This window comes from Emydura macquarii, unplaced genomic scaffold (genome assembly GCF_026122565.2).
Source record: "Emydura macquarii macquarii isolate MOO-44397 ecotype Brisbane River unplaced genomic scaffold, CSIRO-AGI_Emac_v2 contig_2448, whole genome shotgun sequence".
Classification (NCBI taxonomy): Eukaryota; Metazoa; Chordata; order Testudines; family Chelidae; genus Emydura; species Emydura macquarii.
In genome coordinates, this window is record NW_027132585.1 from 936,682 (window position 1) to 1,008,770 (window position 72,089).

Sequence of the window (72,089 nt, forward strand, 5' to 3'; positions counted from 1 at the left end):
TGTCCTCATTTCTGACTCCGACAGTCCCAATCCCTTCTCTATCCTAGAAGTAAGACAGGACCTGATTAGTACCTAACTCCCACTGATTTCTAAATTTAAATAGGATATGGGCCCTAGTGTCTCTTTAAGGTGCTGAGCCTAACCAGGGTAAATTGCCATAAGTATTTCCTAATTACCCAGTTATGTTGTCACCCTCTGCCAAGCAGTAGCAGATGTCAGGGCCTTGTTTCCTACTGAGGAGAGATCAGAGACACAGTGTCTTAGTCTACACTACAAAGTTTTGACAGTGTAACTACATCAGCTAGGAATGTTTTTAAAAAAGTCATCTCTGGCCAACATATGCTGGCAACCCATATGCAATTTAAGATGCATTTGTACCAATAGAAGAGTGCTTTCTTAGCATAGATAATGTCATTTGAGGAAATGTTGTAGCTATGCCTGCAAAACTCCTTTTCCTGACATATGCAGTATCTCCACTAGGGGGCTTTGCCAGAATAGTTATGCCGGCATAGCCTCTAGTGTAGACAAGCCCTGGAGTCTGGTACATTTTTATTTGTTTTATTTACACTTTTTTACACTTTTTTACATTACTCATAGACTCATTGACTTGAAGGTCAGAAGGGACCAATATGATCATCTAGTCTGACCTTTTGCATAACGCAGGCCACAGAACCTCACCCACCCACTTCTGTAATAGACCCCTAACCTATGACTGAGTTATTGAAGTCCTCAAGTCATGGTTTAAAGACTCAAGGTACAGAGAATCCACCAGCAAGTGACCCATGCCCCATGCTACAGTGGAAGGTGAAAACCCCCCATTGCCTCTCCCAATCTGCCCTGGGGGAAAATTCCTTCTCAACCCCAAATATGGCAATCAGCTAAACCCTGAGCATGCGGGCAAGACTCACCAGCCAGACACCCAGAAAATAATTCTCTGTAGTAACTCAGAATCCACCTCATCAAATGTCCGATCACAGGCCATTGGAATATTTTCATTAGTAGTCAAAGATCAGTTAATTGCCAAATTAGGCTGTCCCATCATACCATCCCCTTCATAAACTTATCAATCTCAGTTTTGAAGCCAGCTAGGTTGTTTGCCCCCACTGTTTCCCTTGGAAGGCTATTGCAGAACTTCACTCCTCTGATGGTTAGAAACCTGCATTTAATTTCAAGTCTAAACTTCCTGATGGCCAGTTTATGTCCACTAGTTTTTGTGTCCACATTGGTGCTGAACTCTCTCCCTCCCTGGTATTTTTCCCTCTGATGTATTTATAGAGAGCAATCATATCTCCCTCAACCTTCTTTTGGTTAGGCTAAACAAGCCAAGCTCTTTGAATCTCCTCTCATAAGGCAGGTTTTCCATTCTGCAGCTCATCCTAGTAGCCCTTCTCTGCAGCTCTTCCAGTTTGAATTTATCTTTCTTAAACATGGGGGACCAGAACTTCACACAATATTCCAGATGAGGTCTCACCAGCACCTTCTATAATGGTACAAACACCTCCTTATCTCTACTGGAAATACCTTGCCTGATGCATCCTAGGACTACATTAGCTTTTTTCACAGCCATATCACATTGGCGGCTCATAGTCATCCTGTGATCAGCCAACACGCCAAGCTCCTTCTCCTCCTCTGTCACGTCCAATTGATGCACTCCCAGTTTATAGCAAAAATTCTTGTTATTAATCCCTAAATGCATGACCTTGCACTTTCCACTATTAAATTCCATCCTCTATCTATTATTCCAGTTTACAAGGTCATCCAGATCTTCTTGCATGATATCCTAATCCTTCTTTGTATTGGCAGAACATCCCAAATTTGTGTCATCCACAAACTTTATTAGCACATTCTCACTTTTTGTGCCACGGTCAATAATAAAAAGGTTAAATAAGATTGGTCCTAAAACTGATCCCTGAGGAACTCCACTAGTAACCTCCCTCCAGCCTGACAGTTCACCTTTCAGTATGACCTGTTGTAATCTCCTCTTTAACCAGTTCCTTATCCACATTTCAATTTTCATATTAATCCTCATCTTTTCCAATTTAGCTAATTCCCTATGTGCAACCATATCAAATGCCTTACTGAAATCTAGGTAAATTAGATCCAGTGCATTCCTTTTATCTAAAAAATCTGTTATTTTCTCAAAAGAGGAGATCAGATCGGTCTGGCACGATCTACCTTTTGTAAAGCCATGTTGTAGTTTGTCCCAATTACCGTTATCGATGTTCTTAACTTCTTTCTCTTTCAAATTTTTTTCCAACACCTTGCATGCTGTTGAGGTCAAACTAATAGGCCTGTAGTTACCCAGATCACCTTTTTTCCCTTTCTTAAAAATAGGAACTATGTTAGCAATTCTCCTGTCGTACAGTACAACCCCTGAGTTTACAGATTCGTCAAAATCTTTGCTAATGACCTTTCAATTTCATGTGCTAGTTCCTTTAATATTCTTGGATGGAGATTATCCAGGCCCCCTGATTTAGTCCCATGAAACTGTTCGAGTTTGGCTTCTACCTCTGATGTGGTAATTTCTACCGCCATATCCTCATTCCCATTAGTCACCCTACCACTATCCCCAATCTAGGCCATGCCTAGATTATCCTTAACTTCCACCCCATCCTCAGTGTTTAGCAGTCCCACTTTTTCTTTGTTTTGTTCCTATCTATATGGTTTACTATTGGTTTTAATTCCCTTTGCAAGGTCCAACTCTATTTGACTTTCGGCATTTCTCACTTTATCCCTACATGTTCTGACTTCCAAGAGGTAGCTTTCCTTGCTGATCCCTCCCATCTTCCACTCCATGTAGGCTTTCTGCTTTCTCTTAATCAACTGTCTGAGATGCTTGCTCATTCAGCTTGGTCTACAACTCTTACCTACGAATGTTTTCCCCTTCTTTGGGATGCAGGCTTCAGATAATTCCTGCAACTTTGACTTGAAGTAATTCCAAGCCTCCTCCACCTTTAGATCCATGAGTTCTTCAGTCCAGTCCACTTCACTAACTAATTCCCTTAATTTTTTTAAGTTAGTTCTTTTGAAGTCAAAGACCCTAGTCACAGATTTATTTTTGTTTATCCTTCCATTTAGTTTGAACTGAATTAGTGCATGGTTCCTCGAACCAGCTTTGTACCCTACAACCGTTCTTCTATGAGGTCCTCACTACTCACCAATACCACATCTAAAATGGCATCCCCTCTTGTTGGTTCAGTAACTATTTAGAGAAGGAATCTGTCAGCTATCACATCCAGGAAAATCCTTTAACAGAGATGGTCACAAACAGCATACAGTCAATCTTTTCTTTCGGGAATAAAAAAAAAAGCAAAAGTATCCAAGGAGTAACTTTGCTTCAATAATTATTGCAGAAAGCAAGCAGCCTTGCTGTTTGCAATATCTTCCCCCAAAAGAAATGTCACCACAAAACTAAGAACAATACAGCATGTATTTGTTTAAAGACTGAACCATGTTCGTATGCCAAGAAGGAGAACTTGTAAGAATATGGGTAATTGTCATAGTGAATGCTGCCATAACATTATTTAAATGGAGAACATGTTTGTGCTGGCCTGAGATCACTGGGAATTAAACAATTTCACCCCAGACCCCTCTCTGTTTGGACAAGGCATTGTCACAGGACCATTACTTAGGATAAACGTGCAGCAGGAATATGGGGTATCTTCCTGCCCAATCCATCAGAGGCATCCTGCAGCAGCTCACCAAAGATGCAGAGTCAATTATTCTAAATCAAATATTCATTGACCATCATTTATACACATTATCAATCACCTTCTGTGTATCCAAAAGGACTTAATACATGCGTCCAAGGTCATTGAAGGTGGACTATTAAAAAGTACAATAGTTGCTTATAGAATCAGATCAAAGCTCTGTGAAGGCTGCCTGAGAATACTGTCCAGTTTTTTATGACTAGTTGGAAAGATCTGTAGATAACACTGTGTTTGTCAATGTGACCAATTAATGTAGGCTTGGAGAGGGGACAAGAGAGAGTTTAGTCCTTTGTCAGAATTCTAAAAAGTAAGTTTGATTCTCTTGAAGAATTGTGTGAGTGATCGCTAGATCTTAACAAAAGAAACATAATCTTTCCAGATAACATTTCCTTACAGATTGTCATTTGATTAAGTCTTTGGATGTATTATTGATTGACTCAGCCCTCCAAATAAGCTTTCTTTTTAGAAGCTGGAAAAAAAATGAAAAGCTCCTATACACTACAGTCATAATGTGATGAATTAATTTATGGAAAAATCTGATATATTTTAATGATTTTACTAAGGCAGTTTTTGTAGTGTTCTATTTAACAGGGCTCCATATGCTTCTTATAAGAAAGTGCACCTAAATCTGTATGTCTGTCAACTTTTGCTTTTAAGAGCACAAGAGTTAAGCTCGAGACTAATTGAAGAGTGCAAGTGAAAAAGAACTTTGTATTTGGGCCTGATTATAGTTGTAATTGGAGAGAGGTTTTAAGCTCTGTTTTTTGGGGAAAACTAATAGGTGGGTTGATTCATGTCTGACTAGAAATGAATCCAAATATAAATCCAAACACAAAACTAGATACAAAATGGATGGGCAGCCTTTCAGCCTGGAAGAAACTACCTTTCTGCCCAATTGAGAAAATATAATTGTACACACAGCCCATTGAGAAAAACATCCTGAGGGTTACTAGGGAAGCCTCAGAGTCCTATTCCCCATTCAGGTGTATCCCTTCTCCCCAGCCCCATTCCCTAATGGCTTGGAAACCAGATACAATTTTTTGTAAGTCTTCTGGGTGCCTTTGTATCTCCCGTACTATCATTCTTTCATCATCTGGATCTGTGACATCCATAGTTAAGCCCAATATGCTGCCTGCCCAACAGAGATTTTATTACAACTCCCGTCAGTGAGCAGGAGAATGTCAGCAACAATCCATTGAACACAACAATACACTAGCACCACAATCAATTTCACACCACAATCTAGCAAATAAAATAATAATTAAAATGGAATACTTTGCTTTTTTATAGTATCTTTTATGTTTGCAGCTCATCCTGCTTTATAAGTATCAATAAATTAAGATTTACAGGACCTTTGTGAGGAGGGAAAAAAATCACAGTATTCTAAATGAGGAAACTGACCTAAATGAGGACCTCATTTTGCAATGTGCTGTCTTCATGTGGAAACTCTTCCAAAATCAAACTCATAGAGGCCCAGTTCACGGCTATGTGTGTGTACAATTTTTGACATGTCCATTTTAGACTCACAAGTCCATGATGTAGGCACAGAAGTCAGGGTTACATAGTGTCATACAGGATTTGAGGCCCAGATCCTCAAAGGTATGTAGATCTTCAAAGGCTATTGATTTTGGGGGGAATTAGGCACCTTAAGATCTATGAGGTTCTTGGACTGAATGCCTAAACTGGGTACAAGCAAAAACATATGCACTTAAGCATGCAAAGGAGTGAAACTTTGGATTTAAGTGAGTTGTCCAGAGTCTCAGAGCAAAGTTGTGGCTCAGTCAGGAACAGAACCCAGATTTCCTAGACCTGTTCTTTAAGTAGAAGACATTGCTGTAATAGCACTGGACACTGTGGCATAATGGTCTTTCAAGGTAACTCTACACCTTATTAGACCATTAACTATGAAACTTTCCTTTTATGCTTAGTCCTTAATTTCCACAGACAGACTGCCCCTTGTAGTTGCACTAGTTTTGTGTATTTGCCATGTTGAGTTACACAGGAACATAATGCTGAGAGGAAAACAAGATATTGCAATGTATGAATCACAGACCACACGGGAGGGCTATAGAAATAAATTAATCAGCTGAATGTATTTGGAATCTCATAAGGACACAAGATATAAATCAGTATAATTATGAAACCATAGAAAAAGGAAAAAGTAGGATTTTCTCTGAGAGTTATTAGAACATATAGGAAATAATGTATTATAATACAAATAATACTTAGATAATGCTAGTCATCTTTACCTTAAAGTTGGGCAAACTTTTTGTGATTTTTCAGCCATTTGACATCCACATTAATGGCTCAGTCAATCAAATTTCAGTGGTAAGGAGTTTCTTGTTGTACCAAGCCCATATTTTTCCTTTTAAAAATCAATTGATTCAGTCTTCTATTAGATAAAATTTGGCATAAGCCAGGTTCTTAACCCAGGGAAATTTAAAAATAAATGCTTGGTCAAGATCAGTTCAGTCATTTTTGGTAAGCTATTAGTACTATATTTATTGTATTTTATCTGGGTAGAGAAAAAGTTGGTGTCCTGATGGACAGTGGAATAGCTTTTATGACAGTAGTGTAGTACAAGAACTGAAAAAGCATAGTGTCCAACCTGGAGTGTCCTAAGGGCAGGACAAGTAGAAAGCTAATATGGAAGGCAATGGCAAATATGGTAGGAGACACAAGAGATAATGAAGTTTTCTAAAGGCATTCCTTTACCTTCATCCTCTTCTCTGCCCTCTCAAAAAATAAGATGTAGACTTTGAGGAAAAGATCCTACAATCTTTATCTAGATAAAACAGCCATTTAACTCACTGGATGTTTTATCTGCAGAGGGATTATAGGACTGGACTTTATATGTGATTAGCAGCATCAGCTTTCTATCCTGCAACATCGGAGCATTGTTCATGGTACCTCAATGCTATTGGCATACTCTTAATCCACGATACTGAATGTTCAGCTTTAAACTGTGCCCTATAGCACTTACACATCACCATTAAAAAGGAGAATTATTGGTATCATTGGAACAGTATGAATAGCACACCTAACAGGACAAGAATGATATGCATCCTTAAAGGAAACCTGCACAACACTTTTACAAGATGAGCCTGGGACCATAAATTCATATTTTTGCTAGACACTAAAAATCATGGACTGAATAGAGACACTTGATTTATGGCTTATTACAACAATCTATAACCCGCTAACAACTGCCACCCCCGAGCTGCTTCCCCCCGCACATTTCTACCCTATGACTAGAGGGGTGCTAATGGGCCACTTCATATGAGTTAACTACTTATGCTAAGCAATCTGATCCATCTTATATTTAGCTGTAACATGCTTAGTAAGTTGATCTGAAGAAGAGCTCTGTGTTAGCTTGAAAGCTTGTCTCTTTCATCAACAGAAATTGGGTGAATAAAAGATTATCTCATCTACCTTTTCTCAGGACAAGAATGACACAGATTGGAGGTACAAAACCACTCCACCAAATTGGAGTTCAGTTTACCTTAATTGAATTTTAAATGGGTAAATTTCAAAACATGCTAAAATAAAATATTGGGAGGGAACTGTAGGGTTTGCAGGTTTTTACTGCTCCTCTCAGACCACAAGGTTGGTGGGGAGAAATGAGACTGAAAAAAATATTTCTTGGTTCAGGGATATCTGTAGTGACTCTTTGGTGAATATTGCTATAGCTACACAATAGCATTGAAGCAGATGACACAGAAGCTACATTGATACTAGTCCTTTCAATCCATTATACAAATTGCTTGCATCTCAGATTTTAAGGCAGATGAAACAATAAATAGTGAGCAAATACAGTTAATGTGTTTCCTTCGCACTTTAATAGATTAAACTAAGAATTAAAAAAATCAGTGAAAGCTAGCTGGTTCTTGTTACCTCTGTTGGATACTATAGGTGAACCCTCAAAATTATTTGTACGCATAATGCCCCTTCTTTCAAACTTCTCATTAAAACCCACTTCTCCAAAAATCATTTTTCCCTTCTTCTCATTATTACTTCCTATGTCTCATTTTCCTGAGCAGTTGCACTGATTCTTGCTTTTAATTTGTCTGGTCTAACATAGATTTTTGAACTCTTTAGGGTAAGGTGTGTATCTTTTTCTATGGACCAGATTGTGGTTTTAAATCATGACTGTATACTGAGGGTTTTGGTGGGGAACATGATGGGGATGAGAACAGAAAGACTACACAGCAGTAAGAACCCTAGAAAGAATCACAACTAACACAGCCAAAATTCTCCCTGGGACCTGGGGGACCACATTCTGCAGTGTCATCTTCCCAGCATATACCAAACCAGTTTCACTGGCCAATCTTAGGAGGTGATAGGGTCATGATCCTATTCTTTCTGTGCCACTTCCTGCCTCCTGATGTAATGATTTGTCTCTCCATAGAGATTACATGTGTCCCCTGTGTAAGGGAAGAGGAGAAGGGGGAGAAACAAGGAAGGCTGCTTATGCTTTCTGTTTTCTCCTTGCACTTCTGTTTAGGGCTAGCCACAGTCTGGCTTTCTATGTATTACATGCTATGTAAACCTACAAAAAGGCCTGGTCCAAAACGTAATGAAATCAATGAGAATTTTTCCACTGAGCGGGCTTTGGATCACTGCGTAGGGTTCAACTGTAGGACCAAGCAAAGCCAGAGAAAGTTAGCTGATCTAAGAGATCTAAGAGAGGCTCTGTGTTTCTGAAGGCAGGCCATGAGATCCAGCAGAAGGATCCCAGACACAAGAGGACTCTACCCAAGCCCTGAAACTTTCCCAAGTGGTGAGGAACCTGAGAAAAGGAAATGTGTATAGGTGTATAGGTGTATTAAGCAAAGAGCAATGGTGTTTTAGAATCCTGTGTAAAGTCTACATGTGTCTGTTGGCTCTCACTATTGCATGCCTCAGAAGAAATGGACAGTAAACCAAGAGCGCTCACATGGTTGGAGTTGTGGGACAGCATATGTTTAAGTGACATGGGTGTCTGAGGGGTCAGCACTTCTTCCAGGGGCTGGGCAGTTGGATTATGCAGTCTTTGGTCACACAAGGGAGTGCTACACAGAGGATCTTCACCCTGAAGTGTGCTTAGAGATTCCAGTCCAGGGACAATGCCTGGACTACCTGAACTCAGTTCAGACTCAAGGCTTAAAGTATACAAGAATTCAGCATTTGGATCCCCTCACAGCTGCATGGCAAGTGACCAATGGGGGAGCTCAACTAGATCTGTGACACTCTATAAAGGAGAATGAGACAAATGCAAAAATAGAAATATGGAGCATTTAATTCTGTTAAAGATGAGAAACAAATTCCAATGTTAGACACTGATTAGTGTATTGTTAGGCAAAAGATGCATATGAGATCCTTGTAAGTCATCCAAATACTTGCTGTCTTCAATGACTCTAGTGTTTATCCCTAAATGCCATGAGTATGAAATTCATTATTTTTAAAAATTCTCTGTTATAACACAAAATGAATAAGTATAAGTCTGGTTGGAATTTATTAATTAAAACAGCATGCTTAATATTACCAAAACTGGTTGAATGTTGAAAAGCCATGTGTACAAACATTCATTTGAATGGGTGTTTGTCATTTTTCATGCCTTTCTTGTTGTTTGCTTTTCATGAAGATCCATACACTTATTTTTTGTTCACACAAATGTTTGGGGAATAGTTGTTTTTTCTACAAGTATTCATATTCACATGTGACAAGAGTGTTCTCACACACAACTTTGTTGTTTGCATCTTACTATTAATCTATTTAAAGACTTCAGCCAGCCAGTCAGGGAGCAGAAACAAGATCATGAGACTTGCTAATCACAAGACCATGAATAATGAATAGCAAATAGCGGAGTGAGCAGCTTGCAAACAACTCACAGTTGGAAATTTATTTGCATAAACATTTATATATTTGATGATTAATTATGTTCAGCACATGGATTTTGTAAAAAATAATTTCTTGTTCATGAATGGAAAAGAGCCATTTCACAGTGAATGTGACTCACCGTATAGAATTTGAGAAGCTCTAAATATTATCTTTAATAACTCACATAGTGTTTCACAGGGTACTTTAAAAATTTATTTTGGTTGCCACAATAAATACCACTTTTCACCTACAGAAAAAGAAAAGACTAAGCATAAATATTGTTCCTTGCCAGCCCTTTGTCCTGTATTGCGTCTTAACACTTCTGGAACCTGAGATCAAAGATATGGTAACATGGGAAGGTTGATAATCTTATGCCGCTAAGGCCTGATACAAAACCCACTGAATTTAATGGAAAAACTGCCTTTGATTTCACTGAGGATAGCATTGGATCACTCCCCCAAAATACATGTCTGCTGGAAGAAATATAAACATAGCTAAAAGGAGTGCAAAGGAGAAAGTACTTTCAGTGACTGGAGAATGTGAAAATTGAGTCTGCTGGAATATGTCTCTCTGAATAAGTAAAATACAAGACTTACCCTTTAAACATGTTGTGGCAGGATGAATAGGATTTTACAGTATGTAAAGTTATAATATCATGTGAAGTAACATTATTTTTTAAGAGTCTACTGAAATTATGAACAAAAATGAATCCTAAATTGCTCTAGAATCCCTATGCTACTGCATGCACATCAAATAAAAATCAAAGCATTCATCATGAATAATGTTAGAACTGCACAAGGAGCCACAAAATATTTTTAAATAATAATTAGTTTGCTTCTGCAAAAGGCTGCATTAGTGTTTTGTTAAACTGAATAGTAAGTTTATTCTCCATTTGGCAAAAGGCTGCTAAAAAGCAAGACTACTGCTCCTTTTCACAATTCCTATATTAATGTAGCTTGATTCAGTCTGTACATAACAAGTGTCAGTACAGTATGAATCTTCTATTATTACTTTACTTACGCTACTTTTACATAGTGGAAATAGTAAGGCACTTTCCCTACTAACATTGTCTGTGCAGTTAATGAGAAATCATTACATCAGAACTATATAGCTTGAAAATTGAGAAAGGGCATTTTGATGAGCAGTGCCCATAGGGTCCTTGAAAATCTCAACCTGAATCTCTTTGTTCTTTCACTGACAAGCAGAACCTCTTTTGAACTGATCCCATGGGTCTACTTACACTAAGAAAAGCCTATAGTGTGGTAGGAGGCATCTGCTGTCGGTTCAGCTAACCGTACTGGAAGCGCAAAAGACAAGCAGAGGTATCTTTTAAACTAGCCTCTTCTTTCTTCCTCCCTCCTGGAGGTTCATCACTTTCCTTCTTGTGATGCTCTTCTCTGTCTCTAAGCTGTTCTTTTTAGATTCCAAACCTACGGTAAATGGGTAGGCTTTTATTCTTTATGAAATGCCTATTTTCTCGGCTGCACATCTCTGAGGGACATCATGGTTATTGTAAAATTTACACATAATAGCTTTAAGGTTTGGAGGGAATAAGAGAGCTACAGAGCTTCAGGTCATAGCTCAGAGTAAATTCATTAATTCCTTTTTTAACAGAAAACACATAAAAAAAATTAATGAATAGGGCCCGCTGAGCTTTGCTTTGCTGTATATTGCCAAAAACAATATTTTTTGGTTAAGGATTACTTGCAGCTTTACATTTTTAATCTGCAGACAAAGAGAGAGAGAGAGGTGTCTTAGGGGAGTAACTGACCCTCACATATAAAATATTCCACATACTGTGTTATGAGCGGCAATTACTACTCTTCTAGAAAGAAGTGATCTTAACATCCCAGTCCTGCAGTGTTCAATCATTGTAGTCAACAATGCCCCTATTGTAACCAATGGGAACTCAGTAAAGACTGCATACTCTTTCAAGAGTTAATGTATAATAATTAGACACCAACTAATTTAAATATTCAAGCTGAGCTTTTCAAATCCATCTGGGGATTTAGATGTACAATTCCCATTCATTTCAGTTGGAGCTGTATATCTGAATCCCTTAAGGAGCTTTGAGTATCTCTGCCCAAAGTTGTAACTAGTAGATAGCACAATATCAGCTATTTATTTATCATTATAATATATCATCCAACCTGCTAAAACTAAATGGTGAGTTTACGTCAATTGATTTATAGTATAAGTCAACAAAACCCCAGCCAAAAACCTTTTAATGGCTTATTTTTCCTTGAGAATTATGACTTTATTTTTTCTAAAAGCCACTTGAAAAAGATGAGAATTAATGTTTACACATTATATAGAAGCACCAGAGAAGGAGCTATAAAATATGATATGGATGATATATAATACATATAATAAATTAAAATGTTATGTTATTGACTTGTTTTGACATAGCCTTTGACAGAGGGGAATAGTTTTTTATTTTCCTATTGTTCACCTTCATGAGAAAGCTACTGCCTCAGATTCTGCAGTGACAGGCAAATACACTGCAATCTGGTGCTTTGTATTTGTGAAGTTCCTTATATGTCTCATGAACATTTATTTATGCCACTAAAGATTATTTGAGAATATGGCCATTAGGTTATAATAGTTTTAGCTATAGATTTTGCTTTACAATAATATAATCAAACAGAAAAGTTTGAGATACTACATATTTTTCTTTTAATAGGTATCACACCACTCGCTAAAAAACTAAAAGAAAAAATAACCCGTAGAATAGATTCTACCACATCTGAAGATGAATAAGTGACTCCTACTTATACTAATAGGTACTATAGATAGACACATGGCGGTGTAAACTGACAGAATTTTCTGTTGATATTCTTCCATACACAGGATTTCCTCTCCCATGGAAGGAGCACAAGATTCAGCACACAAAATGGTGATGTCTCAAGAGACCCGTGAACTCTTTCAAGGTAGCATGGATCTTTCAGAAGCTATGCCAGGAGGATAAAGGCCCAACAGGGCAGCTGTGCAAAGGCTACTGTCCTCCTAGGGGCACGGCTTTCTCTCCCTGGCAACATGGCTTCTGGAAGAGCTGTGCTATCTTGAAAGACTCCAAATATGGGTGTACAACACTGGCAGCCACAACAAGAATCAGCTAGTGCTGATACATTTTCAAGTAACACTAACAAACATTTGGCTTTAAAACTGGAAATCTGCAGGGCCTGAAATGGGGTGTATCAGAATGAGCTGCTGCCCCCCCAGTTTCCTGACCCATAGTGCTCCAATAGAAGGGTCCACATTGGGTTGTAGGGATGTGGGGCGCATGCAATGGAGCCAGTAGTCTCCCTAGTCTTGGTGATGAATGCCTGTATTTACTCCGCTCTTCCTAAAGGAGCAGAGGAAAGAATATTGCCGAAGGTCTTTAGCTTCTTGTGCTGTTTTTGCAGCAGCAGTTAATAAGCACAACCCCAGTACTGTGCTGATAGCAACTGATGATGCCACTGAATAAAAAAAGATGCTCTTGGCACGATACGCTGCTAAATAACTTGAAGCGGTTCTAAAAAAAAAAACCCAACAGAGTCAGTCATATTAATTTCAGCTTTCATTTCAGTCAGAAAAAATATCAATGCTTGCCAAAAAGAAAAATAAGGGAGCCACTGGAAAAGGAGCCAATGATTTTCAGGCATTTAAGAAGGTACAGAAAACAGTGAGGGAAAGTGACCACCATACCTAATTATTTTGACAGTTCCTTTTAACCAATGGTAATGTTATGGGAACTAACACTGTATCTGTAATGGGCACTAACACTCATGCCGGTGGTAATCTTACTGGATATGTCTGAGCAAATGGGTACGTAATATCCCCTCCTTTTTTGGAAGAGAGAGGGCAGAAAGCATAGAAATGTTAACTGAGTTTAACTAATGGTGACCAAAACAGTGATGTGGGAAATGTACCTGATGGGAGACATAATAAGCTGTTGTTCCAGGAGACAATTAATAGCCATCCCTGAGTACTGAAAGATAGAGGATCAGGGCACAAGGAACAATACACACACATAAACCCCTATGCTCTCCCTGGGTAAGAGACAGTCCCCGTCCTTGTTCACAGTGAGTTCAAAAATTTCTCAAGTACTGGCCTTTCAGAAAGAAGGGAACATAATCCTACCTTCTTCTGCACCACCTAGCAAGACGGGTCTCATGCACAGAAATATACACTGTGCCCTGTAAACTGTGTAGCAGAGACTTCTCTAGTCCATGTTCCTGCTGAATGCTGGCAGGAAATGTATCTGCCTCAGGCACAATGGCCAACATTTTCAAAGGAAAGTGACTATAAATTGTGATTTAGGTTTCTGAATAGAGTCATGATTTTTTGAGGATATGAACATTGACATGTCCCATTGGTATCAATGTGAGCCTCAGGTGCTCAGAGCTTTTGGCAATCAGCCCCAATCTTTAGATGTCTAACTGTGGGATTGTTGCCTAATTTTAGGTATCCCTATTTGAAAAATTAGTCAGTGCTTCTGGGAGCTCCCACTGGAGCACTGTGATTTTCGCTCGCTGTTGTGTGGTTCTGCGCTTCAAAACACATAGCCTAGATTTTATTGCTCCTGAAAAGACCCTCATGAGATAATGTACACTGGCTAAAACACACTCTAAGCAGGCCCAGATTGAAGGAATAGAACAGTTAAGGACAGACACATGAAAACTGAAGGATGAAGGAGGATTTTCTGAATAAAGATTTGTTTATTAGCATGTTACAGCTGTTGCAATCTTTGTCATTCAATAATCACGATCAGCTGTGACTAGTCAACGTAATTTTAAAGCTCATTCAATTTCTAGATGTTATAGACTGCCTTCCAGGGGCCCACCACACTCCTGTGACCCAGCTTTCCTGACTGGAGTCAAGCTCAAGTGCTCTGCTCCACAACTATCTCCAAAATGCTGGGCTTCCTCCCTTTCTAAATTCTGCCTACAGCATACATATGGCTGGAAAGAGCTAATTAAATAGGGTTGACTAGCCCACAGCTTCTTAGTCTTTAAATGGGCAGGCTAGCCTGTTACACCAGAGGAAAGAGAAAACATGCATTTTCAGTGTGAGTGGCTTTTGAGATTAAAGATAAGGAAAAAACAAAGAACAAATACAAGCCTCACTGAAGAAGCACAATCTGTTGCTCTCTGTTTTAACAGCCATGTTGAATTGACTCTCAGCATTATCCTCCCAGCAGACAGATGGGGAAATTGGATTGCTGAAAGTGTCCATGTATGTCTATGCCACATCTTGCACCATCACGTACATTACTTCAATAAATTCTTCTAATCAATACTGTTATGTATTATATGTATTTCAGTAGCGTTCAGAGGCTCAAAGTTGTGATTAGTGCCTAATTGTGCTGAGAGTTCTACAGACAAAGTAAGAGAGTCTCTTTCCCACATAGATTATTTATTAACCAGTTAAAATAGGGGAAAATATGCAAGAATACTAAGCTTTCACGTGTTTTATTCACCAGTTACGTTGGTAATTATTTTGTTACACTAAAAAACATGTTTTCAGTTGTTCTTACAACCCAATCGGAATTAGTTAGGATGGAACAAGTTTGTTCTTAAGCTCAGGAAATGAATTACACACACAAACACACACACAAAAATCAATGCTTTGCAATTCTTACTTTTGTTACAATAGACTCTTGAACATGTCTGGCTTCTTTTTTCAAAATTCAGCCTTTACATCCTCAGATTGTTTCCTGTTCTCATTGTAGTTTACTAATAACACAATCCTGCTACCATTGGAAACAACTGGAAAACTCCCTTTGACGTCTAAGAAAATAGAATTGGATCCTGTATGCCACATAAGGTACAATAGATGATACAGAATTTTCATCTTTTTAATTCATTTTTTCCCCTGGTAGTAGTTTAGCAAACATTTTGCCTTATGCAAGACAGGTACTAAAATGAAAAGGAGGAAGAAGGTTCTTATATATACAATGACACAATTATGGCAAACATATCAGCTGATACAGAAAATAAAATGTAAAAATAATCTCCTCACTCCTTCAAAAGGTCTTCCTAGCACTCAGTGTTGTTGGAGATATATGTGTGGCTTTCAATTTCTTAGAGGAAGCTGGGGAAAAAGAACATAATGTATATTAATTTACACCTAATAGGCTGGCACAAGGAAAGCAAGAGTTTTTTAAAAATTGCATTTTAAAATTCTTCAGGAAGTTGTTTGGGCTTTGATGCTCACAGTAATAAAAGATTAGCTAATGGAACAGGCCAAAATTGTTTCTTTTTTATTAAATCAGTGACAAAAAGGAAGATTGCAACTTTTTGTGGCGAGATGATCTGTTATATACACACACATTTGAGAGTAATCTGTACTCCAGACTTGTATTAAAGGAGAAACAGAACAGCAGAACAGGCTTGTATATATTAACTGGTTGACAGTTTTATTTAGATTAGAATTTTTTTTTTTACCCCTGTGTATGTTCTGATTGTGACCTCCAACCTATGGAAAGGGGGATATTGAACCAATTCAACAGGTTTCCAATGCTTCCTAGGGAGCTTATTGAAAATACTCCAGTTCACAAGTGGCCAAACCTCAGTGGATCTGCTGAGCACTTGCTGGAATTGGGTGGGCAGATGAGCCATGCTATGTGGCATAGTCTTCTCTGAAACAGTAGGTACAGTAAATTCCTTCCTTACAATCTTAGCAGAAGGAGTAGCTGCTTTGGGCCATCCACTCCTCACAGAAGGGGAATTCTCAAGCTGTGGCATAGCACCTTCAGATGAGGAGGAAAGTGTGGCAATGCATATACAAGTCTGAGACTTCCTTTCTTCATGGATCCATGTGGTTTGGAGGTCATATCTTCTGCTTTCTCCTCTGACATTGAAGGTCATCATCCTGAATGAAGGATTTGGAGGAAATTTTGCAAGGTAAGCCGTGTACAGTTTCCTGAATCTTCTCTCCTTTAACAAAAGTGATATTTCATAAATCCTGAAGTCTTAAATATGGTGGTATCATAGTGGATTTCCCTGCAATCAGAGGACAAGAAAAAAGTTAAGAAGGGCAATGGACTGATCTCAACTTTTCTCCTTCTTCCAAAGATGGTTTCCCAGACTGCAGGGCTGTTTTGGTCTACTGCCACCCCTCATCTGGACCTCTCATTTCATCTAAACTCCAAGAAGGGACTCCTGAAAATAGTTAATTTCATACGAAAACTCCTAACTGCGTCTCCTTAAATTATGATAACTAATCCCTCTCTCTTTTTATTCTCTCAGTGTTGCAAACATTTAAAATATTTTGAGCTAGAAGGACACTAATGCAATAACTGTGATTAATATCGCTGGAAGATCATAGACCTTGAGGTGGGATTTTCAAAAACACTCAAGCATTGGCCTCTGTTCCCATTAAGTCAAGTAAGCGTCACTATTGTTTTTAGTGGAAACAGAGCTATGACAACACTCAAAACTTTTGAGAACGTGCACGGTATATATTTAATGATTATAAAGACAAGATGGGGCTATATATTAAGTCCTATTAGTTTAGTTTAACTTCTGTTTTGGCCTCCAATTTACCCTCCTTTTAAGAGCAATTGCAAGGCTTTCTAAAACAGGAGTTAGAAACACTTTTCTTCTGACTAAACTTGTGAAAAATAAAATAATCAACAAAAACCCTGTGAGTTGATTCTGTGAGTTATTGAATACCCTTTGCTGGCATAAACATCAATGAGAGTTATCAACACTCAATACCTGCTAGACTGAGCCCCAACCAATGGAGGTATGAAAGACTGCCTGAGAAAAGTTAGGAATTTCAATCTGATATGCAGTATTTATTAAAACAAACAACCCACACTCCCTTCATGTTGCATAATCTTGCAAGCATGCTCCTGCTCCACTTCATTACACAATAGTGAACAGTGACAATTCGTTCGTTGGTCAGACACCTTATAAAATACTTTTATCTCTGATATCTTGCTTAAACATTGAATAATTTGTTGTTTTTTATTCACTTAGTCTCCTAAAAGTGAATCACTTCATATTTAAATATGTACAGCAACATTTTTTATTAGTAGTTCAATTCAATTATTTGGAAGGCATGTCCAAAAAAAAAAAAAAAAAATCAAGTGTTCCTATAAAGCAGAAGTTTAGTGACTGTTCTTGAAACGGGTATGGAACAGTAGGTGGCTGTTATTGGCAGATCTCTACTAATAAGGCACAAATGATTTTTAGCTAAACAGCATTCCAAATCACAAGTTTATTTCTTGAAGAGATCATAGAGACAGGTTTTAGAGATGGAAAACATCCATAGGTCAACTTAGTACTCTACCAGTGAAGAATTGTTCCCAACACTTGTTCTAGCTGAAAATGTCTCCAGGGATGGGACTGCCTTACCTCAAGAAGAGGGTTCTTTTCACAGTATTTTGTTGCATTTTAGCCATCCAAACTTAATAACTTAAATCAGCATTTATTATTATTTCTTGTGCAGTACTGACTATAGGCACCAACTGAGAGTGAAGCCCCATTGGCTTGGGTTCCGTACACACACACAAATTAGAAGACAACCTTACCCGACAGCTCACACAATCTAAATGAATAAAATAAAGGGTGGAAAAACAGAAGTACTTTCATATCAATTTGTATATATGGGAAATCAAAACAAGAGAAATTAAGAGACTTGTCTAAGGTGTCACAAACCAGGACGTTGGTAGTCAGGCGGAGTAGTCAAAACAGCGACAATCAGGCCAGGAACGGCACTGAAGGTCAAAGCTGGAGTCAGGAACCAAGCAGTGTTGGAGCAAACTGGTGCAAGGCTGGCACAAAAGAGATTACAGCTGCAAACATAGGCACTGGGCAGCCAGAAATCATTTGTTGCTTTTGGGTTTAAGAACAGATTTTCTGACTTTCTTGGCCAATCAGATGGAGTGGTCAATCAGGTGGCCCTGCTGTGGGCTCAACAGTGCTCAAAGGCTGCCCAGAGACTGAGCAGGCACAGCTGCAAATTCTTTCTGACACAAGATCACAGGGTAAGTCTCTGGGGGAAGTAGCAATTCATCTGCTATCTCCTGAGTCCATCTAATACCCTAATCTAATCCCCACTGTCCTCCATTCTAGTTGTTGGAATGGAGATTCAGCTCAATATCATGGTCTTTTAAAAAATGGTGTTTCATAATATACATAATTTATACATACTATAGAGCCTGTTCCATCTAATGTTAGGTTGCTAACTCCACTGCAGTCCTTTGGCTTGCTTGTTCAAACTATTAATTAGTCTGTATTCTAAGGAGAAAATATACTCATGCCCATATTTAGGAACCACCTTGTGTCAGAAAGTACTAGGGGAAGTGTTGAATGTCATATTTGATATTATAAAAAATACCACTACCATTAATATCTTAGTTCTTCATAAAACAAAAGACTTTATAACTGATAATTATCAGGTCTGATTTGTTAATGCTGCATGCATGTGATAATGTGGAGATATTCTACACTGGACCAGAGTAGGAAGACGTATATGGACTCTTCTGGAGATAGGTACTCACTTGTTAAAACCTACTGCTAATATCAAGCCAGGTGGGACGGCCACCCAGATGGACTATATAAAAGGGAGGAAGCATGCTGTGCAGGGAACTGTCCTGACAGAGAAATTGAGGCCTGAGGCAAAGGGAACCTAGTGCTTGAGCTGAGCAGTCAAGCTTGGGATGAAATCTTGACTGGATTTTATGTTGTTTTATTGTTCATTAGTTTACTGGTAAAGTAGGACCACAGAAGGGAGATCAATTTTGACCCTACCATAGGACATGTGGATTTTTGTCTTGGATCAAATAGGAGAATCACTTGCTCATAGTACTGTACTGGCAGCCAAAGTTAGATCACTCCAAACCGAAATTGTCTCCAATCCCTAACAAGTGTGTGGTTCAATTTAAGTATTTAATTCCAATAGAAAAAATCTTAATCAAAAGTTATGTAGAGGTTGTATAGTGAGTTTTACTCACTTTCTATTTTCCATTTCTGTTTTGTTGTGGGTTTTTTTTGTATGGATGCTTGTTTTTTGTTATGTATACCTTAGAATACCTAGGGAAGAAGTGGATTCTCCAGGTATTGAAATCTTCAACTCAAAACTGGTTGGATTTCTGGATGAAGTTTTAGTCAAACACAAGTTAGTGGGCTCAATACAGGAGTAACTATGTGGAATTCTATGGCCTGTGTTATACAGGATTCCAAACGAGATGATCTGAGTTCCCTTCTGGTCTTAAGAATCTATGTGAATGTGTCTCCATTTTTGGTTTGGAAAGAGGTAGTGAGAGTATACCACTCCCTCGTTTGGCCTCTCCTGTTTTAGATCAGATTAAAGGAATAATTATTTCTACTTACTAAGTGTTTTATGATGGTCTTAATTTGATCTTTCATTGCTCTTTGTCAGTGTGCACATAAAATTTCTCCTCTTTAGGAGGCTCTAACAAGGTTTCACATCTCATCAATCCAGTGTTGAGCAGAAAACACTACAAGGCTAATGTGGGGTTTTTCCATTAGTTTCTCCAGAAGTTAAGATTTTATTTAATAAAAAGTAAATTTTTAGCTCTTCTGGTTGTGCAGAACATCTTCCAAATGTGACTCAAATATAATGCAAGGCAGATTCCATGGACCAGATCCTCAACCTATGTTAATGGGCTTTGCTGCGCAAAAGGATTCAAATGGATAAATTAAAAGAAGTCTATTCCTGACATTGCAGAATGATCCTTGCAACTGTACAGGGGTGAACAATCTCAAGCCCGAGTGCTAGCCTCAAAATGTAACAGGACTGTACACAGGTGAGTTCTTCTTAGGTTGGGGAAGCAACTTCCCCCTCTTTGACATTCAGTTGATTCACAGCAGCGGAGGTGTCCCATGACTGCTACTTTAATGTCTGGGCAGGAATACCTTCACCTCTGTTGTGCCAGTCATTACACAAAGAAAAAAACTGGTAGCTGACTATGCTCTTACATTACTGCTGCACAGCATCATGAAGGGACCCACTATGGAGACAGGATCTCTGTTCAGTGCATAGAATTTCTAAATCGTATGCAATGGAACCACACTTGTTCTTCTGTGAGGGGGCCATCCATGACGGAAGAAATAGCAAAATTTGCTATCAGTTGTGAGGGCTGGAAATAAAAGCTTAGATTCTGGTCAAGGAGTGGATACTGAGGGAAACTGCACCTAGTACAAGAGGTCCCTCAGCAGGATTGGGGCTTTTGAGTATTACTGTGATATGTAGACTTGGTACTACCACTACCAATAGATTTTCAGAATACAAAAGAGCCTATCAAAAATCATGTTTTATCTCTTGCTGAGTATCAGGCAGTGATTTTGGTGATGCTGGACCACTTGGCAACTGTGTATAGGAAATTGTGTATCAATGATTAAGGAGTAAAGCTGGAAAAATATTTTTTGGCAAACAACAAGTTTGTCCCCAAAATGTCATTTTTAGGAAACTGAAACTATTTATGAATTTTGGTTGAGCTTGGGGAATAGTTTTGGCCCCCCAAAAAATTCAGAAATGTCAAATGTTTTATTTTGACATTTTCAGAATGAACCATTTCATTTCAAACTGATATTTTTTAAATTAGGTGTCAATTCAAAATGACATTAAAATATTTTGTTTGACCTAAATGATTTTTTTTTTTCTGGTTTTTCATTTTGAAGAGAAAAACTGAGGCTGGGAAATCAGTTTCCATTAGAAACTTAATTTTTTTAGTTTCTCTATTCAGTCACTGAATCAAAATATCAATTCCTCACTCAGCTTTGTGAAGGATATAATATGTATCATTTCTAAATGTTCATTCACCCTCCCATGTGTATGAAGAATCTTAGGAAAAAACATTTATAAATAGAGGCAGAATTAGGTAAAATTTTCACAACAAAATGCTATTTAATCAAAATCTGCTTGGTTTTGAGCTTATGAAATATTCATGAAGTGTGAATTCTCTTTGAGGTAGCAGCTTGAAGGGCTTCACACTCAAGGGTGGTGTGCCCTAGAGCTTCAGGACACTACTGAGGCAAGAATAGCACAGCTATCATCAGATATAATTTCTCGACACCTCTGGTGTGTCTGTCAGCAGAGAACCCTTCTGCATTAGCAGCTCAACAGGGATTGGCGGTCAGCATTAACCATCACAAATAGCTGTGCTTTATCCAAGCTGCCCTCTGTCTAGTGCTTAATCGGAATGGGAGTTTAATTCCACAGGTGCAGTTATGACTGACAGGCAGCTTTGCCTGTTCACAGGGAACACGAAGAGCCTCACAGGCTCTCTCTGGAGTGCTTCATGAGTGACAGTAATAGTGGGAAATAATCAAGAAGCAAAAGTAAGACAAAGGCCACTTTAGAGAGTTGATCTTCCTCGCCTCACCTCTTTGAGGTTTCTGATGAATTCTAAACTAAAGAACTCAATATCTCTCTGGAACGTTAGTGGAGAGAGAACTATGACAGCAATATGTACAACTGTCCTAAACCCTGTTAACAGTCCCCTACAGAACTAATTTCTCCAATATGTCTAAAACATACAAAAAAACCCACGCTCCATAGTCCAATCTGCATTAAGGATTAGACATATGGGAATTTTTCTTCTCTCAAAAGTTCCTCAATATTTCTGGTGTTTGGGAAAAATGTTAAAACTAAAGATTTCTTGTAACCAATTGAAGAGTTTTAATAAACAACAATAGCAAAATGTCATTTAAACAATACAGGGTATGTCTACACAGCAGCTGGGATGTAGACACACATCCCAACATGGACAGACATACAAACAATATCTCTGCTCAAGCTAGGATACTAACAATAGCAATATGCTAGAGTGTCAGCTCAGCCTAGCCACCTGACTACACTCCCACCCAACCCCGTAGGTATGTACTTTGACGGCTAGGTAGACATACCCACAGTGATGGAAGAATATCCATAGTAACCAAAGCCTTGTGCTTCAGTTCACTTCCCCTTCCTCTGGGTGACTTATGTATCCTGCCACTGGCTTGGGTGTTTTTTCTTCTTCCTTCTGGATAGGCTGATGGTGAAAGTTCTGTTTTCATGTCCTTGCCTGTGGAGGAAAGGTTTATCCACTTGCTTGATATGTAACTATGGAAGCTAGCCCTACATCTCTCTCCCTCTCATTATCACTTTCCCTGGCCTTGCTTCTCTCCTAACATTTCATTGAGAGGGAGTTTGGTGCCCCAGTTACTTGTTCATAATAGCAACACTGCCATCCCTGGTACCCAGCCAATCCATAGCCAGGGACAAGGTCCCATCTCTCCCACATCTGGCAGCAGCCCTTTTGTATACCAATGTGTATATAATGTTATTCCTGGGGGTATAAGAACATGTATCCAGTTACTTAAGCGGGAGGTTGGGCTTATGGTCAGGACATTAACTGTAGACATAGGTTCAATTCCCCGCTGTATCAGACTTCGTATGTGAACTCAGGCAAATGATTTAGTCTTTTTGTGCCTCAGCTTCCTATGTATTAAATGAGGATAATAGAACTTCCCTACTTCGCAGAGGTGATATGAAGAAAAATACATTAAAGGTTGTGAGGTGCTCAGATAACACAATAATTAGAGCCATATAAGCACCTCAGATAAACAGCCTAGCATAGGAATGGCTTGCAAATAAGATTATAAAATGCTATAGCAATGACTAGGACTGTATTAAGACTGAATGGACCACATGTAAACTAGACATTTCTAAAAATCTTAACAGACTGGAGTGAACAGAAAGTTTGTGCAGTAAATAAAAGAGCTGAACTTTTTCTCCTGACGCCTGTCATGAGCGCTTACTAAATATTACAGCTGAGTTTATGTATTTCTTCACAGTATTCCTGTCTTCTAAGTTAATTTTTAAACTTATGTTAATCATGAAAATCACCTGAACAGTGTTCTACTATTAAAAGCTATCTATCCTTCCACTGGAATCTATCTAATCTCATATGTGTATATATATATATATATATATATATATATATATATATATATATGGCAAATTTGGTGCGAGTTTTAACTATATTAATAGAATATTATCAGTAAAAATGGTGCTCTCTTTTCACTTTTATAGCTCCTCCCCTACTGTTAGCGGTTCCACAAGAAGCCTCTGAAATAATATCCCTAAGAAATAATTGGCACTACTATATATATATATATATATATATATATATATATATATATATATATATATATATAAAATAGAGTAAGGATATTAAAAAAGGAACAATCCTAAAATAAAGATATTCCTGAGTGCACAAAGGCAGCTGCTGTATTGATGCTTGCAATCAATTACTGTACTATAAGGCATTCATTCCTCTAGAAGAACCTATTATTTTGAAACATAATGCAAAGTCACAGCAGGTATCATACTGGTGGGCTGTGCATATTATATCTCAGCCAGACTGCAGACAGTATTAGACAAACCAGACTCGGTGTGTATTCTATAACAAAGTCAACAATCCCTATATATCACTTCAAACCGTTTTACTGGATTTCATTGTCAGGAACATGACATTCATTACTAGGGACTAAACCCTTCATTAAACAGTTTGACAAAGTCTTTAAAGTAATACACCAGTATAAACATAAGAAGTGGAATTAACTTCTGATGGTGAGCTTTAAAAAGGAATTTATATATTATATATACATACAGAGAGAGAAAGAGAGAGAGAGAATACGCACATACGTTTGCTACATCATAGAAACTCACTAATCTGAATTTTATTAATCTGGACACTTTATAATCCACAAAAAATGCCAATCTCTCCCCATCTTTCAGCAGAGATATGCAGATGGTGTTGTGAGGTCCCATATTAGTAAAATTCCCTTATTTTTACAAAATATACTATGGCACACATACTAGTGTACTATGAAGTATTAGCACAGGTAATTGAAACTAAAATATCATTGACAAATTAAATGATGAACAAAGTGCATTTTGTAACACCTGCCTGATTTTGTATGTGTACATGTACTCAGTAATTTTCAGATTAGACCCTGATCCTGCAATGGTGTAAAGTTAAGCAGATACATAACTTTCGATATTGGGGATTTAAATAATTCAGTGAGTTTCACAGTCATTGGTCCAAATTAATAAGCTTCTATGCTACATGGGTATGTATATGAATAGAAAATGACACAAAGTTGCGCACATGTAAGACGATGAAGTCATTAATTACATGATCAGACAGTATTATTTCTCAATTAATACATCATATCATACAAGATGGATATATAAATTGATTAACCACGTGATAAATTATATTTTTCAGGGTCCAGTATTTGCTTCGCCTACATTCTGCTCACAAATCTATCTCCAACAAAAAAAACCTACAGAAAACTGCTTCATCATCATATAAGAAATTTCCTTCCAAAATTATGCTAATGTAGAGTAATATAGGCATCACTAGCCCCTCATCAAGATTAGTGGAATGATATCATATAAAATCCCTTAGGGCTATAAATTTCCAGTGAGACTTAAAACAGTTGCTGGAAGGTTCCAAGTATCGGTCTTAAAATTCCCACAATATTACAAACAGAAACGCTGTTTTAGATAATTGTAAAAGTTTCTAAAATGTAGTAGTTATAATTTTCCTTTCCCTCTGTTTGTTGTTTGGCTGTGTAAGCATAGAATAGTGTTGTTAGTAAAAATTTTGAATTGGTAAATGTAGTAGTCATCTGTGAAATGAGCTGTGCATACTCTGCTTGACATAAGCAGACCCATGTTTTGTTGCCTGAAATAAATGAACTCCATTTGTAGCAAATGTTATTTTTAGTGTTCTTTGGAACTCTTTTTAAGTTTGTATTTTCTTTTGAACTCTTTTAAAGTTTGTATTAATTAGCTTGTTCCTGAGGATTGAATGAGGTATGTGTGTGTGATAAAAGAGTAAAGAAGAACTGGCCCTAAATCTTCATGGCCATAAAAAGGGAAAGAAGATATACCATCCGGATGACCTTAACAACCCAGCTGGCCAAAGAATGGGACAGAGATAACACCAAAGTACAGGAGGATTCACCCCAAGGTCAGGAACAAGACAAAGCTTGAGAGCTAATGTGGAAGTAGTCATACTTGCAACACAAAGAGTGATTAACAACCCCACCACCTATGAAAGCAGCATGATACAGCAAGATCCATAGACCCAAATGGGAACTGAGCACTATAAAGATGGGGTGAAAGATGAGGATTTTGGGTTCATTCTGCAAACATCCAGGAGCATCGGTTCATGACCGACAGAGGCCGTCTCCTTCTTGTGCTCAGTCTAGCTGGCCAGTAAATTGACATGAGCAACACATAGGTTGGTAATTATACTCCACCTGCAGAACTTTTTGGGTGTGCCTGTGTGAGTGTGTGTGTGAGTATGAGAATGTGCTAGCCTTTTGAAATTTCTGTATTCACAATAAATGCGGCATATTGCCTTATCCCCCGAATAATATCCTGCTAGTCTTTTCTTTTATAAGTATAACAGCTGGACAGTGGTAGTCAGATCTCAGAAGTAGAAGGATTAGAAAAATAGTATCAATAAAATTGTTAAAGCTCTTTAAATTGTTACTATCGTTTATCTCTGAAAAATGTGGTGTGTACAGAATACATAATGATGTGGCCTGGTTTAAAGGATTTATTGGCATGCATTTGGGATGACCTACATCATTTTGTCATGATTTCATTACTTGTGAGTAATTTGGTCTTCCCAAACTCATGGCCATAACAATTTTATAGCATACTACTCCATTACGTCTCAATTAGTAAGATATATGGGCTTCATTCCGGGCTGCCCGTGTAAACTGAGCACTGCAGGTGCAGTTCCACAGGTAATTCTGATGCAACTGGCTATATTGTTCCATTCTGACTGTCTAGAAGGTTGTATACCAGGAATGCAGGCAGGAGCTCCTTTGGCTAACAGGAGCCACAGATGTGGCTTTTGTGGGCACATCTTCATTCCCTTGTTTATTTTTTGATCTCAGTAGTAGCTGCTGCCCACAGAAATAAACCCAGACATGACCTTGTCCCTGCTACTGGGGAAATCTGGAGAGCACCACAAGAACAATACAGCTGGGCTGTAAAGGAAAATAGGTATAAGCAGTTCCTAAAGCTATTACTGAATACGTCACACCACACACACATTAAAGTTCTGCATGAATGCAATGCTTTCATAACAGCCTACCAAAACCCTTTGTAATTCCTAACAAACAGCTGCTGGATCTTAAGAGGCTCTACCTTACTAGCCAACCATGTTTTTACTGCTTTTTTCTTTTCTACCATGATTTCTCTCTATGAGAACTCATTTTCTTGTCAACTTAAAATAGCCAATATTTTAGGGAGTAATGGAGGGATAAGCGGGGAATTTAGTTCATTTTTTGTGTTACCTAGTTATTTTGTAAGTTATGGGGTTGATGTCCCTCTTTTTTTGTAATGTATTATATTTGTAAATATTTGGCATTTGGCAGAGACACCCAGGATATTCAGATATGCACCTCCTGTGATTTTAATATATCTAATCACATTAAGTAATATTAATAGAATAACTCTGGGATGTGGGAAATGTCAGTCTCCATTATATAGCAGAGTTGAATCTGTGTTTTTTTTCTCTGATGTGAGCAGTTTTTGGGTGAGCAGAAAAATAACCTAGGCCTGCCTAAGTGGAGGTGGCCAGAACTCTGTGAGGAAGGAAGGAATAGATGGAGGAAATTAAGAAAGAAGAAGGAACCTGTGTAGGTTGCAGATGCAGGTAACTGAACTGAACTGACTATACATCTACTCATGCATCACTCTAATGGTTTATGTTACTAGAACCCCTTGATGGAATTATAGTCTTGTATTTCACAGCTGATTATTACTTATTGTATACAGTATGTAAAACAGTCATTGTACAAACTTGAAGTATAAACATGTTTAAGTGAAATAGCCTGACATACCTGCTTATATGAATGATACAGTGTAAAATCTCTTTCAAATGAATATCTGAAAACCGAATAAGCCAACTTAAAAATGAGAATGTGTGTGTGTGTGTGTGTGTGTGTGTGTGTGTGTGTGTGTGTGTCTAGCTAAATAATATCAAACAGTCATTCATTTAGCACATTTCCACTCTCTTCCTAATAGCATATAACTATTTGGCACGTCTGCATAAAATCCCTTTCTCCCTCATGCCCAACCATGTCATGCATGCTTAAACAAATTAACTCTAAGTATAAAAAGAGATCATTTTATTATAGATTAAAGAAAAATGTTAAACTATAAATTAAATCTGTCTTCCCGGACCAGTAATGTCTATCCAGAGCCAAATGCCCATGGATTGCTTTGGTTTTCATTCTACTGCAAGCCATTCACATTCTTCCAAATTCATTTTCAGAATCTAAGTAGGTCAACTATATCCAAGACACACTGAAGACTGTCACCTAAATGCTTTGGAAATTAAATGGTACAGCCCTGTGAGTCTGACACAAAAGACACATTTTTTTTAAAAGTGGGAGTTGCTTCCTTATGAGAATTTCTTTGCGGTGTTTAAAGTGAGTGTTTAAGGTGAAAGTATTTGTGATTCCTAAGCTTTTCAGCATCCCTTTTGCTCAGAAGATGTTCCCAGGTGTTCTGAAAGGTCTTTTTTATGCCTCATCTCTTCTTACACTATTGAATTTGGTGAATTTATCTAGTTTAAAGTTCATGTTTTATATATCTACCTCTCATAGCAGTAGCAACATTGGGAAATTTTAAGAAAAGAGGAAATAGAATAATGTATTGTTTTTAGTATGACATCTCTGGGATGCACACGTTTAAGTTATGTCATACTCTTCAATGTTCTATGCATTGTATAATTATTGCAATTCTTAAAATATTTTTAAATAAAAAGGTAATGTGAGGGGGAAAAAATCTGTTTTCAAAGATTTAGAGCTGTTACATAAAAGTTCCCACTTCGACAAATCTGGTCAAGATTCCACAGTTCAGGGTCAGAGCTCTGAGTTACAACAACATAGAAGTTATACTATGTTATACTACACTACACACTGTGCTCTACTGTCTCAGTAGTCCTGTTCAACAGAAACTTCAGCCTCTCATAAAAGCCACGCCAACCGTATCTACAATCACGCATAGGGTCCTCAGCTTAAATATATCTTCATCTCTTTTGTGTCCTCAGTAGACCAATTTACAATGGCTGAGAATGTAGCCCCTGTAATCTAACATTTGTGTATAAATATGTCCATATGTCTGCTATTAGGTTATAGGGGCTACATCTGAATATTAAAAATAGAAAGAAAAGTTATTACTATATTTATAGTCAAATTCATAGTTATACATTATTTTTACAGTAAATGTAATATATATAATGCTATATGCAAGGGGTCTTGTAGTTGCTGGAGGAAACATAACTTTAAATATCCTGCCTTTTGTGTATTTAATTTTTTAACTGCAGTCAACGTCAAGTATTTCTTTTCTTCTTTCAATTTTAAATTGTGCGATAAATATGTAAAAAAAACCTACTGATTCCCCTACTAGACACTTCTGATGTCAAAACTTTGCTGACAGGAGTTGTCAGTAACGAACTGTGATGAGAACACTCTTTCTGAAGAATTTAGAATAGATCATGGAGTATAGTTTCTGAACCAAACTTGTTTCTGAATTTATTGGAGTTTGGCACAATGCCATTTCTGTGCTTCTAGGAGGAAGGACCAAATCCAGGGAGATTATCATCTCTCTTTCAAGACTTCCACAGGAGAGAGAAGGAAAAAGCTCCTCATTGCAGGTAACTGAAGGGAAAGGAGGAAAGATTGACTTGACAAAAGAGACAGACCCTTGCTCAAAACCACCAAGATGAAGAGCTGAAATGGCTATTCCACCACTCCTCTATGTATTTCTTCAACATGTGCACTATTTTTTGTACCTACTTCTGCAGACATTTTTATAATGTCAGTTCTGGCTTTATGCATGCTCCTAAATATGTATAATTATATAATGTCGGTGCTGGCTTTGTGTATGTCCTGCACTTTCTGTAGTTTTTTTGTTGTTTTGTTTTGTTTCTTTTTTTGTTTCTTTTTTTTTTTTTTAACATTGGTGCCGGCTATAAGATACTTAACTGACCTTTAAGTAGATTAAGATATTTAAATGAACTTCAAAATACTTTCAGCTCAAGAGTGACTCTGATTAACACCAAAAAATTGGAATATTATAAAAAACCTATAGAACTAGAGTTCCAGTAATCTCTTGGCCAAGTTCTGATGCCCTTACTCACACTGAGTAGTACCTTGGTCGACAGGTAAATCCATTGAAGTTACCTGAATAAAAGTGGAAGAATCTGGTCATCTAGTGGTATTCACAATTCAAAAATATTTCCCTATCTTTGTAATAGGCTGACCTATGGATGTTTAAAAATCTGGATCCAGAGCACAGCAATATCCTTGCAATCAGAGAACATATAGACTGTTTCACTCTAAGGCCTACTGCAGTGTTAATCTTTCCAAAAGATACACAGAGAGGGACAGGAGGCATTCAGGCCCAGATCCTCAAAAGATATTTAGGTCTCTATGTCCTAGCGGGAATTACACACTTCAATGCCTTTGAGGATTTGTGTCTCAGACACTCTGGTGATGAAGGTGATATAAGAATCTATGTAGAATGGAATAGGCATAGAATCACAGAATATTAGGGTTGGGAGGGATCCAAGGAGGTCATCTAATCCAACACCCTGCCCAAAGCAGGACCAACCTCATCTAAATCATCCCAGCCAGGGCTTTGTCAAGCCGAACCCTAAAAACATCTAAAGATGGAGATTCCACCACCTCCCTAGGTAACCCATTCCAGTGCTTCACCACCCTTCTAGTGAAAAAGTTTTTCCTGATATCCAGCTTAGAAAGGCCTGGCCTTATGATCTGCTTTCTGCACAGATGACCATAGTTGCCCTACAGTGGGAGAGCACATACTGTACTTTTGCAAAAGGAATAGTAGTGGCCAGATTCCCTCCAGGCTCTCAGAGAAATTGTACCTGTTTCATGCACAATACCTATGGGACAGGCCACTGGAGTAGTCTGCCTGTCCTGTCCTGCCCAGTCTAGCCCAGCCCCTCCTCAAGAGCTGTGAACCACAACTTAGCCCACAATAAGCAGAAATTATATCATTAATGTCATAAAATACCAAAAGCCTGTGTACAAAACTCACCTTATGGACTTCAAATGTGTTCAAATATAGAGTTTGTCATGGTGTAAAACATTAATGTTCTGTATTATGAAATAACTTGAGAAAATTATGGGACTGGTTAATTACAAGCCCTCAATGATTTATATAATAAACTGCTAATAGATTAATTATTCATTCTGTTATGTTAATGGATTCTTTTATTGGATAATGGTGCCTTAATTGTGAATGGAACAATAATAATAAACCCACATCTTACTGGCAGGCATAAGGAGGGGAAATAACAAATAGAATAGGGGTCTGAGTGTTGCTGGTTGAGATAATTATGCAGCTGAGGTCAAGCAATCAGTTTTGAATTTAGGGGCTGCTTATCTACATTTTCTTCCTTTTATCAAGGAAGTTTTATCAGGGTTTGTTTATACATCAGGATCTTGTTTCTGGTTCTGTCTTTCAGAATGTTTAGGTGTGGAAAGGAAGGTGTGTGTGTGTGTGTGAGAGAGAGAGAGACACTCTCTCCATGCTATTTGTGCAGTTATTTGGTTGCTGTGAGTGGCAGAGAAAAAAGAATGAGTTTGGCAGAACAGTGGTCAACACAGGGGTCTATAATACTAGATTGACCTTCTAGTTTTCAAGAGATAGAGTGTGGTGTGGGGAGAATTCAGATGTAGGGTTTTTTGTTTTGTTTTTTGTTTTGTATCTGGGGGTTTTCCTGGTTGTATCTGTACTTTTTAGTCATTGTACTGATTTTTGTATTCAAATAAATGTGAACAGAGAGAGAAAATACAAAACTAAATTACATTACTACTAGAAAAATCTTACAAATCCCATTAAGATTTTAACACAAATTCTAGATTAGATATGTGAATATTTTTTTCTAAAGTAATTAGGATAAAATACAGTATTGTACAGGGAGATGGTTAAACTATATGGTCTCTTCCATTTCTGATTTTATTTTTCAAAATATGAGAAACACACTGTTTTGCAAATCCTGCATTCAATATAGTTATCCACTTTAATTAAATAGAACATATTTCAATTGTGCTGAAAGCAAGAAAGATGCTATTTCAGACATATGGGTATTTCAGAATTCAAGTGATATTTTCCATTTCCTTCTCTCTTCTTTTGCATAATATCTTCCATAGGGAATAGTTAAATCTGTGGATTTCTTCTAACATAGAGTATAGGTAACCCTAGTGATGGGGAAACAGACCATCTAACAGAACCATAATCTGAAATGTGTGTGCATGGGATTTGAGTGATATATATGTAATATTTACAGATAAAAACAATATTAAATTGGCATTAAGACTAAACATATATCAGTAATTTAAGGGTAAAAACAATACAGGGTTGTTGTAATTGTCCCCAAAACAAGTAAATGGATGAAATTATATTCCTGTGTTATAAAAGGGATCAGATTAAATTATCTGATGATCGCTTCAGGCTTCAAATCTAAAAATCTATGAAAAGTATCAGAAATCTAGGAGACTCAGAATTTAGGATAAACTTAAAAGAAATTCAAACATGCTAAGGTATGGAAATGCACAGTTATTTCATCTGCCCTACCCTAATTTTGTCCAGTAGTGATGTCATGCAATAATGATGCCATTATAATTAGTGCATAATAGGGTTTGTAATCCGAGATCAGATTAAACTGATTTTTTCTCCCAAATACTATCCACTAGTAATATCAAAATATAACTCACTGTAGCCTGCAAATCTGTGATCATCCCTCTCCTTTCTTACACGATCTGGTGTCAGTGAAATAGTTAATGATGTTGCCATTTATATTGTCATCACTGGGCATTTGGGAAGAACACTTTGTTGAGATGAATGGGGAAGTTCAGACTTCTCAGACTCATTGATGTAGGTAGGCTCTGTGCATTCTCAGATAGGCACCACTGTATCAGTTTACACTTGTTTCCGGTTCTCAAGATTTAGTCTGCAAACATTAGGGGATCGAGATTTACTTTTTTTTTTTTTTAAGAAAAAGGATTCTGATGAAAAAAGATAGTAGCCTAACAATAATTTAAAATAGTGCTGAGGCCCAGTTCCTCAAAGGCAGTGAGATACCTAGCTCTTATTTATTTCCCTTTCAGGATTTGGGCTTCAATCACCAAACCAGAGTGACCTAGCCCAATGTGAGCCCTGCCAGTCATCATCTACAGAATGCTTTAGCTAGCTACACCTGACAGTAAAATTACCTTTCAGCCATCTGTATATACTCTATTATACATTCTTTTTGTTTTGGGGTGCAGAATGAGAAGAGCTATTTATGGTAGATTTAGTAAAGCTACTCAGTCAGGAAAAAAAAAAAGATCTCTCTTTTACAATGAAATATTCTATCTTGCTTTTCATTCTCAAAGCATAATTGAGTTCCATGAGGGGTTTAGAACACCTTCATAGGATAATAAAAAATCACCCATGAGTAGATTAGACAGGAATGTTATTTATTGAAAAACCTGCTTCCTTTTGGAGATGCTGGAATGACCAAGCTCATGTTTGGAATATGTCTGTCCTTGTGGGACTTCAATATCCAAAAAAATAAACCTCTTCCTATTTCAGATATGAAAGTGTAAATACAATAGCACTGTATAAAAGACTTTAATATGTATCAAAGAAGTCAGTGTGATCTCATTTGTCCCTGCAAGTAAGGATATTTGTTTTTAAATAATGTCAATGAGAAAAAGATGCCGTGATTGAGGTTATTTCAAAGCAGCTGCAATTACATCTCTGGGTAATTTGATATCCATTGAAAATCAGTGGGAATTGGGCACCTGTAACAGAGTGGCTTGCCATCGGCTGGAAAGCCTGAGGCTAAGCCAATCTCTGATTACCGGATGAGCCTCTCCTGAAGGGAATCAGGTGCTTTAATATAAAAGACAGCAGGAAGCTGCAGTTTTGTGACTGGGGGGTGGTAAGGAAGCAAGGTTAAAGAGCTGAGTTCTAACTGGAGAGGGTTGGGAACTGCTAGCTTCAAGTAAAGCTTGTGATTTTGGACTTGATATGGATTATTTTTTAATTGAGAACTGAGTGTATTTAGTATTAAACCAGCCCTAAAAGCAGTGCTATAAACCACAATAAAGACATTCTGGATTGTTTAAGGGGCCCATAAGAAAGGGTATTACTATAGGAGAGGCACACCAGGGCACATAGGGTTGCTTAGGTAGCCACTGCTAGACTACCTGAATTCCTCATTCTCCTTTGAGAATTCCATCTTTGAACCCTGATTCAGCAAGCAGTTAATCTTGTGTTTAGCTGAATTGAGGCCTTGGTACTCATAATAGTGATTTGCTAGCACTAGATACTTAACAGGCATAATATTTGCAGGTGCTGCGTACTGATGTTTATACATGCTTATGCTAATCTACTTCACTAGTGACTGGAAAAGTCTATTCTATTCTAGTCTGGGCTTTTCCAAGTTTTTTAAAATAATTATAAACTATATGGTGATTCTGTAATATCAAATGTTCACTAGGTAACAGATTAAATGAGTCTTAATCTGTGGGCTAATGCAGTATGCTAGTGTATGAACCTACTGTTCTATGTATCTTTCAGCATTTTTTTGAAATTATAGCACATGGTTACTTACTGAGCCATTAGCATAACTCAAGCCTGAGGGGATTTCAGTTTAAAGCTTTTTTTTACTTCTCATGGTTCAGGTGTCATATAAACTACATGACCATAGTTGTTAGACTATGATGACCTCTAATGAGAATATCACTTTTTACTAATTAGAGTACATCTGCTAACTTGGCACAAATACAAAATATCTAGATATTTTTGAAATTACACTGTGTGACCCCATTGAAATCCAACTGCTGCTATCTAATAAAATACATCCATTAATGTGAGATTTTCTTTGCTGTGAAAACATTGGTTGCCCTTTAAGAATTAAGTTACTTCATAATGTCCTTTGCACTGAAGTACTTCATGCTATAAGGAGTTCATTGTGAACTCTAATAAATAAGAGTGCATCCCACAAAAGCACTTTAGTTTTGAGTGGTTTCCACGTGTTATCTTATTAGAAATTCAGGTCCTGTCTATCCTGTTTTTCCTGAAAGACTCTGTGGACAACTGCAGAACTAAAGGTGTGTGACAGGGGTGTTAAACTGAGTCTGTAGCAAATGCTTGAACACTCATAATTATGGTCCTTAAGCCAATGTATACATTTAGAAGTACATATTCCCTATATTCCATAAGAGTCTGTTTTCAAGATATTCACATTCTAATGCTTCCTTTCTTAATTACTGCTCCTTGTTACTAAAAAGAAGGTACAAAATAAGGCAAAATTACAAAACAAGTGTATGCTTATATCTTCAGGGTTTTTTTTTTTAATTCATTAGGGATTATAAAAAAGCAAATATGAAGTGCATTCACCTCTTGTGGAGCAAACTACCGCTAGCATAAGTAAGCACAATTCCTCTGGTTTCCATGGTTTGTGCTCATGTGGCACCTGCATAACCCAGTTGCGAATGTTGCCTTGTCAACAAAAGGAAGAACAGTCTGTATAAACAAAGAAAATGATGCAAAAGTTTTATTAACCAAAAATATTGAAAAGTCATTGAGAACATAAGAATGGGCATACTGGCTTTGGCCAATGGTCCATGTAGCCCAGTATCCTGTCTTCTGACAGTGACCACTGCCAGTTGCTTCAGAGGGAATAAACAGAACAGGGCAATTTTGAGTGATTTTCCCTTCCCCCTGTTTTCCAGTCCCAGCAACTGGCAGGCAGAGGCTTAGGGACATGCAGAGTAAGCAATTGTGTCCGATTCTCCATGAATTTATCAAATTCTCTTTTTGAACCCAGTTATAGTTTTGGCCTTCACAATATCCACTGGCAATGACGTGGATTAGAAGTCTTCCCACTCCTTTCATACTTGAGGCATATTTTGGGCGTCCATTCAGACTCTTTGGAGGACTTCCAATATTCCCATTTTAATCTTGTCTCCCAGGAGAGTTTGGCCTTGAGCTCTTCAACTTCTGTTGAGCTTCAGGATTTCATCACGTAAATTACTGACTGAAGGTTCATCCAAGAGTTGCTGCAATGTGTGAGGATGTCTCTTCAGGTTCTGCAACACCAGAAACAAACACTCCTATATCACAGGAAGGCTATAGTAAGGTCTTTGGGGCAGACACTCTTTCTGCTACATATCTATAGTGACTAATACAGTGGGGTCCTGGTCACCACAGCAATATGAATAATAATAAAAAAGGACATAGGCCCCACAACATAAAATAAATCTAAAATGTTTGAAGTTTTAGCTAAATTAAAATGACTCTTCCCCATTTCTGGTCATAAAAATTAACCCTATTCCCTATAAATGGGATTCACCAGACTTCAAAGACACCACGAGCTGGGATTTTTTTCATTGCTGTTAAAATCAAAGGATGCCAGATCCTTGGAGTTTTCCACAAATTACAGCAGACTTTCAAAGAGGATAAATATTTTTTTTCAAGAGTTATGTAGTGTAGTATTTTTGGCAGCTTTTATAAAATCAGGGTGGTGGTTGTTGCTCTTGCCTGAAGCCTGAGAAGCTTGAATTTTGCCCAATCAGCAGCAGGGGTGGGATTAAGGGAAGGGTTGTACCTTGGTAGATCATTAAAAAGCAGCAAGAGTCATACAAAATGCCAGCCCGCAGCAAATTAGTACAGTTTTGTACAGTGCCTTCCATAGTTGCATTGTTTCTAACATAGATTCCTCTGGTATACTGACTCTGTAGGCATATGGAGCAATTATGTATCCGTCAGCATCATACACTCAGCCTTGTTTTGCCATATTAGAAATTGACTGACTTTCACTAAGAGGAATATTGGTCAGGATTCTGAAGGCTGCCCCCCCTTTGACTACTGCCAGAGAATTATTGACCATTGTATCTCTAGCACTATAGCATTCCTATCATGTACTGCGGTGCAATGCCATTCTGTAATTTAAAATGCTAGGCTGTAATTCTAATTTCCCTTACACTATAAAACAAATAAAAACAACGAGAGTCCTGTAGCACTTTAAAGACTAACCAATTTAATTTCTGCAGGCATAAAGAAGTAGTTGTCACTGTTCACACATTCTCACCTCCTAATCAATGGTTGTGAATAGGCCTCAACTACTTTAACTGAATGGACTTTGCTTATACCTAACTTCCCCATTGTTGTTCCTTACCCTTAGATGTATATATATACCTCCTATCTGATTTCTATTCCTTACATCTGATGAAGTGGGTTACAGCCCATGAAAACTTATGCCTGCAGAAATTAAATTGGTTAGTCTTTAAAGTGCTACAGGACTCTCGTTGTTTTTGCTGTATACAGACTAACACGGCTCTGGAAGTTTCAATATAAAACAAATATAATTCAAGTAACTTCACACGCTTGGTTTACATTGATTTACATAGAGAATCAGGCCAGGGATATGGGATTTAACCCACAAACCTTTGGCCGGGAAGAAAAAGTGCTACAAATGAGGCATCTGGATATGAATTTCTGCTCTATTAGCTTTTTTTCTCAGAACTCTAGTTAGCCATCAGATTGTTCAGATATTGCTGTCCGTTTCGTAATTCAGCAATAAGATACAATAGGCGATGCATTTCTAGGTGATTCTAGCATGCCTCAGGTGAAGTTACAAGAGAGAAGACTGAGAGAAAAGTGACTATAATCATTCAAAAATGCAGTAATGACATTAAAATATACCACCTGGAGTGTCTTAGTGCTATCATTACAAAAATAAAGAAAACAGGTTCATACATTTACTTGGGATTATTGGTTTTGGTATAGTCTCAGGATGGCCTGATGAGGACTGGCTGACCAGAAAAGATTGCTTTCAAAATATGGAAGCTATACCCTCTTCTTTATTCTGTAACTCAAGTGAAAATGCCTTCTTTCAGTTAGCTTATCTGGATTCACACTTCTCATGTGTTAAACAAAATGTTTCTCTGGTTTTCATTCCATTTTCTCCCTGTTTCTAATACACCTTTTGTTAAGGACATTTTATATAAGTTAGTGCAGGGCAAGCTGTGTTGTAAATCTACAGAGTTCTAGCATGCCATGCAAAAACTGTGGACCCTGAAGCAGATCACTGAACATTTCAAACACCACTAGGTCAAGCACACTAGGGACCTTCCAGTGTGCAGCAGCAGGGTTAGCATGGACCGTTAGTGTGCTGTAGATTTAGACCCCAGGTTGCCCCACACTGACTTCTTATACAGACAATCCTACTTGATGGCATGTGAAGGACCATGCAAAATTCTAACCTCTTCAATAAGGAGTATGCACGAACCTAGCCTCCCAACTTCCCTGTGGCATGTGACGAATGGTAGTGAATGTGACTGGTCTGTGCCTACGGTAGCCCACCTGAAAATGTAAAGGTAAGGGCAGGCTCCAAAAATGAGAGCAGATTCTCCCAAACTGGTGGCTAACGCTGCAGTTAGATTCCTCAACCAGGTACAAACAGTGCTGCTGATTTCCACACTGGTTAAGAAGCCCCCCAAAAAGAAATACATAGCCCCCTTTATTGCATTTCAGTCTCTGGCCCCCAACTAGCACTAAGTCTAGTAAAGAGATAAATTATTAAAACTCTATTCCTAGTACCAAAAACATTCTCCTGAGCCCCTAAGGGTCAGCCACGTTACCAAATCAATATAAATTTGGATCTTACCCAACATATTACGCTGCCGGCCAACCCTTTAGTAACTAAAACTAAAGATTTGAAATAAAATGAAAGAAACAAATGAGAAGAGAAATGTTAAATGGTCAAAGCAATCAGATACATATGGACTTTACAGTCATTTGTATGTATCAGATTCTCAGCAGGATTGTGGAGTTTGCAGGCTTGTAAAGTTTCTCTGGTGTGCATCCAGTACCTGGATGGGGCTCAAACCTTTGTTTCACAGCTTCAGTTGTAGATGAGTTGATCCAGAGATAGGAAGCAGAAGTGAAGACAAGATGGGGATGATGCAGCTGCCTGTTATGTCCCATTGCCATGTGACTTGCCCTAAACACAGGCATACACCACATGGCATGGAAAAGCCACAGAGTCCCCTTCCTTGGGCATGTTTTTACACATCCTTGTGACTCATAAGGTGTAGCCCCGGATTCTTTCACTGGATTCATAATACCGTTGAGTGCCCTTGATGGGTCATTAAGCAGGCTTAGTACTGCTGCCATCCTGTCGGGTGGGGGGACAGGGGATTGTCATCCAGAAACCCAGCACAAGGTGGAATACAGATTTACCGTACATTTTTAAAACTTAGAACACAAAATTGATACATATGAATAAACAAGTTTATCAATCTCAGCAAATCATGATGTTTCCATTGGTACCTTGCATGCCAGATCCTATACAATATTTATTGCAGATCTGTGACATTGGTATCAGTGATATTATGACTGATCATTCACATTCCACACAGTATCACAGAGAGTATGCAGGGTCATGGCTCTGGTCCATTATGCCCTGGCCAGGAGAACTGACTAGCTCTGCAGAAAGTTCCACCTCGTAAAGGGTTACATCTACATTGCAACTGGGATTGTGCTTCCTGGCTCAGGTAGACAGACACACACTAGGTTGTCTCCAGCAAGAGTGCTAAGAATAGTGGTGTGTCTGGGGTTAGCACAACTGGCAGCTCAGGCTGGCTGCCTCAGTATATACCCAAGGGTTCTAGGAAGGTTTGTACTCAAGCAGCCAACTTGATCTGCCTCCCGTGCTACCTCTGGCTATGCTGCTGTTTGTAGCATGCTAGCTTGAGCAGAGCCAGCAGGTGTTTGTCCACATGAGCTGGAGTGTAAACATACCCCAAACAATTCAACAAACAAAACAGAGATCCAGAAGCTTATTCTGGGGTGCTGCAGAGCTCCGTGCCTATATGTATGGTTTGTGCAGAAATAGCACGCTCAAGCCATGATAAGGTATTTTTTAACAGGTTATTTAATGTGATCATCTACTCTAGCCTCCTGGATAACAAAGGCCATAGAACTTCCCCCAAAATCATTCATAGGACAGATCTTTTAGAAAAATATCCAATCTTGATTTAAAAATTGCCAGTCATGGAACATCTACCACAGCCCTTGGCAAATTGGTCCAATTGTTAATTGCCCTCACTATCAAAAATGTATCCCTTATTTCCAGCCTGAATTTGACTAACTTCAATTTTCCATAAAATCAAGTTATACCTTTCTCTGCTTAGATTAAAGAACACCTTATTTAATATGTGTTCCCGATGTAGATACTCAGATGGTAAGAGCTTAGCCTTCTCTTTGTTAAGATAAATAGATTGAGCATTTCAAATCTATCACTAGAAGGCATGTTTTCTGATTCTTTAATCGTTCTTGTGACTCTTCTCTTAACCCTCTCCAATTAAGCAACATCCTTCTTGAACTGTGAGCACCAGAAATGGACACAGTATTCCAGCAGGAATATATTATTTTGTGCAAAAAATAATGTAATTGAAGACTAAGATGTACATTGTCCCCTACGGTAATCCATGTACATTGTCCCCTACAGTAATCCAGTTTTCTGAAGAGAGCAAAATTTTCCATTCACTGCAATTAAGAGGTCTTTTACAGAGGTCTTTTTTTTTTTAAGTGCAAAACACGGCCTTTTAGGAACATGTTATGCTGTAGTATGTCTCACAGGCAAAGACAGGCCTTCCATATATCCTTCATGCTGTATGGAAGATAATCTTTTCATATTCTGTACTTTCAAGTTATGGAGCAGCTCCAAAGAGCTTTACTGTAGTATTAATTTAATACATTTAGATATCTGTGAACTTGCATTCCTTCTGACTTTTACTTTTCTCCTCATCTGTATATTGACAAAAGATTGTACTGTTTAAATTGAAGTGAGTTGGGTTATTTAAGTATTAAATCTGGCTGTTGATGAAGACAATTTTAAAAGGACCATTACTGATGTCCTAGTCAGAAAAGGAGAGAAAGGTGAAGTTGATTGCTTCTGTCTTGGCTGAAAAGCAGAGCTGCTCAAAATTTTTCTACAATAGAATCATAGAAGATTAGGGTTGGAAGGGACCTCAGGAGGTCATCTAGTCCAACCCCCTGCTCAAAGAAGGAACAACACAAATGAAACCATCTCAGCCAGGGCTTTGTCAAGCTGCACTTTAAAAACCTGTAAGGATGGAGATTACACCACTCCTTTGGTAACCCATTCGAGTGCTCACCACCTCCTAGTGAAGAAGCTTTTCCTTATATCCAACCTAGACCTTCCCCAATGCAACTTGAGACCATTGCTCCTTATTCTGTCATCTACTACCACTGAGAAGAGCCTAGTTCTATCCTCCTTGAAACCCCCTTTTAGGTAGTTAAAGGCTGCTATCAAATCCCCCCTCATTCTTCTCTTCTGCAGACTAAATAAGCCTAGTTCCCTCAGCCTTTCCTCATAACTCATGTGCTCCAGCCCTCTGATCTTTTTTGTTGCCCTCTGCTCGACTCTTCCAATTTGTCCACATCTTTTCTGTACTGGGGGGGCCCCAAACTGGACACAGTACTCCAAAAGCAGCCTCACCAATGCCGAATAGAGGGGAATAATCACTTCTCTCGGTCTGCTGGCAATGCTCTGATTAATGCAGCCCAAAATGCCGTTAGCCTTCTTGGCAATAAGGGCACACTGTTGACTCATATCCAGCTTCTTGTCCACTGTAACCCCCAAGTCTTTTTCTACTGAACTGTTGCCTAGCCAGTTGGTCCCCATAGTATTTTTTAATATGGAATACAACTCAGACATTTTTCCAAAAAAATGTATTTCCATTGAAAATTTTGGACTTTTTACCCAACAAAATGAAAATTTATTACCCTGTTTCTCAAAAAAATGTGGAGAAGGAGGTAAGCAGGGGGAAATCCCTTTACTGACGAGATCTAGTTAAAAGCTTATGGAAACTTGAAAATAAGTATTCAGCCATTAAATAGCACATATATGCTCACAGCCTCCAAAACAGCCTCAAAATTGCTGACGGGCATAAAGAGGATTAGATACAAAAGAGCCATAACTATACCCTTCAGTTTTAAATCATATTTTCTTTCCCTTCACTATTCATTTAGAAGATTCCAGAAACAGTTTATTTCTAAAGAGGCGAGGGCACATCACAAGTGGAATTCTGTTGGCCATCAAAATATGGGCGACCTCAATTTTCATGACTTGACTCAAATCTGCATTGTTACTACTGGTACCAAGGAAAATCATTTCCAAATGTTACAATGTGTGCAAATTTGGGAATTTAAGTCTAAGAGGAAAAGGATAAGTATCACTGGCAGAAAATTATTTTAGTTCTGGAGAGTCCTTGAGTCCTGTCCCCTGCTGAGCTAGTGGCATTTCTAAGTCTGAGATAAGTGTGCTTATTAAAATAAGAAATGTGTGGTACCAGGAGCTGAATGCTACTGAGGCTTTTAACAACTGCAGATGACCAATATTACTGCAGGTGCTTCTAGGGCCAGTTTCAGAAGAAAATATCTTCAGACCTTGGACAGGCAAGAGAGTAGACAAATGTATCCAAGAGAAGGAACCTGCCACTGACCAAACAAATCTTCTCAGTCAGAGCTACCTGATGTGCTGAAGGGGAAAACAGAGTGGAAAAGATTGGTCTCATGTAAACATGCTACACAGGAGTGGGGAAGTGTAAGAAATTATCATGTAATGATCTCTCTGCACTAGTCCTTTCCCTTTTGCCACAACAGCTGAACAGCCCCTTAGAGTTGCTCATTGAAGTTTTTATAAATCTAGTGTTGGATGTTAGAGAAGCTCATTAACATACAACCCCCACTCACAAGATCCCGTCTGTCATGACACAGGCTATGACGCTAGAATTGAGCAGCCACAGAAGGGGAAAGTAACCCATTTGGAGAACGGACTATAAGTAATAGATTCTGTTAAAGAAATAACTAGGATATCAACTGGTCATGCTTAAGTTTGGTTTATTAATCAAACATCTAAGATTTAACTGCATAATTTGTGTAAGCAGGGTCTGAGTGGCCCTCCACTGCTGAACCAGCTGAAAGGAGGGGCACTGTATCTGCATGGGCACTGTATTTGAATGCTTAGCATGTTGGGAAATGGTCAGTTTGGCTGGGATTGGGTTACAAATCACTTTAGTGTTAATTGCAGGGGTAATGAAATGTTGCCCCCTTCTTGTATGAACAAATGGTAGCTTAGTGTGTTCACTGTTAGCCTTGCTCGCTGAGCTCTATTTCGAATTCTCATGCCAGAGCGCTGTGAAGGCAAGAGGGGGTGAGACATGTTTTTTCTGTCAGATTGCACGAGCTCTGCCCAAGATCCCCAGGCGTGGTTTGACTGTCTACTCCCACTGTTCAAATATAGAACTAAATGGGGATTCCTCTTGGAGTCTTTTGTTTTGTTAAAACCAGGGACAGTGTTCCTGCATCAGCAGCGGGATCCTTCCTCCCCACCCCCAAAATCACTGAGATCAAGATCTCTGAGAGCTGAAATTGCTGAGAGTCTGAGCATTGAAATCACTGAGACTGACCTGCAGAGGTCACTGAATAGCAGAGTGAAGCGAGTGACCAGTGGAGTAGAGTGGAAAGCAGCATGGCCAGCAGAGGGAGCTATCCAAGCTCGGCAGGCGGCGAGGGCTAGCCAAGCCCAGCGGTGGAGAGGTGAACAGTGCAGGTACGATAGTCAGTAGGGCAAGCACAGAGCCCTTCTTCTGCTCTCTCCCACCTCCTCCAGGTGGGATGTGAACTCACTTGGATGCAGCCCGAGTTCTAGGTTGTCACCGACCCAGGACAGCAATTGTGATTGGGGGGTGAGAGGAAGCAAAAAGGGAGAGGTAAAGGACATGGCCCCACGTACTCTGGGGTGGGGTTCTGCTCATTGTTTTGTGTTGATGAATTTTGTTTGCACTGTTTTCCCAAACCCGTGCTGAGTTGCTTCCTTCCTTTTATTAAAAGTTTACCTTTTCTATACTCAGACACTGTGCTTGCGAGAAGGAAGTATTGCTTTTTGGCAGCACTCAGGGGATAGTGTGTAATTTCTCAGGTGACTGGGTGGGGGCTCAAGCTGATTTGGTGTTGCATTATTGACAGGCACCCTTAGATATTGAATCCAGCCCATTTTGCTGCTGATTCCAACTGGCAGAAGGGTTACACTTCAAATAAATCTGTCAAAAGCAAATGGAGAAGACAGTTACCCTTCTATTACCCTTCAAATTTAAGGCTACAAAGAATCAAAACAGCTTTGACCTATTTTAACATGGATCCAAAGCTAACTTTCAACTAATCATTATTAAAGATTATATTCCCTCATGTCTGCCTTTTTTATAATGTTTTATCAACTTATTTCTTTTTGATAGTTTTCATTACAACTTTATAACCTGTTATTCTCATCGTCAGAAGCAATCACAAGTACAAAAACAACTTTGAGGTCGCAAAGATAGGTCATTTCCATTTTATAAGCAACAGAACCTTAGTGTACTCAAAGTCATGTTTACTTTTGGATCCTTTGACATAACATATGAAGGATTCTAGAAGGTCTTAAACCATCTGGTAACAGGATCCGTCTCCATAGCAGCTGGGCTTCTGAAGTTCTGAAGTCATCAGTTATAGAATCAGATGTTGGCATCAAAGGGCCTCTGTTTTGCAACATGATGTTTTGCAACATCAACTCCACACTGATAGGATTGGGATAATAAAAAAACAGGATTTTTATTTAAATAAAGATGAAGGAGAAGCCCTGGACAAAGGAACAAATTCAAAAAAATACACTAAACTTTTGTAACTTTCCATTTCTTCCATCTTACTCAGTGTTAGTTATGCTTTCCTTGTGCTACCAGCCTATAGTGCAGCCCTATTACACATAATCTGACATTAAATTATTTTTTTCTCACCTCCTCTGTGTATGTCAGTGTAAGAAAATGTCAGTTGTGTAATTTACCCCTTTTCCCAACAACTCAACATATAAACTACACTTAACTCCCTGGACACAAGATGCAGTTTATTAGACATCATATCTGAATTTTGCCCAAGGAACTAAAGAGAGACTAAGCTGGTGTAATTTACATGCCAGAAAAGATATGTTCAACAGGAAAAGCAACTGATGAGGGTATCGGTATATACAAGTTTGGCAGGTCACTCCCTAAATTAATTTTCACCTTTTATAACTTTATGCTTCTTGAGGTCTGAATTCTGATCCTGCTTATATTGATATCGGTCAGGAGTAATCCGACTGATGTCAGTGGATTTACATTGGTGTAAATCTTTTCTCTTTGACTTCTTAGTGTGAGTTACATCAACTTAATCTACCTTAGACTTCTTTTAACATATGTAATTTATACTCGGCACATCCTTTGCTATGGAGTGGGGGGGTGTATGGGGTTGTTTTCATAAGTCTATATGCTCCATTATGATATCCACTTTTTGTCCCCCTCTGACACCTCAAACTTCTTAGGATATAATATAATCATATAATAACGTTCTATAAGCTGATCCAACTTTGTCTCCTCTCCAGGAATTTTTCTGACCGAACACCCTGGCCTGCACCACTTTACACATAAACCTAGAAGTTGTTCAGAAGTCTCAAAAGAAAAATAGAAAGTGTTGCACAATGAAGCTATGTGGCAGCAGGACATATGCAGCTGGAAATAATTTTACACTCTTACCATACCAGCAGAGCATAGATTCGAAAGAGGAGAAAGGTAGAAAGACACATTATCTGCAGATATCTGAAATTTCCTCTCCAGTACTTTTATTATGTTACAAAATTTATCACTAAATTTATAAGCAAAAGATAACAGACAAAGACTTGATTCTCTGGGGACGAAGGCTGATGACTACACAGGATCCAGCTCTCTGCTCAGGCAAAGAATTAGATTAGTTATAGAATGCTAGCCCTTTGTACTGCACAGAATGGTAAACAAATATCCTTCTTAGCTTCACTTAGTTACTTTTGTTGTATTCATAAGAAGCACAGTCGTTATATATGCTGAGTTAGAGAAACAATGACATGCTCAGCTGTTTGTTTTTATTTTTTTTAGTAGGTGGTTTGCTAGGAAAAAAATAATCACACTCAGCCGGAGTCACAGGAAATGTTGATTTTGACCTTAATGTTTTCAAATGAATGCTGTTTGGGCCAAAAGCTAAACAGTGAAACTGTTAACTTGTAGGGAGAAAAAACATTTGGACTAAGTACCCCAAACCTGAACTTCTGAATTAAATTAGTATTTTTAATTGAAATAATTTTGTCTTGGTGCTAACATGTTTTGCATGAGGGCATTATATTTGACCTTTCCTAAATGTCAGCAATAATATTTAATATGAATATGCTTCACAGCCACTTTAAACACTCATATAATGTTTAATATTAAAAAATAATCTTGATATTTGTACTCAAAATGTCACTGCATATTGCATGAACGGTGATCATGACATGACTCATCTGAAGTTGTGCATCCAAATCTTGATACAATCAGATAAGTTGAGAAATTGAGATAGAAGAAAAGAGACTTTCCTTTTTAGTGATTTCTGAGAGATTAAATAAAATACTTTGTTTCTCTATAGGCAGCTAGGCCAAGGGGATCCCACATGTACACTCACTCAAGAACATTTCAAAGCAGAAAAATATGGTCTATTAATAAATAAGCGTCTTGATCCAGCAAGGTTATGAGAATTTTTGGAAGTGCGTAAACCTAATGAAACCAAAACGATGTCTTCTTCCAGAGTGTGCAGACATCCTGAAAATAGCTCCCATTCATTCTGGTTAACTTAACATTGAACCACCAACTATTTCAATGCTGATCAAAATAGAAAAGCAAGAAGGAAGAACAGTTATATTGTAAACATCTGCACAAAATACTGAAAGTAACTTTTCATGCTGGTATATGACTGGGTGGAGCACCCAGCCATGCTCCCCTTCAGCTTATGTGCAACACTGATTTAGGGTTTCTTAGATATCAATTAGACTCCCTAAATAACTGTAAGGGAGTCTAACTTACTCCAAATATACCAATGACCAGTATTATGACCAGAATACCAGTATTATGTCTCATGTCCAAACTGCAGATAGTAGCAATAACAGATTAGCAGAATCCAGATTTAACTGTAGTAGCAATGGACTAATAATCCTAGTGATCAGGGAATGAAAGACAACAAAATGAAGAGCTCTTGATTAAACCATTTCTGAAAGTTTATAGAAACTAGTGTGGCATAAATGGTGTGGTCAATGCCTAAATATAAGGTATCGATTGAGCTGGATGTTTTTATAGCTAGGCCTGAGTATTTTTAGATCAGATTGCTGACCAGTTCAATAGGCCTTCATTAGAACATCTGTGTGGGGGTGTCCACCCCTAACTCATCAGTGGCACATTTCTTTCCAGGTAGGTTCTTGGTCTGCCTCCCTCACAACTCCCACTAAAAGCAATTAGCTTCTGGAAGCGGCTGTTACTTTCTTAAATAGGTATGAACCTTTTGGGGCCATCTCTTTCTCTGATCTGTGACTCCTTCTGCTGGCTTTGCAGATGAGTCGTGGTACCTACTTTTTTGCTCAACACTTGCACCACTGTTTAGAATGTTTGTTCTATTTGTTGAACAATGGGATCTGGAACACACCAGATCATGTTTACTGTCACAAGTAGCAATGCTTCTGTGATTACTAATTTAACACAGTTGGGAAACCAAGTAGCAGATAGATGAAAATCCACTGTATTGAAATAAAAGTAGTTTAAACCAGGATATGGGAGGGTGCAGAGTATGGAAATGTAAAGGGGCTAGTCATAATGTCCAATTTAGGAAGGAAGGAAGGAGAGGAGACAAGTGATTCATGCTTGAATAAGGAGTATAGTAGAAGGAATATACTCCTGACCATTTGACCAGAAACATGACAGTTACTGTAGCCTCTCTAGTCTCCCTCAGTATTGCACAAAAGCAGAAAGGACAATAATAATGGGTGACTTCAATTATCCTCGTATTGACTGGGTAGAGGTCACCTCAGCGTGTGTTGCACAGATGAAATTTCTAGACATTATAAATGATTACTTGGAGCAGGAACAGCTATTCCTGGAACCCTCAAGGAAGAGGCAATTCTTGATTTAGTTCTGATGGAGCACAGGATCTGGTCCAAGACAGCTGAACTGTTTATGATCAGAGTTATCAATGTAATTAAATTCAACATGCTTATGAGGGGATAACACCAAAAAAAAAAAAAAAAAAGAGAGCCCTCTCTACAGAACCATTTATCTTTAAAAAGAGGAATTAATAGGAGCTGTTACAATGGGTTAAATATTTGCAAATAGCATGGAGATTATTTAAGAATACAATAATAGAGGCTTAGACTAAATGTACATCCAAATGAGAAAAAGACAACAAGAGGACCAGAAGAATGCCAAAATGACTCTACAGCAGAGTAATAGAGGCTGTTAGCAGCAAATAGGTATCCTTTGACTTCCAAAATTTGAAACCTATTGAAAGATGATAGAAAGGAGCACAAACTCTGGCAGGTTAGTGTCAGAGTAGACTAAATCAGGCAAAAACAATTATTTGAAGAGTAACTAGGTGAAGACAAAACAATTTAAACTTTTTTTTTAAAGTAATTAGAAGCAGATAATCTGGAAAAAAGGCAGTGGGTACAGGTGACCCAGAGCTTAAATGAGCATTCAGAGAAGACAAGGCCATTGCTGAAAAGCTAAATAGATTCTTTGCACTGGTCTTCACTGAAGAGGATTTGGGAAGATACCCACATCAGAGCTATTCTTTTTGGGCAACAAATCTGAAGTATTGACACATCAATCTGGCACAGTGGAAGAAACTTTAGAACGAATTTATAAATTAAACAGTAATAAGTCACCAACACTATTTACCCAAGAATTCTGAAGGAACTCAGATATGAAACTGCAAAACTACTAATTATAGCATGTAACTGAAAACTGCATTATAGCCTGTCACTGAAACAAGCCTCTCTACCAAATAACTGGAAGGTAGCTAATGTAATGCTGATTTTTAAAAAGGGCTCCAGAAGTGATCCTGGCAATTACAGGCTTGTGAACAGAACTTTAAAACAAGGCAAATTGGTAGAAACTATAGTAAAGAACAGAATTATCAGATAAGCATGATTTGTTGAGAAAGAGAACGCTCCTTTTGTAAAGGAAAGTCACGCCTCACCAAACTATTAGAATTCTTTGAGGGTGTCAGCAAGTATATGGATAAGGGTGATCCAGTTGTTAGTGTACTTGGATTTTCAGAAAGCATTTGACAAGGTTCTTCCCCAAAGGCTCTTAAACAGTCATGGAATCAGAGGGAAGGTCCTCTATTGGATCAGTAACTTGTTGAAAGATATGAAACACAAGGGATGAATAAATGGCCGGTTTTCACAATAAAGACAAGTAAACAGTGGGGTCCCCTGTGAATATGTACTGGGACCTGTGCTGTTAAATATATTCATTAATGATCTGGAAAAGACAGTGAAGCGAGAAGGTTTGCAGATGATACAAAATCATTCAAGATAGTTAAGTCTAGAGCTGACTGTGAAGTGTTACAAAGGGATCTTACAAAACTGGGTGACTGAGTAATAAAATGGCAGATGAAATGCAACATTGATAAGTGCAAAGTAATGCACATTGGGAAAAAAAAATTAGCTATTGCCACTCAAGAAATATATCTTCAAGTCATTGTGGATAGTTCTCTGAAAACTGCAGCTCCATGTACAGCAGTTATCAAAAAGTCTAACAATGTTAGGAACTATTAGGAAAGGGATAGGAAATAAGACAGAATATATCATAATGCCGCTGTATAAATACCTCCTCAGCACCCTGAGTGCTGTGTCCAGTTCTGGTCACCTTATTTCAAAAAGAATAAAGTGGAACTGGAAGAGGTTCAGAGGAGGGCAACAAAGATGATCAAGGGTATTTAATTGCTTCCATATGAGGAGAGACTAAAAAAATGGGGTGCTGGTCAGTTAATAAAAGAGCTGATTAAGAGGGGATAAGACAGAAGTTTATAAAATCATGAATTTTGTGGAAAAAGTGAATAGAAAAGTGTTTTGTTATTTATCATTTCCCACAATACAAAAAATAGGGGTCTCCTAATAAAATTAATTGGCATTGGGTTTAATACAAATAAGAGGAAGTACTTTTTCATACAATGCACAATTAACCTGTGGAACTTCTTGTCATGCAATGTTGCGAAGGCCAAAAGTATAACTGTGTTAAAAATAAAACTAAATAAATTTACAGAGGACAGGTCCATCAATAGCTATTAGCCATGATGGTCAGGAATGCAACCCTATACTTGGAGTGACTTTAAACCTCTGAATACCAGAAGCTGGAAGGGGAAGATGGGTGGATTGATCCAAAATTGCCTTGTTTCCCCTGAAGCTCTGGAACAGGCCACTTTCAGAGACAGGATACTGTGCTACATGGACCATTGGTCTGACCAAGTATGGCATTTCTCATGTTCTTCTCATTTCTGGTTATCCCTCTTTCCTTTGAAGCAGACATCCCCTGCCCACTGTTTCAAGACATAGAATCAGCAATTTCCTCATATGGGAGATATACTTTTGGTGTCACAGAAGGAAAATACAATAATGATGATGACAAATAATTTCATTTATATAGAGCTTTCACCCCATTTATATAGGCCCCCGTCAGTTGACTGGGATTGGGGCAGTCTAGCCTACTGGCCAGAGTAGGCCGCAGGTCTAGTGATCAGGGTGAGAGCCATAATCAGTTGTCAGGAGCCAAAAGCAAGGGTAAAACCAGAGGGAAGAAACCAGGTACCAGAGCCAAAGGTCAAGCTAGAGTTGGTAGTCAGGAGTCAGAACCAAGGGTCAACCAGAAGTCAGGAACTGGGGCGAGCAGGGTATCAGGCAAGAAGGGGTTCAGGGTAGAGGCAAGGCTGGGTGGAAGGCAGGACCAGCAGGAACAAGGTAACACAGGAGCAAGCACATTGGTGGGCACAAGCATTGAGAAGCCATCAAGTTGTTGCTGCTGCTGATGGCTTAAGAGCAGCTTGCTGGCCTGTTCAGCCAATCAGCTGGCATGTCTAATCAGGCAGCCTGCTGCAGGGAGCTGTACTGTCGAAGCTGCCTGGAGACTCTTTACTGCTGACCCTGATTCCTGACACCACTATCATTGTTGTATCTTTAGTAGTCTCACAATCGTTAATGGATTTCACACACTCGAACCCCGTGGGAGATATGGAAGTATTATCCCCATTTCACACATGGATAACTGAGGCTAAATATAGGTTAAGTGACTCACCCAACTCTGTAGTAATTGCCTCAATTCAAGTATTTTGCTGAATCAAGACTGCTGTATACAACAATGCCAACAAAAGTCACAGCGAAGAAGTATGGAAGAATTTTGAAGATGACATATCAGAAGTACTGGAATTTAGCCCTTAAAGGGCATGATGAGTTTTATACCAAGGATAAAGTTAAACAAAAGAATAGTAAGCAAATAAGTCCATCAGACAAACTATATCCTCACTAACAATGATTTGTTTATGTAAATGCAAGAAGTTCTTTTTTTTTTAAGCAAACAAATGTCAAGGAAAATATATTATTCTCTAAGACTGAATCCTTGCAAATTATGAAAGGATCATTATACATTATATATTCAAGATGAGGAAATGACACAAAAGTCAAAATTATCTTGCACATTTCTTCCAAGTGGCGAGGCTATAAATTTGCCTACAGTAATTGAGAAATCAAATTTACAGGAGAGAAATGATGATGAAGAAAGAAGAGAACAAATAAAATCTTAAATTGTTATTAAATTGTTTGAAGCTCTGAAAATTGATAAAGGCCCCAAAAGCAGACAACACTGAAGTGTGCTAATGGAAATGGGAACAGAAATTGGAGAAGCCAACAGAATACCATTATTTATGAAAAGGCCTAGGGACACAGCAGGAAATTAAAGACCAAATAGTTTAACTTCAATTTGTAGAGAAAGAATTAGAAACTATTTTAAACCATCAAGTAAGAAAATGCTTAGAAAAGCACAGCTTGATTAAAGGAAGCTGGCATGAGTTTGGAATAGAAAGGTTTTGCCTTACTAATTTGTTAGTTCTCTTTGACAATATTACTGCCAAGGTAGACAAAGAGAACACAGGGTAGACATCACACTTAGATTTTCAGGAAGCCTTTAATATTAGAGGTTCATGTGTAAGGTACAGAGTCAATGAACATGAGAAAATACGGCTAATTCATTTAAAAGGAAGTGGCTGAAGTACAATGAACAAGTAACTATAAAATGGGAGCATTGTCAGGCAAAAAAGAAATGAATAATGAGGTCCCACAGAAATCATTTCTGGTCTATTGCATTGAAATGAAAACATCCCTATTTGAGGATGAGATAATACACAGAGATAATGCACTGTCTGAAACATTTCATAGATAAAATGAAGGTCAGCATTTCATAAGTTCTCTGAAAATGTTTTGTAATACCTCTTTGCCCCAGTGAAGTGTTGTCAGGGAAAACTGTTCATTGCTGAGCAAAATCATGGCTTGGCCATCACAATAGAGTAAGTGTGCTTCCAGAAGCCTTGTCTACACAAGGGAATTGAAGCACTGATGGAAATGGTCTTCAGCAGTAGTTTGAGTTGATAAAGGTTTTCAGTGCTAGCATAGATCAGAAAAATAAAAATCTCTATCTTTTCAGAAAACATGTTCAGCCCTGCTTTTATATTTAGAGGTAAGATTATAACAAAAGAACAGCATTTATTTTGGATCAAAGATAAAGTTTTTGTATTATAATGAAATATGCATTTTTTTATACTGAAAAAGAATGACAGGCCAGATTCTTGGGTGCTATCATTGACTTTGGTGTAGCTGCACCACTCAACATCAGCCAAGGATTCGGTCGACTACATTTGCTTATTATATGGGTAACATAAGATTTATAATGGAACAGGAAACTACTTTGTCCCTACTTTGCAACTTTGACAGGTTTGACAGGAAGTTTTTGGGGAGCCACAACATTAATAGTGTCCCCTCTCTTGGACCATAATCCAGCACTCATTGAAGTTTTAAGGATCTTTCTGTTGACTTCCATGAATTTTGGATGAGGCCTTCATTTTTTGCACCCAAAACAGCCGCTCATAGATTTGATGCATGTTTGTAAGTCAGGACTGTGTGTGCCAATCCCTATCATAGGGTATGTCTACACTGCAATTGAAGGTGTGATTACAACATGGGCTGCAATACCTGTGCTAGCTTTAATCTAGCTAATATGCTAAAAACAGCAGTGAAGATGTTGCATCATGGTCTGCAGGACAGACTAGCGATGTGAGTATGTACCTAAGGTCCCCAAGTGAAGCCCATACCACTACTGCTTCTTCATTGCTGTTTTTCGCATCATAGCAAAGTTAAAGGTAGCATGGTAAACTAGCCTGTGCGTCAAATCGCACCTTCCACTGCAGCGTAGCCATATCCTACGTCAAACAGAGGGAAGGATTGTGAGCCTAAACTGGGGGCACCTCTCTTCTGAATATTTGGACTGCAATGTTTTGCTACCATCAGGATCACTTCCAGACAAAATGCAACAAAGAACAGTAGCATTTAGTTGCAATAGATAGGTATTACCTGGTAAGCATGCATGTAACTGTTCCTTGTTTTATTATATGCTTTCCCTGTAATACTTTTGTTCTGAATAAATGATGTGTTTTTATGAAGGTTGGGCTGATCACTGGTTAACACTATCATTGCTCCTGGGAGAACAGGACTGCGGGGGCTGAATTAAAGTCAGACTTGATGAAATGATCATAGTGAATTGCAGACAGAATTATGCATATCTGACTTACCTGGTGCTCACCTATCTTCTTCATGGTAGGTTTTAAAGTACTTCAGGTCCTTAGCAGAGCCTACTTCTCTTTACAAACTTAGGTCAGTGCTTCAATCAAGTGTGAGTGAACATCTCCCAGATGAGGGCTGTCACTTTATGCACTTTTGAGTCCTTTGTTTTAGGTCTCTTGCACCAGGTTAGACCAGTATATGCTATTTTCCAGGAGATGAAACTTCAAAAGACTTTTTACCTGCATTGTTTTGGTATTGGGGATTTGCCTTATTACCCCCACCGTATCTTTTGTTCCTGCAGGAAACATTTTTATCATACCCATGTACTCAAAAATACAATCATTAGCCAGCCCATAAAGATATCTGTCATATTTATAAAGTTAACAGAATAGTCTTTGAATGTTCCAGGACTCTATAGCTTCTGTCACATTTTAGTATAATGGTCTTTGAATATTCCATGTTTCCATAGTGTCACATCTGTCACAATAAGTATAGTTGTAAGAAACAGAAATATAAAAAATGCAAAGATTAATAAGTGGACAGGCTCATAATTCTGGTAGAGAAATTATAAATTTTACATAAAGTTACAGTGAACTGTCACACATACTGAGGCCTGTTGTATAATCACTAATGCTTTATATGCTTGGCTGAATATTCACAATAGATATCTTATAATTAATTAAACACGTCAGTTGAGCTTTGGCATTTAATCAATTGCAGGAGCCATTTATTGCTTCATATACTACACAGCAAAACAGATTATCATTTAATTATCTTAATTTATTGGAACATTGTGAATTTTTTTTCAGCAACAGGTGTTGCAATTAAAAAAATCACATGGATTGGGCTTGCTCACCAACAGTTATTGCTGCAGATTTATAGTCAATACTATAGAGGACTATTTTAATCTAATTGGATAGCTTTATTTATTTATTTTTTAAATGGGTTATTCAATGCTCAAAGGTTTTGCAAGGTATCTGACTGAAAAGCATATAGCAATGCAAGGAATGTTTTAGGCTCCAATTCAGCAAAGCGCATAAGCACATACTGAACTTGAAACATGTGGTTAAATCCCAGTTAAGCACTTGCCTAAGGGATTTATGAAATCCAAATGGACTTTTGTATTGGAAGTTTAATCGTTGCCTATTTTACCCAACTAAATTAACAGCATCAAAACTGGCCATCATTGACAGTAATTTGCATATTTGTTAAGAGCCTAATCTGATAGAGGAAGGATTGGATGGGCATGAAAACTGAACTACAACTGTAAGAAACGTCAGAGGGACTTAGGTAACCTTTGTAAATGGGAAACATGATAGCAGATTAAATTGAAGGTTAACAAAAAAAATGCACATTGGAGAGAATGTTTTTCTAAAAGATATGCTTTAGGAATTATTTTGGGGAGTTCTGTGACCTGTGCAATACAGGAGGTCAGAATAAATGATCACAATGATCCCTTGTGAATCTGTGAATAACTTGATTAAAACATACTGCACTAAATTCTGAATTAACTGTAAAAACTCAGGGAGAGAACCTGGGATATCACTGTGTGGACAGCTCAGTGGATACCTCTGGGTCACTGTGCAGTGCTGGCAGAAAAGCAAAGAGAATGCTAGGATACATAAGAAACTGGATATAAAATAATACAGAAATTATTATTATTGATTACAATAGTGCCTCAGGCCCAAACAAGACTGGGACCCCCTTGTGCTAGGTCCTGTCCAAACACAGAGTAGTGGCAAGCCCTGCACCCAAAAGTTTACAAACTAAATAGACAAGGCAGATGAAAGGGAAAAGGATATAACACCCAAGGAAAATGAACTATGTGATGGTAATAAAAGTCATGTTATTGCTACTATTTATATATTTGTGGGGTGGTATTTTTTTTTAGGAGGAGATCAGGAAAATTGAAGGGAGAGGGGACATGGATGAGAAGGCGAGTACAGGGGAGATAAGGCTGAGCAGGTGAAGAGACTGTGAGGAGCAGTGGGGAGACGATTGGAGCAAACAGCCAATCAGCAGAGAGAGGAGAATGTTCAGCCAAAACTATAGGAAGTTTTCTGAAGATCACTGCTTTGGCTTCTTCTCCAGCTGCTCCTGTTGGCTGGAGTCTCTGGTTAGTTCCTCTCTGCATTTTTTCCCCAAGATTGCGGAGTAGAGGAGAGAGATACTATTTAAGTCCTAGTTTCCACAGTGTGTGTTTGGAGGGTTCTCCACTACACAGTTCTAGGTCACACAATGTACAATTAACTGGTGGAACTCACTGTCACAAGATATCATTAAGGCGCAAGAGCTTACCAAGTGTCAAAAAAGAAATTTACGTTGGTAATGAGAATATTCAAATTACGGAGAGTTTTGGAAGAGATGTAGACCTTCATGCATTCAGGCAGAAGTCTATCTTAAACAAATGAGGATTAGAAAGATGCTTTATTGTGGAAAGATTATTTTATGACTGCTTTCTCCGGGGTTTCTTGAATCTTGTTTTGAAGTGGTTGGTGCTGGCCACTAGCAGAGACAGAATGATGGACTAGATGGACTAGAATCTGATCCAGTAGGACACTTCTGTGTTCCTAGTATTATGTCTACACACCAAAACAAACAACCGCCCTCTCCCCCACCCGGCGGCTGGCCCATGCCAGCTGACTGGGGCTCACGGGGCTCCAACTGCAGGGCTGTTTCATTGCCATGCAGACTTCCAGGCTCAGACTGGAGCCCAGGCTCTAGGATCTTGTGTAATGGGAGGGTCCCAGAGCTTGGGCTGCAGCCTGAGCCCAGAAATCTGCACAACAATGAAGCCCCATGAACCCGAGTCAGCTGGCACAGGTCAGCCATGGTTGTCTATTGCTGTGTAGACATACCCTCAGTCTAAACTAAATTACCCATTGCTAACAATATCTGTCAGTAATAAGTGAGGCTGAATCTAACTGCAAGTGCAGATGAAGATAAATTTCATTCAGCACTATTTCAGAAACCATAGTTAAACCTTACTCAGAGGAAGTTTTAACCACTATTTCTCAAACAGCAGTAAAAACAGTTTGTGTCTGTCTACACTTGAGTTAAACTATTGTTATGGGTTGGGTTAAACCTCATTGAAACTGGTGGGCATAACTTGGCAGGTCTACATTTAAAAAAGCTGTAGTGGTGCTGCTGCATCAGTGCAGCTTCACCACTGTAGTGCTTCAGTGAAGATGCTACTATGCCGATAGGAGAGCTTCTCCCATCCGAATAGTTAATCCACCTCACAGAGAGGCAGTAGCTATGACAATGGGAGAAGCCTTCCTGTAGACATAGTGCTGTCTACACCAAGAGTTAGGTCAGCATAACTGCATCACTCGGGTGTAGATTTTCCACACCCCTGAGCAACACAGTTATACCAAAATAAGTTTGGAGTGTGGACCAGGGCCTAGTGTTCACAAGTCCCTAGAGATGGTTCATCAGGGCCAGGATTGAGGCATCTTTAATTTTTGTTTTCTCACTTTCCATTAAAGAGGTAACTGTTTACAACAAATGTGAGTAGTTAACCGATTTCCAGAGTTTGACAGTTAACTTCTTTAATTACTTGAAAAAACTGAAGGAAGATGGGAAAATGTTTGCTTTTTATGAGTTCTTGTTCTTCACATGAAAGACTTGATCGACCCTAGATTAGAAGAGGCTATTTTTGACTGACTGACAATAGCTTTTACATTGGGGTTAACATTTCTAGTTTATAAATCAAATTATTTTAATTATCAAACATTCCAATAATTTGGCAATAGTACAATTATCTAAAATTCATATGTAATGATAACTTATTTGCCAGAACCACAAAAGTGAATTTCATGATAAGGAATGACTTAGTCCAATGAGATGAAGAGTGACTAAGGCTACATCAGCACTACAACTGCAGTTTTATTTGCCGCTCGTTACATGCACTGCACTAGCTTTAATCAGCGAGTGCCCTGAAGAAAGTAGTGAGGACTCCAGTGGTTTGGGCTTCAGCATACGCTGTACAAACCCACCTCTCCTCTTGCCCCCCTGTGACATACTGTCATTGCTAGTCCATCCTGAAGCCCTGCTGCTGCTTCCTCACTTCTACCTACATTAAAGTTAGTACAAGTACATCAAAACAAGCTGTAAATTACACGCCCAGTTGTAGGGTAAACATAGGCTTCTCTGTACTGCCCCACAGTTCAGACTATGGAAATGTGAATAGCAGTGCCCACTGAAATTAGGACTACATTAATGCAAAGTAGGAATCTTTTAGTTCATGCCCACTGTGTCTGCACAGGTGAATTATAGCACAGCACTTTGATGTGCATGTAATTCACACTCCCATAGCTCAAACTGCGGGGCAATGTAGACAAGAGATATTGGGATTTGCAGGCACTCAGCACCTCTCAGGAGATGCTTCATCTCTTACAGAATAAGACCCTAAATTTATTTTAGTTCAAGTTATTTTCAAGACTGCATTTTCTAGATTTTTTTAAAAGATGTATTCTGCTATACCAAGGAGGCATAAAGGCTTTGGAGTGGTTTGAACTAGAGTGTAATGCACTAGAAGGTGCTTTTCTGCTATAGGAACATGTCTGTATCCTCTTCTAGCATGTACCATTGAATGCAGGGAAAAGAAGGCCTTACCATGCCCATGGTAGACCACTCCCTCTTGGGTTTAGAGTGTACTACAAACCAATCATTCACCTAGCACTCTATTGAGAGTTCTATTTAGATTTTTCCCCCCTATTTTTCTCCTCTTCAATTCCTGCACTCCAACAGTAAATCCCAGGATTTTGCCATCTAGGAATACTGCCATTCTCTGCTGTGGTGCCATTCTCTGCTGTGTAAGGCTCCTTTGCCTTTTTAAAAAATTGTCATTGATCAAAAGAGAATAAATTACAGGATCTGAATAATTTAGCTAATTTAACTTAAGCGTTCCCATGTGGGCCATTGCTTGTCATTTTAGAAAGGATACCTACTATCCTATTTGATCATTTCATTGGAAAATAAGAGGACAATTTATCAATTCAGGCAGTGTCAGAGCAAAATTTTAGCTATTCACATGAGTCTACTTTAAGCTGCACTAGCAGATAATGTTTCACATTTTCAAAAGATACAGGTTGTAACATTTAAAAGCCTCTTTTAAAAAATAGTACATTGTACTTCTATAGCTCCTTCCATCAAAGGATCACAAAATGCTCAAGCAGAGAATTAGGTGAATTAAGCAAAGAATTAAGCTTTGCAACACTCCTGTGAGTTATGTATTATTATCACAATTTTACAGATGAGGAAATGCTTTAACAATGAGACTTAAGTGACATGTCTAAGGTCATAGACCACATCTAACAGATCTAGGAATATAACTCAGGTTTTTTTGATGCCCTATCTTCCCGATTTAGCTAGTAGGCTATGCTTCCTCTCCTTTTTCAGTAGTTCAGCAAAATGCAATTAGTTATTTCTCTGTTACTTACTTTGACCTATCTACCACTCTCCTGAACAATGTTAATCTGAAAACTCCTTGAGTTTACACTCACAAACATGGTCTGCATTACAAATATTAACCTTTCGGACAACCATTGCCAACAACAGGTACAGCAAAACTGGGACTTGAACATATTTTAACTGCAAGTATAGACCAGTACAAACTATGTTCAGTGCTGTTTCAGAATACTGTGGTTAAGACCTTTCTGACAATTCTTTACAACTTATTTTTAAGGTACTGTCAAGACAGTAAACATTTGGAGGAAAAGTAATTAATATTCCTCCTCCCCTCAGAGACTTATCTGAACAGCAGACAATCACCCTAAGGGAAAGAGGGATCTAAACATTAGCTGAGAGATAGCTATTGTATGGCTGCTCCTTCTTCATTTGTTAAGTGTTGAAAGAGAGACAAGGGAAAGAATAGCTCCAAACGGTTCATTCAAAGTAGCATATAGAATCCTGAATGCTTCTGAAAATATCTAATGGACGTTTCAGTACTTGGCCAATCCATTTAATTCTGTATAGATGTTTCACTTCTTCCATCTAAAACTTGTCAATTTAATTATAAATGGCAGTATAATAATAATAACTTGACAGATAGTATTTCCTGTTATCTTGATAATAGCCATAAACTGAGTTAGTAGTGTACTTTTCACTGTTTAGTCTCAGAGTTTATTAGCTATAAAATCCTTAGCCTCTCAGAGTTTATTAATCCTCAGCTATGGAGACTTCCTCAAGTTTGAAGCACTTACAAGTTGTACTTATAATAATTGCATTATCTAATTTCTACAGATACCTACTCAAGTCACAAATACAGTCATTCAACAGAGACAAATTTCACACAGTTTCCTCATAGTCGAAAGGTCCCATTCTGTATTGTGTACTGAGTGCTTCCTCTTCCTTGTCATCTTTTGACTTGCTAATCATGTTTTGCATGTTTTGGCAGAACTGGTTATATGCAGAGTGGCTGCAATGCTAGATCCTATGTGATGCTCATCCTCTTCAACCCTTCCTAGGGAAGAAGAATTATTTAAAACTGGAATAACGTTCCACATGGTGTGAAATAAAGAGGGGGAAAAAGTTGTTAAGAAAGGCAAATTATAAACTAATGTTATACACTGTATGTGTCACAGCTTATGTTTTCACTGTCACCACAGAGTTCTACCCCATTCCTGTGTTCTGCTTTTCAGCAGATTTCTTTATCTGCTTCTTCATCATGAGACTAATTAGTGAATGACAGCTTAAAATGCTTGATCATGTTGAGAGTTCAACAGGAAAACAGCAGGGAAATCCCAACATTTTCCCTTCAGAATGAAAACGATGATTTGCACAATTTTATTAGCGTAGTGATGGATGGTTCTGCTGAATTTGCTTGTAGTAGACACAGCATCTGTCTGTTAATGCATTTCTGTATGATTTTCTGAAGCTTCTCTTACAAAAAACACAACACTTTTATTCATTCACACTCTGTCAAGAACAGCTAGCAAAGCTTGTGGATTTTGCATGAATATGGGAGACGGAGTCTAAGGGCTTGTCTACATGATGCACACTATGGGCGTTTGACTTCTAAAGCACACTAACTCATACATTAATTGGTCCGAGTAAACCTTGCTGGTGTCCACTAAAGGTCCCTTAATGCGCTTTTGTATACTACTGTTTGAAATAGTACTGTGACTGGGTGTTTGGATGGGCCATACTGAGAATGCCACACTCTGGGCAGACTGCAAGAAATAGGGTGGACAATCTCCAAAAAACTGTTAGTTTATTCTATAATTAGATTCACCAAGCCAAAAACAAAATAACTTCTGCATTACCACACTGATTAACCAGAAGCTAAATAATATCCCTTTTAGGCATTCCAGCCTTTGGCTTCCATCCAGACAACCAAGTGTAATATAGTGAAAAGTTATTGAAAACCCATTTCACCATATGTAAGGTTCTCACTAATCCAAAAGGATCAGACACTCACCCTAGATCAATATGTATCTCAGATCTTACCCAAATACTATCACTGTCAGCCAATTCTTACTAAACTAACTAAATATTTATTAATAAAAGAAAAGAGTATTATAAGTGGTTAATAAATCATATACATACAAATGATTGCAAAGTCCTAATATCAGGTTTGTAGCAGTGATGGAATAGATTGCTGGCTTCCAAAAGTTTTTCTGATAACTTCCAAAAAATTGGAAGGTCCTCATTCCATAGTTCAAGATAGGTCCTTTTTGTTGTAAATCTATAGGCCAGAAGAGGCAAAGCAGAGGTATCTCAAGTATCTTTTTATCCTCTGCCATGGGCAACTACATTTTCTGTCTCAAACAAAGCCCACACCACAGGTGCATGGAAAGTTACTGACCCAAGGTGGAGTCCAATGTCAATAGAATCATAGAATCATAAAAGAAGGGACCTCAGGAGGTCATCTAGTCCAGCCCCCTTCTCAAAGAAGAAACAACCCCAACTAAATCATCCCAGCCAGGGCTTTGGCAAGCCTCACCTTAAAAACCTCTCAGGATGGAAATTTCATCCCTCCCTAGGTAACCCATTCCAGTGCTTCACCACCCTCCTACTGAAAAAGCTTTTCCTAATATCCAACCTAGACCTCCCCAACTGCAACTTGAGACTATTTCTCTTAGTTCTGTCCTCTACTGCCACTGGAAAAAGCCTAGCTCCATCCTCCCTGGAACCCCCTTTCAGGTAGTTAAAGGCTGCTATAAAATCCCCCCTCATTCTTCCCTTCTTCACACTTAACAAGCCTAGTTCCCTCAGCCTCTCCTCATAACTTATGTGCTCTAGCACACATCCTTATCACATGCTCCTACATGTTTTGCTGAATTGCAGGCGGTGGCCATTGGCTCCTCACTGTTCAAGGCATCCTCCGGAAGAGCTATCTGGATGGGATGAGTTTCTTCAATGGCCCATTGTGAGAGTGGAGTAACCTTGATGTGCCATCAATGCATAGAATTTATATTAGGGCTAGACAGCTATCTGGAGGGTGTCACCCAGGAACACAACACATGTTTAAGGTGCAAGTACATAGCCAATATTCATAACTTCAGATATAAAGTTCATAACTTCAGATACAAAAATACAAAGTGATACATGCACATAAAAAGAATAATCATACTTAGCAAATCATAACTTTTCCATTGATACCTTGCATAACATACTATGTACAACATTTATTGCAATTGTATAACAGTGACAGCAACAATGATACAAAATGGTCATCTTTAATCATGTAGCATCACAAGTACTATGTTAAAGTGCACTAGGAAACTAGGGAACATGTGAACCAACAGGATCCACACAGAGAAATTAATGTGCAAGACATTATCACACTTTAGAAATAACACCCACATAGGGCACATTATGCTACTGTGAAGATAGCCCCTAAGACAAGATGCTGTGGGCAAAAAATGTGTCATTGCTACCTTATCAGATAGAAAGGAGCTGAGAGGAAACTGCCAAGTGTAGGGTCCAAGAGGCATGCTGTCAACACAGGGGCAGAATGGCTCTGGTAACCCTGAGAGAAAGAGCACAGCAACAGTATGTACTGCTGCTTTTTCCCTGCTCTGCCCCCCAAAAGCAATACCTATCTTCCCTAGAACTGTACTGTCTGCAGCTGCCAGTAGAATATACTGAGCCTGGTTCTTCAAACTAACTCATGTCCTACTGCATCATTGAGCACAACTAGCTACGTTGTTTGGGTGCCATCTGATGCTTAAAGGACTGCTACCAATGATTGGAATCCTGACCAGCTGCTGGCACCCTGTGTTCTATTTCTCCTGGAGGACTTAAATTTTGATGAGAAGAAGGTATCTTCTACTAGGAAATGTTTGTTCTTTTTCTTCTTTTTGTGAGTGAGAACAAATATCTTAAGCTATGCTAAATAGAAAGGAGGAAATGCCATATTTTCATAAAACATAAAAAAACACATCATTTTAGCTTTGGTTGATATGCAATGTTTTAAATAAATCTCAACTCATAACTTGAATCCTGTGAGCTTGAGTTGTGCTGACAATGACAAAGAACTCCCTGCCACTTTAGCATCAGATGAGCTAAAGATGAGTTAAAAAGCCTGAGATCTGAGTGAACCCAACACAAGGTTACTGGTGCCCCTTGTCTGGGTATTCTGAATCCTCACTATGGGACAACATTTGTTGTCTCCGAAAGAAGTAAAAGAATAAACTTCCTGGAAAATGACAATGGGATACTGCAAATTAATAAACTTTGCCAAAAGTAGGACAGAAAATCAAGATATCTAAAGGGAACCCAGCTGTCAGTTGATTCTTCGCCTCTTTCCTTTTTTCATTAAATCTGTTTTTGCCATCTCTGTTGCTCATTGACGAAATATATAATAAGTGGATAGTTATTTATTTAAAAACTTATTTAAGATTCCAAAAGGTAAGAAAGACAACAGAAGAAAGAAGAGTGGAAGTTAGCCTGAGGAAAGAACGCTAAAGACAGCATGTCTGTTGTGTTTCATTGTTTACTCTTCACCCCCACTATAACAGGAGGAAAAGCCAGAGATGATAAAAGCCTTGTTTACTCCTCATAAAACTTGATGTATGGATGTATTTATCACTAATGTTCAGAGAGGGCATAGGATACTATCTTGAACAAAGGTTTAGTGGCTCCAAAAATGTCAAGATGGCTACAATGTTGGAAGATAGATTTGCTATTAATTCTAATGTATTATACTGTGCGAATACACTGAAGAAGTACATTTGACTGGCTAATTAAAACTTTATTCTATACAAAAGTTAAGAAGTGGAATCTCTGTTCAGCCTTTCAAGTTATTTTCTGACAATCGGCAGATAACTTCAGAGACTAGCTTGAACTGTCAAAATAATTTATATATATTAAATGTCAACGCAATTCAGGAGGAAGATAAAATTTTGCTTTCAGTATGACATTTATATGCCGGTGCTTGATTTAGATATGCAGAGGTAGCAAGACATGTTAGCTAAAAGTATGTTATGCAGCATATTTCTAAACATGATGTCCCATTTATGTTCAAAATGATGTGGACTGAGTCAATTAGGAGAAACAAGTGAGTTCCAAGAAGTACTTTAAAAAAAGCACTGGAGTTGCTTAGTAACCTGATGCTATACTTCATTTCCCAGTAGAGCTGTAAAGCTGTCAGGGCTGGTAATGGAGGAGCTCCCTGAGATAAATCAACTCTCATGTGTTCTGTCAAGAATATGATCATATTAAATATGTTAGTCCTCATTGTCAGGATATGTGCATATGTACTTAGTAATACATGTAGCAGGACAGGAATCAGGAAATATGACTTTTAGTTGCACTTTGATATAAAAATCTTATATTTTGCCTCCTAAGGTACATTATGTTGCCATACAGCAGAGTACACTATCCAACAATCCTATGGGGAAAATTTTAATCCAACTATTTCTTAGTGTGAAATTACTTGACATCCACTTTAGTTTTCATTGACAGTAATCTACCATAATCTATGATATATATGCTATACTTGGAAATTTAGTTTTTCATATCTAATGCCTCTGGTGGGACTCTAGAACAAGTCATAATGTGATACACAGTTTTTCCTCAGGTTAAGAAATTGCTGTAACAGAATAGTAAAATAAATGTTTGCAGCTCTAAAACTTCAGAGGAAATTCCTATCATTGTGACATGTTCTGGTGAAAAAGGCAAGCATGTTGGGGAAACAATGGATTCTATTTCTTCAGCAACCAGATCTTTTACCTGTATCTTTTTTAGTAATGAAAACAGTTACACAAATCAAAAGACAGCGTAAGAGGCAGCAGCAACAGTGCAGGTTAGAGCCAAGGTGACATTGCAGTTCTGATTTTCCAAAGATACTAGGATCCTCCATTAAAAAGACAGAAGTGAGGACTCGATACTTCTAATATAGGGTGAGATTCTAAACTGGTATAAACTGGCATATTGAAGTCAAAGTAGCTGTAGTGAGTTATGCCATCTGAGAATATGGCCATTTAAAAAGGTAATAAACATATTTGTTCTTTCTAAAACGTTTGTGAAGTCACATTTATACATAAAAAGACCAGTAAAGAACAAAAGGTGGGAATAAGTAATATAAATAATAATAATTTTCAAAAGCAGTTAAGTGAGTTAGATGTGCAAGTTCCATTGACTTTCAGTGGACCTTTTGCTTTTAAGTCACTTAGGTACTTTTCAAAATCTCACTTACAACTTTTTTTCCAGTGCATTGTTCAGTTCTCCTAAATGGGTAGAGTTGAAAAAATCGAATAGATAAAGGAGGAGATATACACGAAATCAGAGGAAGTTCTTTGACTATTCCAAAGACAATTGTTAGAAGCAGAAATGTAGATAATGAAGACTAAATAAAAATACATGACAACGTGTGTTGCTATTAATAATTAGCTGGAATTGTGATGAAGACACCTGTGAGTCTTTCACTTGTGTTCGTTTGTGCCATCAATTGGACAAGTTATTTTAAATAGGAGAGCATAGATGGTCAAGTGGTGGGGGGAGCAGGGAGATATCCTGTGCCAGGGGAGTCTTGGGTCCAGTTCCTTGCTCTGACACAAGCTTGCTCTGTAACCTTACTCAATTACTCTTTTTGGCCTCATTTTTCCATCTGTAAAATGGAATAATAGTTCTTTGACACTTCACAGGTGTGTTGGAAGGATGCTGAGATGCTCTGATACTATGGTGATGGGGTTCATAAAAGTACCTCCTTTTAAAAAAATGTTTTAATATTTTCCATTAGTATTATGTTTCATCTCTGTCTTCCTTTGAATCCAGGTTCCCTTGGTTACCATACACAGGCCTTAGAGTGATCGATAAATTGTGCTGTAGACATTCAGGCTTGAGGAGATCAGCTCTCGTGTCCCAGAGCTCAGTGTCCAGCCTGAGCCCAAATACCTACACTGCAGTTTTACGGCCCCACAGTCCAAGCCCTGCGAGCCCAAAGTCAGCTGACACAGGCCAGCCATGGGTGTTTAACTACAGTGTAGACATACCCTTACACTTTTTCCAGGATACTCAGCTCAACCTCACTGATCCTTCCGCCACTGATGAGAGGGGCTATGCAGATACAAGCCAGGGAATCAACTCTTTCCACATTCACTTTGAAAAAATGTGTCATGCACATGTGTCATGTGATTTCTTTTTACCTGTTATAGACTACTAGAAGGGTGGGCTCAGGTTACATGACCGTCCTAGGTAAAACTATTCTATAGTAATAGATGCTTCAGGAAATACTTATGTTTCTTTCAATTTGTAGCTAGTGGTTTTCTCTCACTGGGAAAGGACTGTAGCAGAAGCTAAAGAGCAGAGTGAAATTTGATGTTGGAATCTTAATTGTATATATCCAGATTTTTCTGACAGAGGTTTGCTTTTTTAATTTTGGGCTAACCTTGCTCCCCCCTTTCCCCTCCCCGCTCTTTTTTCTGGGCGGGTGAAGAGGGGACCTATTTCCACAAAGGGAACATTGCAGAGTGTGACTCTAACATGTTTACTTATAGCTTAACGTGAAATTGGAAAAACAGAAATTTCAGTCTATGATTTTAGCTTTTAATGACACAGGCAGCTATCAGTTGATGGCTCATTCTTAGTAATATAGTTGTTTTTTATGCATGTGGCAAAATTCCTTTGCATAATATATTAGCATTTCTTCACAGTATTTTTATAGTCACTTGACAAGTCTTGCAAAGTCTTCCTGGGTGAACTGAAGTTTTTGATATCTTAATGATCAGTCCTCAGTACAGGATCTCAGCAGCATGGTCAAACCTAGAAACAGTCTTTTAAAGGGACTGGTATTGTAAATCTTCTATGTGGTATATTTAGATATGGCAACAATTTTTTTTTTTAAATGACGAAAAGCTTGAAGGTTAATTTCAGCATCACTGAAAAAAAAATATACCTAACATCTGACTAATGATTAAACTAAACTTTAGCCTAATCCAACCCCTTTGGTATACAAAAGTAGACACAAAAAGGAGCCATGTAACATTTTGATTTAGTACAGTAAGCCCATCCCTACAAATATAAGTATGAATCAGATCTAAATAAACAAAGCTGAATTTTGGCCTTTGTCCCCTGCACATAAATACTGCACTATCTAATGGACTTCAGATGATTGGACATTTCTCCTCCAACACAGAATGAGAAAAGGACTGCTCGGTGAACTCCTTTTCCAATATATTAGGATACATTAAACCCAATATGGAGGGACTGAATGTGTTAGACAGAGTTGCGTACTGACTTTGGTGGTAACATTTGTTCATTGGCATCTGGATCAGCTGACATTGTTGATGGCTTTTGCATGAGTCCCTATCTCGTAGAATAAATGTATACCAGGGCATGTGAAAGAGGAGTTGGAATTTACAGTGTCAGTTTCACATTACTGAAATGCAGCTCTACCCTGAAAAGTGTGTAAAAATGGCATCTTTATATCAACAGATATGCTTCTTGTCATCTCTTCTGACTCTAAACACAAAAAGCAGCTTTTCCAGCATTTTACTCCCGATAATACTGCAAAGACAACACACCTAGGACAGATTGAACTGGATCCTAGTTCTTCTTGGGTCTATTTACACTAAGATAAAGGGTGAAACAATTTTAAAAAACATATATTTTATCCTATTCTATACAAACCCCTTGTGTATCATCAATGCATTTCTTTACTAATGAGATGTTTAGACAAGGGTTTGGGATCTTAACTCAAGTTTATGGAAAGCTATTTAATTTGATTAACAAACCTGGTTTTAAGTTCTTCTCTAGACACTCCAGAAATGGTGTTAGATGACACAAATGTTTGTGGTTTATCCAAGGGCTTTGTCTAGAGTAAATCACAAATGTGTCATGGAACAATAGTGCCACAAACTTTATTCTAGATATACCCTAAATTCCAGTCAGTTACACGTATGCAACTCCATTGAAGGTAATGAGGTTTCAGGTGTCCCTAAGGTTGTAACGGTGAAACAATGGCATTTCACGGGCATAACCAAACATTACTTGGCCTTCAGAAACTTTAAAACTGGTGGTAATGTTCCATGGCATGTATGCTGACTCACTTTTCAAAGTAAACCCCACATACAAAGGAAGAAAAAACTGCTACACTGTCCAAAAAGTTTTGTTCAGGAAAATACTAAAAGTACAGTAATAAAGAGAGTTTTCTTTAACTTCCCCATCCCTCACCAGCCTTCATTACCCCTAAATGTCCCACTCACCTTGGATGCAACTCTACTAATACATCCAGCACTATATATTTATGGTGGAATTTTCAAAAGCACTCAATGTTAGCCTAACCCTGTTCCTATTGTCTTCAATGGGAGCATGCTGAGCACTTTTGAAAATCCCACCCTTAAAATCTTAAGTATGTCATAATTAATATGTGTTTGCTTGGGAATGCAGCAGTAGCCATCACTAAATGTCCTTAGCTTTTTAGAATACTTTTATAATTTTGCTATGTGAAAAATTCAGTGTTGATAGACTTGCTACAAATTAGAACAGAGAGTGTCAGAGGTGGCACTCCTGACCCTGAATTTTTCTCTGCTGCTGAAGAGTTTATGAGGTTCACAGGAATCCAGCCTGGCTTCTTCCTCCAGTCCTAGATAACATGTCAACTCTTCTAGTGTCCCTTGGGGCTTGTGATCACTGCAAGAACCACAGCAGAGTTTGTAAATGACCTTTGTACACCGTGGGATTTGAAGCACCTCAGGCAACAGTTTAGAAACCCAGCAGGCTGTGTTATAATCTTAAAGTTTCACTCTCTGTGGAGGTTTCCTAACCCTCAAAAGTTTTTTTCCCCATAATGAATAGTTTTTTACTTATCTAGCAAGCATAGTTTGATATATTTCACACTTGAAGCCTAGTGAATGCAACAAATTTAGATTTCCTCCTACACCAAGGAGAGCAATGACAAAAAGACTTCAGCTTTTCCAAAGACAAAATACGAGCCTTATTTTTATGTGTCTCTCATAACCAAATGGTCCATAGAACCTCACAATTTCAAAACAAAATAAAAATAAAACAAACCAGTACCCCCAAACAAACAGAAAACTCTCCAGCAAGAAATCACATATGAGAAATGTCAATGGGAAGACCTATTTTTGATGCATGTCTCTGGGCAGTGGAGATCTTCCCACAACACTTATAGAGGTCACATAAGTCAATGGGGAGAGGAGACTGTGCAGTCACAGCTTCACTCGAGCTGCAGGAATTTTGATACCTACAGGCAGATTGCTCATGGCATGGAGGATAAGGGCTACGAGAGAGACACACAGCAGTGTCTGCCACTTCTACAAGGAGCTGCATGCCATCCTCAGAAGTGACCTCACCTCCACTGCCAACAGCCCCATAGACACTTCAGGGGGAGGGGAGGTCTGGAGATACTGGCCAATGGAGGGACCCCCTAGGATGATGTGGTGGACAAAGAGTTGGAGGAGGATGGAGGACAGGTGATACGGACATCTGGTGGTGTGGCGAGCCAGGACCTCTGTTGAAATAATCAGAAAAGGTACAGTTTGTATCTGCTTCTCATTCCCCTGTGCAGCTAGGTAGAGGGGGTTTTGTGGAAAAGTTTGTTTATGCACACTAGGATGTCTCAGGAATCCTCCATAGAGAATACTAGGAAACTTTCCTGGAGGTACTCTGCAATTCTCTGCCAAATCACAACACATCAGATTTCTCCCAGTCCCAAGAGACCAGTCATTTACCCCAAATCAATTGGTACTCTAGATCTTACACCAAAGACAACTCTGGTTGCTAATTCTATAGTAAGCTAACTAAAGATTTATTAGCTAAGAAAAGAAACTGAGTGTTATTGAGAGGTTGAAGGAAGTCATACACACACACACGTAGGTGAGTCACAGTTTGTCATTCCAAATGGTGGCAATGATATAATAAATAACAATCTCCCAAAAAGTCCTTTCAAGATACCCAGATTGTCTCTGGGGATCTCTGCATTGCATCTGGTACACTTTCCTTTAAGAGTCCAAACAGTCCTGAGATGCAGGATCTTTCTTTAAATCCATGCTTGCAGCTTCTTCTCACAGAAAACAAGCTGACAATGTCACTACCCACCTGAGCTTTTCCTTTGATGACAAAGAGTGAGGAATGCATTTAGAGTCTTTGACCTCTGATCATCACACACAATAACCACTTGCTTTGAAATTAGCATTTTCTGTTAAAAAGTTCTTCATATGCACTGCACAAGGCTTTTTTATTGTTTGATGGGTTATTTGATGGCTTATTTAGTTACAGGGGTATACACAATGGAAATGTCTGCTATTACATTATAACAGGATACAAATAAGTCAAAACAATGCATGTAACATCCCATTAGTTTGCATGAAGTTTAAACAACAAATACACTCTTATATACTTAACAATTACTTTGATCTATCCTAATACACATGAGCTTTGGCATGAGTTGGCTCCTGGTCTGCCAGCATCACAACATCATCTGATGAAGCATATTTTTTCATTCAGATATTGGACTTCAAAGATCAATCCTGAATTATCTCATTTGCATACTTCTATTATTAGAGCATTAAAATAGTTTTTTTCTAAGTCTGTACACACTATTAGAAAAATCATTAACTAATAAGGTGTTCTATGCCTCTGACTTTTCTCCCCCTCTATGTCAAAGCATTGGGCTTTGCTTTTTATTTCCTGTCCATCTGTTTTCTCTTCTAATTGTTTTCTTCCTCTTTTTAAAGTGAATTTAGGGTTTGTGCTTGGCAAAACTGTGAAACTGATAACAGTGGATATTAAAGTCCTCTGTTTATTAACAGAACAGATAAAACATGGGCAATGGTAACTCAATTTTTCTCATGCTGCCCTTCCATTCTACCTTAACAAAAACCCAGAGAGGCACCTAGGCTGAAAGTGTTATCTCCCAGACTCTTTTTATCCTCAGTTAGAGGTTTTCTCTGGCTGGCATACACATGATACAGTTGTCCTATGCTGGCCCTGAAACTAGTTTATGATGTAGGAGGAGTGACTGGGAAGGGTAAGAGTAGAAGGGGGTATGGAAGAGGAGTGAGGACATGATCTGAGCCCTGCTGTGCTCTGTCTAATCTCTGCTTCGGGTTCACTGGATGCCATCCAAAATAAATTAGAATAGTTAATACCCAACTTCCTCAGAACAAGGTGAACACGAAGGTAACTAAAGAAATTCTCCCTTAATTAACATTCCTGCACTTAGTGTGATAATAAAGTATTGAGGCCATAAACTACAAACAGATTTAATATGGTTATCACTCATTTATAACTGACCTCAGATGGATTTGAATACAATAACAATAACATTATCTGTTAATAATTTCCTGAGCCATCCAGTCAAACATAAAAGCCATATAGCCTAAATGCACATGAAGAATTCATATCCCAAGAGATGATGCATGTGCAGCCAAAAGCACAAGGTGTAATAAATGCACAAAATATGGTCATCTTGCAGTTTTTTACTTCTCCAAAACAGTCAGGGAGTTTACTTATATTACAGACAATCAAGAGCTATTGTTTCTGGGATCTATCATGTTCGATAACACAGAGTCTACTTAGAGAATGAAATTGAACATCTATGGAAAGACCATTGACTTTTAAACTGACTCAGAAGCAGATGTAATAGTCATCTCAGAGGGGACTTATAATAACTGTCAATCCTCTGAGCTGAAGTCACCTGCCACAGCTGTGCCTAGCCCTGAAGATATTCTGAACTGCATGGGCCAGGTCACCACAGAAGCAAAAATGATATGCACAGATTGAAAGGGAGTGCCTGGTAATCCTATGGGCATCTGAGAACTTTTACAGATAGCTGTGTAGATTGGCTTAGTTTACATTGATAACAGACCAAAATCACTTGTAACCATCATCAACAGAGCAGACTCATCATCACTGAGATGCCAACATCTGTTGATAAGGTTAATACAATTTAACCCATTTGCTAGATGTTCCTGGGAAAAAATCTGGTAGTAGCAGACACTCTGTCATGAAGCCCAGCATTGCACTCAATATAAAGGCATACTTTGATGCTGTTGACACATACTGACCAATGTCAGAAAAGGGGCTACACCAGCTACAATAAGCAACCTCAACAGACGCAACTGCAAGAAGTTCTAAGTTACATTAGGGGTAGCTGGCCCAAGTATTTAAACAACACTAAGGAAGTGACAAGACACTATTTTGCAGTACATATACAATTAAACAAGTTAAATGGACTTATGATTAAAGGCAATTCCAAATGAAATGAGAGAAGAAATCCTAAACCTCATTAA

The 72,089-nt window shown here is 38.3% G+C and overlaps 1 long non-coding RNA gene across 4 annotated transcripts; it reads right to left on the bottom strand.

Moving 5' to 3' along the window:
* Nucleotides 1-14,794: 14,794 nt before the first annotated feature.
* Nucleotides 14,795-32,560, bottom strand: LOC137162640 (uncharacterized). Of its 4 annotated transcripts, none has more exons than XR_010922441.1 (2): nucleotides 32,357-32,560; nucleotides 14,795-16,558 (listed from the first exon to the last, which is right to left on the bottom strand). It is a non-coding gene; the product is annotated as an uncharacterized lncRNA (long non-coding RNA). The 4 variants fall into 4 exon arrangements; XR_010922440.1 differs by lacking the exon at nucleotides 32,357-32,560 and adding an exon at nucleotides 30,675-30,761; XR_010922443.1 differs by lacking the exon at nucleotides 32,357-32,560 and adding an exon at nucleotides 22,436-22,498.
* Between the last annotated feature and the right edge of the window lie 39,529 nt (nucleotides 32,561-72,089).